This window comes from Spermophilus citellus (assembly GCF_964194105.1).
Source record: "Spermophilus citellus genome assembly, chromosome: 5".
NCBI lineage: Eukaryota > Metazoa > Chordata > Mammalia > Rodentia > Sciuridae > Spermophilus > Spermophilus citellus.
Genome location: NC_138186.1, coordinates 25,980,336 through 26,034,024, shown reverse-complemented (window position 1 = coordinate 26,034,024; position 53,689 = coordinate 25,980,336). Strand labels below are relative to the sequence as shown.

The 53,689-nt window shown below is 42.0% G+C and overlaps 1 pseudogene across 1 annotated transcript; it reads left to right on the top strand.

Annotated features, from left to right (window-relative positions):
• The first annotated feature begins 5,890 nt into the window (after positions 1–5,890).
• Positions 5,891–39,767, top strand: LOC308649292 (melanoma inhibitory activity protein 2-like; annotated as a pseudogene). Its single transcript has 3 exons — positions 5,891–6,048; positions 38,936–39,088; positions 39,177–39,767. The product of its transcript is annotated as a melanoma inhibitory activity protein 2-like (transcript).
• Positions 39,768–53,689: the final 13,922 nt, after the last annotated feature.

The following is a 53,689-nucleotide window of genomic DNA, read 5'->3' as shown; positions in this document are numbered from 1 at the left end:
TTCCCCACTGTGTTGTCTGTAGGCCAAGATTTGCTCTCCCTTGCATTGCCAACTACTGCTCCCCTCCCCTCAAACAGCTCTGAACACATCCTTTTTCCATATGGTCCAAAGGGGGTGAGAAGGCATGAGAGTCTCAGGAGCATCTGTCACAGAGCCTCAGTCCTGTGACCTGGCTATAAGCTCATGAGACCAAGCCAGGCATGACATTCCATAGTGCTCTTCCTTGTTTATGGCACCCACTTCAGAGAGGAAAACTTTCCTTCTCCAAGGTGGGTGCTCCTGGGAGATGTTCTGTCACATCATGGGTTCCTGGCAAGATGAAAATCATGCCTCATGATCACTTGACCAGACATTTGCTTAGTAATTTAGAAACACTGTCATTTCACAGAATGATGTGGGACATGGGGCAGCAAATTTTCAAATGCCAATAATAAATACAGCAAATAAATATCACAATGTCAACCAGAGCTAAATGGTATGGAAGACAATAAGGAGATGGCATAGAGAGAGACTGGGTGGGACTGGGCAGAGGTTTAGGAAAGTGTGGACCATGAGGATGGCAAGGTCCTCTTCATAATGAACCCACTCAGATTCATTGACCTGTTTCTTGCTGGTCTGAACCATTCCTGGTTTCTTATTGGAGAAATAGAAGGGTATTCTTCCAAGGTCTTTTCCTACCTCTCACCCATCCCTCACCCTATTGCTAAAATCACCTTTATTTTTCAGTTTACTTTCTAAAATTCTCACTTAATAAAATAACATCCTCTAGTGATGTCAGGATAGAAGCTGGAATGGTCATGACAACCCAGCTGCTGCCTGCCTCCCAGGCTCTCTGTGAACTTATGCCCTACTGTTCTGCATCTCTGCCTTTGCCAGCTTCTCCTGCCAGGAGGGTTAGGGTGTTCTTGGACTACCTAGTGAACTGCTCAGTCACCATCAAGAACAAAGCTCCCAACAGAGGGCTCACATCTCCTGTGTTAAGCTTGCTTTTCTTCCACACATGAATTCTGAGGGCAGCCATTGGTAACTTAGAATATCACCTGCATACCTGGATTTCCCAGACCCAACAGTTAGGTCTGGAAACACACTTGAATTTTTAACTTCTAAAGCAGAAATCTTTGCAGAGGGGCTCTTGTCTTATTCATCTACCTAGCAACTCTAGCCTCTTCCTATGTCCTACGATTCTGCTTGCCAGGTAAATATGTAACCCAGGCATGCCCAATTGACTCCCTGAGAATGCCCACACTACTTGCCCCCCATCCCCACCCCAGCCAAGTTTCCACCACCAGCCCCAGCACAAAGCTGAGGAGTTGGATTATTCTCAACTGTCCAGGAGACTTCCTCAAAAGTTTTTGAACAGGAAGGTAAAAGATTCTTCTCTTCTCTTTTTACAATGATACATAGATGTGACTTGAGACTAAAACAGCTGTGATCCTGAAAGTTGGTGAAAGTTGAAAAAAGTTGGTGCATGGTTACAATAACAGAAAGTATAGTGAACAGATCCATTCTCTGGCTGCTGCCATAACCAAGACCCCATGCCTCCCACTGTCTGCTATGTTACCATCACACCCCTCTACTGGGGGAACTCAGTAGTTGGACCTTGCAACTCAGAACCACAGTCCTGATTAACACATCTTTGCCTCAGCCTCCAGAGATACAGAGCTCAGCTTCTTCACTGGGGACAGTGACCAGGCCAACCCCACCACACGCCCAGGCCAGCCCACAACCCACCTAGCTTACCAAGGCAAAGTGCACATCTCAAAAGAAGCATTTTTTTGTGGGATTCTCCTATATTGTTTTGTTTCTATTCTTATAGATGTGCCAGTTCCATCTTTAAGGACTCTTCTCAAGCTCCATACCTATCTGCCCTGACTCGAATAAGACTCCATAAAGAATCCATTCTTAGGCAGGCTGCAGGTGTGCACCTGTTGGTTTGCCCTGGAAGGGCCTCCTTTGGCCAGGACACCATGGCTGTGCTGTCCTGTGCCATTAGCCACCTCTGCTGCTTGATGGGCCTGGGCCATGAACTGTTGTGGATTGGGGATGGTCATCAATTTCTTAATGATCCACATTTTGAATTTCAGGGATCAGGTGTCACCTCCAATTTCATCCTCATGGATCCTCAAGAGCAGTGGCTTTCACGATGCCACACAGCTGTGCAGCATGCACTCTCTCCCCACCTTCAACAGACCAGTGGCCTGGGCTTCACACAGGACTGCAGACTGTTTCCTCAGTGCTGCTGACATCTCTCCAGACTGCAGTTTCCTTTTAGGGCTCTGATTCACCATAACACCCTTCATCAAAATGTCCTCCAGCAGAACTGTGCCCTCCCACACCCTGCACCCCAGACATCCCACTCCCAAATCAGAATCTTTCAGATTCACTAAATCTTCCTCAAATTCTACAGATCACATCTACGTTGGCAGCACATCATCAGTGAAGTGCAGATTCTGGAGTAACCTGAACCTGGGCTCCAGCTTCCTGTGCCTTCCTTCACACATGCATGGGCCTGGGCAGCTTACCTATAGGAACATTAGTCTCTTCATCTCTGCAGTGGAGGAGAGAAATAGAGAGTCCAGCAGTCCATTATCAAAATGCAACCTTTAGTCTTAAATGCAAAATTACTGTAAGTCAGCCAAAGAGGAAACCAAATAAATGGTTACCAGCAGTTAACACTTGAGTGAAAAAAAAAGACAAACTTGACACACAGGAGGTGAGGGAAAAGGGCCCAGCCTGACCAAGAGAGAAAAACCTCACACAGGACAGACCAATCCCAGAAAGGACTTCCTGCCCAGGAAAACAAAGGGAGATGGAGAAACTCCAGGTATATCCCTTTAAATAACCAATAGTGGAGAATAGAATTTGGGTGACATTCAGGAAGACTGTGCACCCCATAGTTCTCAGGCACTGAGGAGCTGGGGAGAGACCTTGCACCTCTAGAGGATAAAATGCTGGTTTTAATAGTAGGGGTATGCCTGTGTCCCCAGAAACCCAGGCTTGCAGGGTTGTCAGTAAAGCCTGGCTTTTTGTGATACTTTGCAACTCTTCATCCATTCTTTGGGTTAGGACAGGAGAACACATTTATCACAGAGGTAAGATTCCTGTTATCCAAAGGATTTACTGTGACTTCTACATGAAATAGCAAATTTTCAATGTGTGCTTTTTGTCTCTGGCCACATGAACTCAGAACTCTACTGGCAAGAAGGTCATTATCAGATGGAATCATTTGACCTTGGACCTCCAGAACCATGAGGCAAAATTAAACCTCTTCTCTTTATAAAGCTATCCAGTCTCAGGTCTTTCATTATTGTAAGTAGAAGAGGGCTGAGAGAACCAAGAGCACGTGAGAGACAATATAATCAGAGAAGTATGAGAAAATTTTGTGTGTGGGATAAAGGATCTCTCACTGCTGGGAGCCTGTTCCTCTTGACAATGAAATGCAAGTGACAAGCCCATGTCTGATGAACAGCAGACCACGCAATCCCCTCTGCCTGCTCCCCAAGGAAACTCATACCCTTAATTTCTTCTGAGATAGAATTCATAGTTTACCAGCTGAACAGGCAGTGATCACTTCCAAGAGTCCATAACATTCTACTGAGAAACATCGACAAAGCACTAATAAATTGCTCCTGCTAATCTCCCTGTATTGGGGGAAAACATGTGAAAGTCTCTGAATCTCTCATCTATGTTCATCATGTCTCCTTCATGCCAGGACTTTAGCTGCAAAAGGAGTTCCAGTCTTTCATTCTTTTGATGTTCCTTAGTTCCTAATATGAGTTAAATTCTCTGTATACATTTGAGATATTTAAGAGAAAAAGAGGACACACCTTTATCTGAAGAAGGTAATAATCATAACCTCTCAAGGTAGGTTCAAAATGACCAATGTGAATCTAGGAGTAGGGAGAGAACAGCCCACCCCAAAGATCAACTTCTTCTGAGCTGCATGGCTCCTGGCAGTGTGTGAATGAAAGAAACTCATGCCCAGAAATAGAATAACTGAGAATTTAAGAGGAATTTTTGTGAAGCATTGCTAAATGAGAAAGAATGACATTTGATCTTTTTTTGGAATTTTTCTCTGTTCTTCCAAGTAGAATTAGCATTAGTTGAGGGCCACTGCATGGGCTTTCTCTTATTTGTAACAACAAAAACAATCCATACCAAACAGGGACTACAGTTTAGCTCTGCCTGAGCCCAAGACCTGCCACCCTGAGCAATACCACTCACACCTGAAGAGTGAAGTACCTGGCTCAGCCATTTCTTCCCTGTAAGGGCCCCATTGAGAACACACCATCATCCAGCCAATTCTGTCTGAAAGTACAGTCTCTGGGAGAAACTCCTTGCAGTACTCAAAGGGATACAATGATCCAAGGAGTGAGGCTGCTTTTCCAGGTGCTGCCTGGACCCTCTAGGCTTTGTCTGGTGGCCAGCAGCCCACAGGCTGCTGAGTGGCAGACTTTGTTTCTTCTGATGTCCACTGCCTTACCTGACCCCTCACAGACCACCTGTGGAAACAAGATCCTTCCTGGGTAGGTAAGGCTTTCACATGTTAATATTCTTTCATTGGCCCTTTAACTTATTATTATGAGTCCAGCTGATACCTGAAGACCAGAAACATAGTGATAGCAGCCATAGATTGGAGGCATCATTTTGAGGTCTGCTTGTGCTTATGTTTATTTCTCTGAGAGCATGAAAGAGTTCCTCCCCTGCTAAGGAACTTGACTGGCCTCGGTAGCTCTGGAAGCCACAATTAATTGACACAATACAGTTGCAAATGCAATAAAACACAACCTTGTTTGGAAAAGTGGGTTTGCAGATATAAACCTTAAGGATCTCAAGAAGAAATCATCCTGAATCAGGGTGACTCCAAATTCAATGACAAGGGAAGCAGAGATAAAAGGGAATTGGTCATAATCCAAGGAATGCCCAGAGCCACCAGAAGCCACACAAGGCAAGAAAGGACCCTCTCTAGAGTTATTGGAGCAAGCAGGGCTTTCAGACTTTTGACCTACAGGAGAATAAATTTCTATTGTTTAAGTTACCATATTTATAATAACTTGTGACACCAGCCCTAGGAAAGCAACATGTGTAGCAAAGGAATGTCAGAGATGCCTTTAAGAACCTTGACAGGGGCAATTTGGGGGCAGGTCTTCCTGAGGGGAAGAGGAGAGCTACAGCCAAAGAGGATGTGGTGGTGGGATCAGAGGCCATGGACAGAGGTGAAGGCACCACACTACTAACTTTGAGATGAAGAAGAGACATGATCTGGGAAGGTAGCCTACTTCTGAAGCTGGAAAAGGCAGTGAACAGGTGTCCCCTGGGCCTCGAGGAGGAGATGGCTCTCCCAGCCTCTCCCAGGCTTCCCACCTCCAGAACCACAGGCAGCCACCAAGTTCATGGTGATTTGCTACAGCAACCACAGGGACTAACATACATGCCTTCCAGGTGCTGTTGATGGAAACAAGTCCTTTACAGATCCAGAGAAAGCCATCCTCTAGTGACTCCCTGAAGGTCACTGCCACCTCCCCCACATAATGCAGCACATGACATTAGAGTGACACTCATTATGCACAGGTCTGAAGGCCCTGGAAGGAACTGCAATCCCCACATCCACTTGAGCTCTCCACTTGAGAGACACCACTTGAGCTCCAGGGAGTGCCATCGCCCTTCTACATGCCGTTTACTTGTGTGCAAACTCCAGGCCCTGATATTGCCTATCATAAAGGCCCACGTGAAAATGAAGAGGTTCAACAGTACTAATGTACTTATTATGATAGTACTTGGCCCTTAGTAAATGTTCAACAAATGATATCTCTTAATACTCATGTGGTATTGAAAACTGCTAAGGGAACATGTCACATGCACTCCATCATGGTAACTCTTGTGGCTCGACATGCACTGCCCCCCACAAGCAGATGATAAAGACGTGTTGCAGAATGGAATATCCCCAGGAGGGCAGAAGAAGGTGAATCACAGGCCAGGCCCACGTCTCCACCCATCACCAAGTCCGGTGGCTTTAGAGCCCCCTCCACCTCTTTTTGAAGGTTTCCAGTAACAGGAAATTTGGTGGCGATGCCCCACAAAGATGAAAAAACCACTCACGCATGGTATCTTCTCTCACCTCCAGGAATCTCTAGCGTTCACTAATTTGTATTTTCAACCAACATTTACTTGTTCCAGACTGTGCTCAGGGCTGTGAACAGCACAGACACAGTCATAGATACTGTGGCCCTTACAACCAAGTAGAGGTCAAGATTTGTAGACATGAATGTGGACATGTATATGGATATAGATACAAATATGCACATCTATCAATGCAACTTTGACATATGACAGGTCAAACACTTTATGACTCTCTTTAGATATACATTCTCATTTAATCATTTCCCAAATTCCACATTAGACTTTATCACACACAAATATAACAAACAGCAATTTAATTAGACATGCTCAGAATACCTAGATTGCCACCAGATGAAACTTCCACCAGAAGACACAGAGAAGAAAAAGAGGGAGCTACCTAAATGCAGCTTAGCTCAGCTCCCCTCAGCATTTCCTTTAAACTAACCCTTGCCCTTTCCCTGTGGCTTAAAGCAAGAAAAAAAACTTTTTTAATCAACTGGTTTTTGAAATTTCAAAACCCAAGTCTCCTCTAAAGGACTTTCCAGAAATATTTTGATTGCTGTTCATTCTTCCTTGCACAATGACATTAAAAGAAATCTCTATAGAAGGTAACTTTTTTACTATATCATTATCATCCCCATTTGTAGATAAGGATCTGAGTTCACATGAGTTAAGGAATTTGCTCAAGGTCTAGTGGTAAGGGAAGTGAAGTTAGCATCTGGACACCATCATCTGCCTGAAAGCTTAACCAAAGAACTCACTATCTCTGGAGCCCTTTTTTATATTGTACTAAAAATGGTTCTTTTTAACTTCCACTTTAGGAATGCAAAAAGCACAAATCTCCCTCTTCCACATGATGGCCCTTGAAAGACATAACAGTGCTGTCACCACCTCACCCCTCAGGCTCTTCTTCTCATCACAAGACTAAATACTCACATTTGCTGTAGTCTTTTCACTTTTGATTTGATTTTAGGAACCCTTGGCCACCCAGACATTGTTTGGCAGAACACAATCCAGTTTTCTCCTCTTAGGGCCTATAAAGATATAGAAATCTCCATCAGGAACATAGAATGAGACCACACTACAAGAAAAACTCACTTTCATCTAAAATCTAAGATCAGAAAGCCAGCCTCACAAGTATGATGTGAAGTGACAAATGTCCCTCTACCTCCTTGGGGAAGATGAGGGAGTAGTGGAGACTGTGTTGAGCTGGTGAGTACAAGCCTTACACAAAGGGTAACCTCTACTCAACTCCAGGTGAGGCCTACATAGGCCCAGGGCCCAGGACCACAAGATCTTCTGATTTTTCATTAGAAGCTCCAATTTGTCAATTTTTACATGACTACAACATATTAAAGAATAAAAGCCATCCATCCATGTACATGTACACAATGCATGTACACACGTGCACATGCACACACACACACACAAACACACACACACAAACACACACACTCTCTCTCTTAAGCAGCAACAGTTACTATTTTTCTTCATTTTTATCTTCAGAGTAATTGTTGACTTAAAACTTGGCATTTATGCTCTCCAATCTTGCCTAATCGGGGTCAATTTCCAGGTTTTTAAAATATTTATGCCTTCAGATTCTGTCTTTCAAAAGTCATAAAATCCCAGGTCTAAGAAGCTAATTTGTGCATTGCCATACTTTGCATCTTCCAGAATTCCCAATTTCTTGATATCACAATCCCAGACCCAGGCCACTGAACTTACAGTGCATGAAGATCTTTGATGACCCAGCAACTCCTCCTTGGAGCCCTGTGGTGTTTCCTATGCTGTGAAGGAGCAACTGAGCAACAGCCCCACAGATGGTGGCGGCTCTCCTAAGGGTACTAATGACTATTCAATGCATGGTGCTGTTGGCTGAGGACAGCACAGGGCTCTGTGGACATCTCCATCCATCTTGGAGTCATGGCAAAATTTACTTTGAACATTAAGAGTGAAGCCACAGCCTGTGCATTACAGCTGTTTAATTAAGTCTGGCCCACTGACATAGGCAGCAAGGACAGCTGCAGGACCTGTCTGACTGTAGGGCTGAGCTTGATTATCTGTGGGCTCCATTTCATTCCTGGAAGAGTCAACAATCATTTGCTAAAGAACTCTGCTTTTTCATGAGGCTGCAACAGTTAATAGGCAAAACCCATCTGCTTCCAAAACTATATCTATCAGTATAGGCCAATGATATATTTAGCAGGATCCATGAACTTGTACTTGAACTGGCCCCTCACAAATGGAGCTCTCCAGGCAGAAGAACAAGGATCAAGTGTGGGGCTCCACAGGAGGCTCTCAGGAGGGGACTGAAGGCTTAGGAAACTGACCTAGAGGGAATCACTTACCTGGATCCATGATGGCATAAGCACACAGAGCCATAACTGCTCCTGCTTTCTGGAAGGCAGGGGAAAGTAAGGACTGCGCATGGCCAAAAGCATCCAGGAGCAGTGCATGGCACATTTTTTATCCATGCACATGATCTACTGCAAGCACTTGTTCTCCCTGAGCTGAGAAGGTAAGGCCTAGGCTTGTTCCATCACCAGGTGCCCCAGGAAGGGCTGTGTGTACAGGTCTTAAGCTATTCCAGACTTCTTCTCATGAAGAATTAGTGTTCCAAGCCTGAGAAACAACCAACACCAAAGGTGAGTTTTCTATAGACTCATTGTTTTTTACTAGGTCTCACAAATACACCATTTCTTCCTTACTAAACTGTCTGTAGACCAAGACACAGCAGCCCGCAGGTCACACTATAGAATAAAACCTTCCCAGACCCTTTCTATGTGGGGAACTCATAAAGGCCTTACTGTTTACCATGAAGTTTTTTAGACTGAACCGTTTCCCTAACTATCTGAACTAGAGTTGGGAGAAGGCGAGGAAGGGCAGAGGTGGGTATTGTTGTCTTCTGAAACATGGATAGTGAACCTAAAGCCTTTCTCGGCACGTGAAGGAGGAAGGATCATCCTCAAGACTGAAGTCTCTCCTCCCTCAGGTCTCTGTTGCAAAACGAAGCAGCAACCAATGTACTAAGAAAAAATGGGAAGAAACACCAAATTTAGTAGTTCAAGGAGAACTTTGTAAAGACCATGAAAACTGAAAACATGGACTTCTTCCTGGCGGAATTTGGAGTCAAAAATGTAGCTAATTAAAATGAAGCACACAGTAAAAATGTCCCTTAGATAGAAACCCCAACTGAGCTATTTTCCTCAAGTTATATTCAAATTAAGGTAGGTAGCACAGGATGAGCTATTTGAAATTTAATAGTCACTTATTATAAAGTTACTAACAAAAATTTATTACATCAAACTCATGAGTTTTATTATCCTATAATGAGACTAAATCTGTTTTTAAGTTTGAAACAGGGAAGCATTTATTAACACCACACTCTAACCAGTAGCTGAGCCAACCAGCCACTCCAAGAAAGCATGGCAGTTAAAGAAAATATATTAAGTAAATAATGTTATTGGGCAGAGATTTGGTAACAATTGAGTTGGTATGGGGATTGTTGATGTTAAGAAAACATTATCCCATGAAGAAAGAGAGGGAGGAGAAGAAAATGGAGATAGAAAGAATTGAGAATGAGCACAAATTATCCTTTGGGATTTTGGCTCAGCAGAGGGGAGCAGCTCAGCACCCTGGAGCCACCATCTGACCCAGGTGTCTCTGATTCATCCAATTACTGCTTAGTGGGGTCATTCTGGCCCACAGCCCCAGAAGCATGGGTACTCACCAGATCTGGAGACTAGGCACAGTGAGCCATGAAAGCCATGTGCACTTGAGAGACAGGCAGATGAAGACCCACACCTTCACAACATCCTCATCAGCCAACCTGCACTCCATAGACTCCCACATATCCACCACAGAAATATCCTCTTGAACTCGCATGGCTTTGACAGGGACCGAGAAGGACTTTTTCCAGTGAGAATGGCTGTGCTCAAAACCTCTATGTCCTGAAGGAGGAAAGAAGTGCAGGTGAGTGAGCTTGGAACCTGTGGAGCTGGGTGAGGCTGGTCAGGGATGCAACTGCATGAGGCAGGAGTCCAGCCAGACCCTCTCCTGGTGTGCAGCCTATCAGGGAGCACCAAACTGCTACCTGATCTCCACCTCTTCCCACACACTGCTCCACCTGTATCTGTCTCATGCCTGATACAAGATTCTCTAGAGCATTCTCCAGGACTTGGCTTGAGGTTCCTTAGGGAAATGACTGCCTGTTCTTCTGGGCTTAGTAACACAGGGAGCACCCACTTAATTTTTGTTTCAAAAGAAGAAAAATAAAAGCACAAAGAAAAAAGAACTAGTCACATCATAAACCTCTGCTCAGCTGAGCTGAGCGCCATGGCCCCTCCCTCACTTCTCAGCACCCCAGAGATTCTCCTCCAAACCCTGGTGACCCATGGGCGCTCATAGATTCTATCTTCATCATTCATCTTCATCTGTCAACTTCCTGCTGTCACCTCTACCAACTCCCCTGCTCTCCCAACATCTCTAACCTGGACAGCTGCAAGGGCCCTGGGGTTCTTCCTGTGTCTCTCTTCATAGTGGTCAAGATCTCCAGCACAGACTCTCTCTCTCCTAGATCAAAACTCCTGGAAAGTGCCCTACTGTTCTTAAGATAGAGTCCCACTCACTGAGACAGGCCACCTTGGCCTTGCCCACCTCCCCATCATTCTCCTGTCCTCTTCTCTCTATCCCCTGCACAGTTCAGCCTTCTCACACTCAGGGGACTTCTGCCCCACATTACCTCTTATCCCTGGTCTGCAAATAGGGATAAACATACCTCCTACTCCATAGGGAGCTTATGGATGTATAATAGGCCATCTGTACATGTCTCAGGGCAGAATGTGCACCATGAGCACAGCCCTCCATGCATCTGCCATTATAGATGGAACTTAGAATGTTTGCTAAATGAATGAGTTAAAGAGCCACTGCAAGGCTCACACAGGCACCACAGAAGAGAAGCTACTTCCACAAAATGCTGGAGAAGAAGGCAAAGCAGAGAAGCCAGCAACAGCTGCAAAACTCAGCTCAGCAGTGGAAGTCCACAGCCCAAGCGTTCAGCCCTCCAATAAGCCATCACCCATTGCTCCTCTCCTCTGTCCCCACCTCAGCCCAGGCACTAGGTGGGTCCCACACTCAATGTCCTCAGTTGGCCCCCCACTCTTCTATGGCAGTTGTCCTAAAATGCCCTGCTTTAGATGACTGCTTGAATGTGGGTGCAAAGGGCCAGTTCTGTGCAGGGATCCACTTTCCTGAAGTACACACTTTGATGAGGGACTTCACTCACAGTCCCCAGGGCACTCACCTTCACTCTTCTGGTGCTGATGCCACCCCCCATGAGTGATGAGTCCACTTTTTCACAAAATCCCTCCCATGTACTCTCACCCTCCTAATAGACCAGGCACATCTTCAGTGGGGTCTCTGTGCTCAGCTTGTACTTCTGTATCTTCCACAGAGGGTCCAGCCCCTGCTTCATTGGGAATTTCGGTAAAACACCCTCCACAATGGGGTCAGTTTCCTTTCTATTTTAGTTGTACAAGTTCAGCTCTAGGTTCCTGGCAACTAGAACTGTATCTGCCCCCCTGTTCCCTGAGATCCCCCTTAGCCACTGGTTAGGGGTTGTGTAGTGCTTTCCTGGGATAAACCATGTTTCCAGTACTCTTCAAGCTCTCGTGCCCTATCATTTTGATTTAACTGGAGACACAGCTCACTCAGTTTGATCTCTTTTGCATGGTACTAGGTACTTGCAGGTGATTATTGTTTTCTAACTTTAATCTCTCAAATGATGAGCTCTAATTATTACGCAGGCTCATCCTCATTTTATTTGCCCTGAATCACTTCTTTCTCCCTATGAAAGCAAAACATGGAGTGGCTCTTCATGGTGCTAAATTTTATTTTTTTCTAATGGATCTTCTCCCTTTGTCCCAGAAATTGTATTATTTTACTATTATTACTGGAACAGGTAACAACAACAGATAATGTCTGTTGAGTACATATGAGGCAGGTGCCTTTGTAAGAGTTTTGCGTGAACTACGTAATCACATCCTCATCATGCCCTGGGGAGGCCCTGTCACTATTCCATCTTTAAGCTGATAAAACTGGCACAGAAATGTTGATTCACATGTTTGTGGATGCACAGGCAGCCATGCCCTCACCAAGCAGCTACAGTTCTTACCCACCAAGCCTTCCTAACTCTCCCAGGTCATTTCCCAGCATTTGCTTGTATTGGCATACAGGGGCAGGAAGACACACAACACTGACAGTGTGCACAAGAGCAGGGGGCAGAAAGTGAATTTCCCTGACCTCATGCTTGTCCCAGTGTGTCTCTTAAGGGGCAGCCTCTGCACAACCCCCTGTGTTCTCCCATAACATTGTGTACACAGGTAAGTGGACGTTTGCATGTGATGGCCCCAGGTTTGATCATATAGCACCTTTGTCACCAAGTATCCCAATTGTCTGTAGGGTTTTCCATACCCTGAGTAAAAAACATGGGCAAGTGTTGTGGTGACAGGCACCCAGATTCTATTCCTGCTCTCAGAGACACAAAGAATTGACCTGGATTTCAGAATGTCCAGCTCTACACAGCAATCAAAGTAATCAAAGATACAAGTGCTCAGTGAATTCCCCAGGCAGGAAGGGGTAGGAGGATGGCACCTTCCTCCTCCCTCACAAAGGTGCTCACATTTCCCATGTCCTTGGCTGGAGAGCAGGGCCTTCTTGGCTGATGGACATAGTGATAAACTGTCCTGGGGCTTTAGAATATGGCACATATTCAGCTGTTCCTGGGTGTGCAATCTTATTTTCCTACTTGACAGAACTCCTGGCTCTAGAGAGCTCTTATGTCCATGTGGTTTGTCACCACATATAAAGGTAAACTCTCTGACTTATTTGTATTTAGGTAACTTATTTGGATATTTGAATTGGATGCAGAGTTGAACACACATGTATCACCTGAGATAAGCTGTGTGTCCTAATATATTAACAGCCAACTCAGCATCTCTCTGACTTTACTCTTATTCAGGCTACATGTCATGTGTGGTCAGGGGACTTGGGGGACATAATTAGTAGGAGGTTAAGCTCATTGTAGGCCTGTAGGGCCACAGAGTGATTGAAGCTCCACTTTGAGTTGGCTGCTCTATCATCCTCACCTGATCCTAGATGATCCTTGTCAGACAGGGTGGCAGAGGCAGAGAGAGTGACTTCAAGCACTGACACTTAACCTTTTGCCTGGAAGTGGAAGATGAGCTTTTCACTCAGACATTGAGATCAGGGCAAGCCACATGGCATGGCTGACCTCAAGAGAGAAGACTGCAGTCCCAACTGTGCCACAAGAAGTGCTGGAGCATCTGTGGGACAGAACTAATGTTCATGGCAGCAGTCAACCAAGGGCCAGGTGTTTTGGGTTTACTGGGAACAGCAGAAAAAGGTAGACTGATCTCAACACTGATAAGGTTATCAGACAAAGATGGGCAGACCTGAGTAGCACATGTCATGCACCGCTACTCTTAGGGGCTCTGTAGTGAAGTTAGGGACTGACACACTGTGTCTAATGGAGAGCTCTTGTACAAATTTCCCTGACAATATTTTGTATGACTTGGATTTTTGTTTTTCTCGATCCAAGATTCAGTCACAGATCAATCATGGCTTCTGGTTGCTTGGTTAGCTCTTGTTATAGAAAAAGTTCTTCATACCTTTCTGTGTTCTCTTATGACATTGACAGTTATTTTGCCGGTATTAACATGTACTCTTCCGATTGATCCCTTTGAGACTGGAGGCAGGTTTATGCATTTTTTGGTCATTTTCCCACTAGAGAAATGCTGTGTCCCTGTGCACCACCTTAGAGGGACTTGATGTTGTCCTTCCTCCTCCCCCTGCCCAGCCCATACCTGGAGCTGTTCAGTGTGACCACTGAAATGCTTGTGTTCTCCAGATGTCATCGGTATTGCAAAGGTACCTGTCTTCCCCTCTGTATTTAGTAAGCCCTCTGTGAAGAAAAACCTGAGTCTGCATATATGTGTTCCCAATACTCTTTCACTCAATAGATGCAACATAAATAAACATTCTTGCCTAAAATAATTATTACAATGGATGGTTGTAGAATATAATTTTCCATGTTTAGTTTTCTCTTTTCCTTTATCATGTGGTATTCTTCCATAAAGGAGAGCTTTCCTTTACCTTGCCCTGTGGCTTTGTTCTGTGTACAACCATTGGTCTCATGGTATGACTTTTTATTCAATGTGGTTTCACCCATTCTAGGCAACATTCCTTTTGATGTTCAATGTATTCATAATTTGCAAGTGGGACCATTGAAGCAGTTCCCAAGTCCTTTACATAGATCCCATGGGTTGATGTATATGCTCTTACTTTCTTCTTCAGCAGGATGCTGCAGAGTTACCTTGTGCTTTCCTTGATCCAGCCCTGGAAGAATCAACCATTTCTCCAAGGAGGCTTATCTTGCATGGTGGATGGCATTTGGAAACAAAATGATAGGGGAATAGTCATGTGGTCATGGCTACTGGGTTGTATTTGCCTCTAGGCTTGTTCAGTGGGCACACTGATAGAATGACTGATCTACCTGATGGCATGATCAATTAACTGACTGAGAGTTTATTTGGTGACTTTGAATCCAATCCAGTCCCACTCCACATTGCATCTTTTTCTCCCACAGTGAAAATACTGGTTGATTAGAATATCATATCCTGAATCCCAGGTACACATCGGACTCATATTCTCTAACACGGCATAGACTTTAAGTTCAGTTGAAGGTTGCTTATTTATATATTTTTTAAATAAATCTCACCAGTAATATTCTGTTAGAGTGCTTGCTTATAAAATTACTTATATTAATTCTTTTTTCCCCTTCATCATTGTGGTTATACTATCAGTGTGATACATTGTTTTAGGTTTACCCCAAGACTATGTAATTTTATATTTTATGTTTATTTTAATTTTATATTTATTTGGGATAGTGCAGTCATCTATGGTCAGCCCAATTTCAGTGACTCAGCATATCACTCGACTGGGATGCAGATCTTTAAAGAGTAAAAACAAATCATTGCTTTGTGTTCTATATTACCTGCATATTGGACACCCCATTGTCTCCAAATGTCCTTTAATTTATGTTTGTATTGCAACTCTGTACTTCTTTGTGGTATTTACAAAATGATTGTAATTTTTTCCCTTTAATGGGAAATTTGGACTAAAAAGGATATAGAATACTGGATCAAACAAGAGTGGTTTTTACATCAAACTGCTATTGATTGACTTTAAATGTAGAAAGGAAACAGAGGATTTGGACACTGAAGGAAACTGAGAATCTTCCTGTCTTATCACTTTTTCTCTGACATAAATATTTATATTGAATTTTGACTATGATTCTGTTTTCCCCACAAAATCTTCTCATCTCAAAAGAATTGCCACACAGCTAATATTTATGTTTCATTGATCTTCCTTGTCTTGCTTTAAAGATGAGTTAATAATCAGGGAAGAAGAAGGTTGCCTGCTTAGAATAAACGTCCCTGATCAAGCCCTGAAAGATGTCACCTGAGAACAGTCAGCTGACTTTTAAAATAATTATTGTTTCTTATTATATTATCAAAACCTCTGACCATCTCTGTAGGCCAAAAATCATTTGCTTTTATTGTTGTTTTGTCCCATCTTAAAATTCATTCTCACTACCAGCACATTCTCAAGGCCCTTCCTCTCTCAGTGTGAGCAGGAACCTGGCCTCTCTCTCCTCATAATGGTAAACTGCCCTCAAGGTGCTAGTCCCAGTGACTTGCTGTTGCTGTGTCCTCTCTGTCAGTGCTGTCAGATCCTAAGGAGGAAAGCACAGTGTATACTTGTCTCTCTGTGTGGAACCTGGGGAACAGTGTGCAGGAGATCTGTGTTCAAGCTGAAGCCATGTTTTGGGGCAGGGCCAAAATGGCACCCTTGACAGACTTCCAGTAAGCTATTATGCTTTTAGTGAGTGACTGAGGCTATGAATGGGCTATTTTATGGTCAGTGTGTAGTCAAGGTCAGAAACATGGTGATTCAGCATATGTAATCAAGGTCATAAACATTTGCTTGTGGGGATGCACCAGCTTGTTGATAATGTGCCTTCTTAGTTTGTCCTTTATAATAAAAAGGAATATGGAAATGGCCCTGGGGGCTATTGCCACCTCTGAATAAAAGATGACCAATATTCCCACAGTGCCTTGCATCTTCTTTCAACTGATAGATTCCTACATCTTGCTTCTTGGGTGTGACCCCTGGCCTCAGTCTGACACTGCAGAAAGGCCCAGTGCTGACCATGCATCAGGCACCTTGGGACATGCAAAGATTAGACTCAGCCCTTGTACTCAAGGAATGTTTAAGTTCTTAAAAAGAAAGTTCGTAAAAGATACTGCTCTATTATATGGTACAGGTAACAGTGATCTTGGAAACTAGAGTGCTTAAACCTAGTATTCACTAAGCCTTCTACTCATCAATTGATCAACCAAGGATGGCAGGTGCAACCTGTGATGTTGGGAAGAAGGGTGTACCTGGGCTTTGCTCATCCTTCACTCTCATTCATTACTTCTTAGTGTTCTTTGTGTGGCTCTACTTCCCCTTTCCAGAGGTGTAGGCCCTCTTGTCAAGTGTTTCTTTTAGTTTCATTATTTCCTCTCTTTCTTTAGAGTCAAGAGGTTGTTCTGGCCTTGCCTGTAGCATCTGTGCTAACTGCAGGTGCCCTCACCTGGATCATCTCACATCTGCTCTTGCTTACAGAATACATTGAGGTGGAAGTCATGGTCCCATGAGATCCCAACCACAGCTCATATCCTGTGGATTCCCCACCTCATCTAGTGCTCAAGCTTCCAGAAATGCCAAGTAGTAGTTCCCCAGAACTGAAGAGTGAAAGCAATGCAAAGCATCCACTGATGGAGGAATGGTTGAACATGTTGTCCACCCACACAATGGAATATAATTCACCCCACATTATGATAAGTGTAGTCACACAATCACAAAAGGACACTTAGTATGTAATTCTGTAGAAGATGTATCTAGAGTCATCAAACCCACAGAAACACAAACACACAATTACTCAGCATTAAAAGAGAATAAAATTATGGCATTTGTAGATAAAAGGATGGAGCCAGAGAATATTATGCTAAGCAATGTAAACCAATTCCAAAAAAAAAAAAAAACGAAGGCTGAGTGTTCTCTCTGATAAGTGGATGGTGATCCATAATGGGGGGGGAGACACAAAGGAGGGCAGATTGCTCAAAGTGGAGGGAGGGTGAGAAGGGAACATGGGGAGAGGAAAGGCAATGGAATGAGATGGACATCATTAACCTAGGTACAGGTATGACTGCACATATGGTGCAATGCTACATCGGGTACAACCAGAGAAATGAAAAGCTATGCTAAAAGTGTATAGAAGGAATCAAAATGCATTCTGCTATCATATATACCTAATTAAAATAAATGCATTAATTAATAAAAAAGATATTGTTTATGTTAATATTACAGTTTATATTGCCTTCAAATGAAGTAATAAATGAACACAGTATTGTTTAAATTTCTCAGTTTTAATTTATATCGGGGCAAATATGAAAGAGGACACCCACATAAACAGAGCGTTTGGGGCCCTCGGTGTTGTGAAAGGGCTGTGAACCTTGTATCAGGTACCTGTCCAGGGGGCTGCTTAGGAGGGGCAGACACCTGTCTGAGGCCTGTCTGACAGCATATTGGGACTCACATGGGCAGGGGCTACTCCTCCACCTGGGGGCTGAGGTGCTACTGTTCCACAGCTGTGACTGCTTCATTTGTGCTTGGCACAGAGGACCATGTTGAACACCTAGGATCCTCTACTGCACCTCTCATGACCACACATTCCAGCAGAATGCCCAAAGGCTTGGTCTATGTATGTCCTTGGCTTCTTTCACTTTATTTACTTAGTTACTCACTTCCATTGTATGTGCACCAGTGTTGGTGTGCCAAAAGTTGGACAGGCTTAAAAATCACCCTTCATCCTGGAGACAGGAGAAGCCCTGGACTAGATGTCCTGTCACTACACAGCAACTGGATGTTCCCTGTAGCAAGACATTAAGAACAGAAACTCCTTCTGGCTCATTAACAGCACCCAAGAGCACTTCTTCTACACTCACAATGCCATGATGTATATTAACACAAGCCTTCTGAAGACAGAAATTGACAGTGTTAGAGGAAACTTACACACCTTACTCTTTGAAAAATACTTTTCCCATGAGTCTCAGAAATTGCCTACATTCATTAAGTTCATCTTGGCTAACCTCTGAAATTAGGAAACCTTTCTTCTAAATCTGATCAGGAGCTAGGAAAATAGCTCAGTGGTGAGTCTGAACATAGCATGCACAAAGACCTTGGATCTGGACCCAGGACCAACAAATAAATATTTTAAACATTTACTAAAAAATTAATTTTAAGCAATCTCACATTATGTTAATATCAAAGGGGAAAGGAAAACATTTACTGTATTCCACATCTGGCCCCAGGATATGACCCAGGGGAGTCCAAGCCAACCTCACAGCTGCAACAGACACAGGAAGTGGATAAGAGTCCACATTCCACCTCCATCTCCCTCCCACACAGGCAGATCTAGTCCTGATTTTCATGAGCTTCCTCATTAATAAGAAGTCATAAGGCCAGGCCCATGAACAAATAGCTTGTAGTTACCCTGGTCTAGTCCCTATTGGCTGCTTACTAATTGTGTGCTCATTGCCAAAACCGAGCACACCTTCAGGCTTCTATTTTCTCTCCTACACCATGCAGATCACATTTATCGAAGGTCCTTATGAGGATGGCAGAGCACAGTGAGTGCAAAATCCTGCCACTGGGACAGCACGCCCGGGTCACCAGGACCATCCCCTAGAGCTGCTGACCTACCACTGACAACAGCTCCCTGAGCTGAGTGTGTGAGGGACTGAGTCAAGAGACAATGCCTGAATTTAACCTGGGTTGAGCCACAACTGAGATGTGTGACCTGGGCAACTCACAAGTTCTCTCTCAGTGATAGTTTCTCTTCTAATACATATGATTCTGCTCATGCCACAATCTATCTGTGATACTCAGAACAGGTCAGAAGTCCCAGAACATAAAGAAGCTCTTTGTTTCAGGTTGTATCTCTGCACTAATCCACATTCATGGCCTGCAGAGCTTAGCTACCACCTCTTGGTTCATACCAGTGAGTGGCCAGCAAGCCTGTCATCACTGCTGGACCCTGAAATAATCCCATGAAGACCAGAACTGCTCTGGCTTTCTGAACTTCAGTCACCACTTAATAGTCAGCACTACATGAAGATGTGGCTTTGAATCTATGGCTATTGTGCAGGGATGGCTCATGAGCTGATGGGTCAGGAACCCTGTCTGTCCTCATGGCACCTCTCACCAAGTGTCCCAGGAAGGTCTTCAGAGGCGTTTTCAAGCTTCCCCACACCATTTCCCCACAGCAATTTCTCTCCTATACAATTTGCCCCCAAATGCTTTCCCTTCTCTAGCTGAGGACTACAGGCTTCTAGATCCAACTCTAGCCACAAAAGACAGCTGATTTAAAGGAATTCCTGACTGCATCCATCACAACCCTACTGTCAAGATAGTTTACAAGAAAATGTGCCAGTGATTCCTGTCACTTCAGTCACTCAGAACAAGTGCGTCACTTTGCAGAATGCAGAGTGGTTCTACCCACTACCATACAACTATCCTTTAAAGCCTCCTGTGTCACCTGGGCCTTGGGCAATGGGCTGTGAGAGAGAAAGCTTATTCTGATACAAGTGGGCAGAGCAAGTGAAAAAAGTGAGTGGCTGGCACCTAGATAGCTTTCACTTTTCTCTCCACTAGGAAACAATCTGCAAAGTGGCGAAATGCTAGGCAGGAACTTAGGAACACTTGTGATTGCAGGTAGAGAGATAGTCACTGCTAACATCACATGAAGTACACTGCTAACATCACTTGACATTGTTTCTTTGTTTCAGAACTGCTCTTTAGAAAATCCTTAGAAAAACCAGCATAAACCAGTCAAAAATACAGAGATCCTCTTCTAAGGGACCTAGGGCAAACTTTGCTCACTCTAACTCATTAAAGTGCTAAATTCTCTGCTCTAAATGAAGTGCATCTGCCATTAGTTTGATTTGGTACTGGGAATAGAAGCCAGGGGTGCTTTACCATTTTGTGGGAGAGATTTCTCAGAAGAAAGGAAAGAGAACTTGATGCCATCTCTATCATTGTGAGCCCTCGGGAAATTGGTTTTAAGCATTCTTGCTAAGTTGTAAAATAGAAATATAATGCTCAAACAAGAATGTGTATTACCTCATGTGAAGACAAAGTTAGTATGTAAAAGGAAACTAACCAGACTATTTAAGGGATCCCTCCCTACACTAAATGCTCAGCCTTTGGATAATAATCCACTGAGCATGGATGGACACAAATAAACACTGCTTCCTGTTGAATACCCTGGTGTCCCCTGTCTGTGTGAGAATTCCATGCAGCATTTTATTTTGATTTGTTTGAGGCAGGATCTCACTTATCTTATCCTTCTCATTGCTATATATTTATAATGACCAGCTTGCTTAGAAGTGTTTGCATCCTATGAGAAGTATAAAGAACATCTGAAAAAGGATTGTGAAGACTCTTAAATAAATAGTAGTCTACAAAAACTGACATGAAAACCAACTCAAGTTTTAAGCTCCTTCTTTAGAAACATTAGATATGCTGTACTGCTTAAAAATAATTATTCAAACTGATTTGAGCCCATGTTTGCAACTCCTCTAAAATTACTCTTAAAATAGTCTAATGCAAGAGTTTTCTATGGCAAGAATTCACATGGCTCGTATAGAAACTCTCAACAGGGCTGGAGATGTAGCTCAGTGCTAGAGAGCTTGCCCAGCATGTACTAGGCCTTGAAGTTTAACCACCAACACTGCAAGAAAAGGAAAGGAAGAAAGAAGGAAGGAAGGAAGGAAAAAAATAGGGGATAGAAGGGGATAGAAAGGAATGAGTCATTAAAACAAAAGGGCAAGTCGTACAAATATAAATATACGATGTACTAGCTGTTTAAAAATTTTACAGAGGTTTAGAATTTTAGTGACATCAAACTGGGTGACATTATGACTGTATAGAGTTCTTCCTTGGCCTGTCCTAAACCAAACCAATAGTGAGTGACCTGGAGGTGACTCCTCTCTGGCTTGATTGGGATAGTGTTGAACCTGTGCTGCTTCAGGATGCACAGAATAATGAAGGGGCCAAGACTTCTCTGACATGGAGCATGAGTGTGCTAGGCCTCTTGGAGCCCATGACTAGGGCTCCTCATAGGCATGCCCCCTCACAGCTTCCCCCCCCCCACCGCTGATGGTTCACAATGGTCTGCTCCATTGCCTGGTGCATGTTTGTTTCAGACCAAAGGCCTGAGTATCCACAGCCTGTTTTGGTTTGGCTGGGCATGGTGTGGTTGTGGAGGAAATAGTCAAAGTAGCCTTAGCATGACAGAGGGGCAACGGCTGCCCTTCAGCCCTACTTGCAGGTGGTCCTGGAAGAAGTAAGCAGGGTTGTGGTGTGCATTGTCTGAAGACATGGAAACACACCCTAGTCCTTATGGCTGTCTGTGGGAATTGATGATATGTACAGCTATTGGATTTTTTGTTGTTCTCTTGTTTTTGTGGTGAAGTTATCAGTCTGTGAGAAGCAGGCATTACATGAGAAGAGAAAAAAGCTTGCTTTAACCCTTTATGGAATACTTGGAGAAAAATATGAATTACTTGAAAAGTTAGCCTTGTTCAAAAACAGTATAAAGGCTTAGAGTCATCACTAAATTATGCCATTTTGGTGAAGAAGTCAATAGAAGCAGAAAATTTGGAGGCAATATATGAAAACCTAGATTGGTCCGTATCTAAACTTGAGGATGGAATAATCTTTATAGACAAAGAGCTAAAAGAAGAGAACACTAAACATTGTCAACAGGATGAATTGAAGGTGGATATATCAAAAAGGATTAAGTTCCTGGAAGATGAATCAAAATCCCTCAGATCACAAATGCCTGAAGCTAAAAAAGCCTTGAGTATATTTCAAATGAATGAAGAAGAAGTTTGGGTAGCTATAAAAGATGCTTGGAATGAAAATTCTCAACTTCAGGAAAGTCAGAAACAGCTTTTAAAAGAAGTTAAGGTATGGAAAGAAAAAGTGAATGTCCTTAATAAACAAAAAAATGATATTTGAACACTCTAAAATACATGCAGAACAAGTTCTAATAGATAAAGAAAATCACATTAAATCTCTGACTGAACACTTGCTGAAGATAAAAAAATTGGGCTCCTGTGGTTGGAGAAGTCCTAACAGATGAAGGTAAGTTGGCGTTGGAAATGGAGGATCATCAGCCGGCAGCTGGAAGTTTGCTGGCAGCTGGAAGTTTGCTGGGGCCCCTTTGGCTATGGCTCTCAACATCTCCCCCTCTCTGTTTAAACAACAAGCATGTGGCTTAGGGACCATGCCTGTCTTAGGTTGTCCAATACTACATATGGTCCTTACCCGTCATCAGATGAGCTGACCTCAGGGCGTCAGCCTCCTGTCTTAGGTTGGTACCATTGCAATTGGATCTTACCTGTCACTGACTACCAGTCCAGTATACAGCCATACCTGTGGAGAGGTCTTTGTACCAGCGGGGGGGGTGAGGTTCTTTGCCTCACCTCTGTTGGCCCCCAAATTTTAGCTGAACGATCATGACAAGCAGAAGGGAGGAAGATACACCAAGCCAATTGATGGCTCCTTTTGGAAAATTTGTACTACCGATGACATCATCAGCAAAAATACCCCAACACTACCACAAGTCGCTGCACCAACAGATAGTTCACAATGCATACAAGTGAGTTCACAATGCATACAAGTGACACATAGTCTAGGCAAGTTCTGCAAGCAGTTTGGTGATGGCTATTGAAGAAGCTGTAGATTGGTTTTATCTTTGTCTTCACCGGCGCTGGGATGAAGATAGGAATTCTGGTAATAATGGCTAAAGAAAAAATTATGTAACATTCCAGAAGGCACTAAAAGAAAACAATTTTCTTAACAATTTACATTATCTTGAAGAGAATTATTAAATATAATGAAAAGGAAAGGTGAAAGTAAACAAACAGATCTGTTAACCTCCTTTTTTGTTCACATATTAAAACAATCCTCAACAGTTGTTTACCCAATTTAAATTAAACCATTTAAATCACATAAATAAAAAAAAATTTGGATCCATTTTTTCATGAGTGCTCATCATATATGATATATGGACATGCGTACATTCAAACATATAACACAAAACACAAGTGTGCACACATAATATAATACATACAACACATAACATAATAGTAAAGGCCTTATAACTTTTTACAGGTGAAATCTCCATTGCAATGTTCAAAAACTCTATAGTCAAAAAAAAAAAAAACCAGAACTGATCAGCAAAATATTAACCTAGGTCTGTATGAGCTCAAAAAACAAAATAGAACTTCATGATATGGGAAAGGGCAATAATAAAATAGATATTGAAAAAAGCATCCTGGTTCTGTTGCAGATGTAAGAATAGCCAAACTGGAATTTTAGATATCAGCTATTATGTATTTGAGCCAAATCATCTTCTTTTTGGTCTGTAGAAATCGCTTTAGTTAATCTCTCTGGAATCCAAATCGGCTGCTGTTCTCCCTGTGGGAACACACAAACAGCCCCTGACTCCAGACAATTACTGGGTCAGGACCTTGGTTAATCTCTCTGGAATCCAAATTGGCTGCTGTTCTCCCTGTGGAAACACACAAACAGACCCCCAACTCCAAACAATTACTGGGTCAGGACCTTTCCATTGTCCTGTTAGAATATCTTTCCAAAGTACCTTGGGCTTATGTACATTTTTTGGACACATATGCCTTTCTGCAGCACTAAGTCGTGAAGAATCCAAATTTAAAAAGTTTAGAGTAAAAAGGGTTATTTTAAGTTTACCTTTGGGGAATATATACCCCTTCCCAATTCCGTCTTTTTGCTTTAATAAGTACATTTTAATAGTTTGATGAGCTCTTTCAACTATGCCTTGTCCCTGTGAATTGTATGGGATTCCTGTTATATGAGTAATGCCAAATGATGAGCAAAATTGTTTAAAAAAGGTAGAAGTATAACCAGGGGCATTATCTGTTTTTAACTGTTTTGGAATGCCCACAGTGGCAAAATTTTGTAAGCAATGAGCTATAACATCTTTAGTTTTTTCTCCGGCATGAAGGGAGCCCATCAAAAATCCAGAAGAATCAACTGTAACATGCAAATATTTTAATTTTCCAAATTCTGGCAAGTGTGTGACGTCCATCTGCCAAATATGGTTAGGTATCAATCCTCTAGGATTGATTCCAAGATTAACTTGTGGTAAAAAGGTCACACAATTTTGACATGGTTTTATTATTTGTCTAGCTTGTTCCTTAGTTATTTTAAAATGCTTTTGTAAAGTATTAGCATTGACATGGAACCTTTTAGGAAAATTTATAGCTTCTTCTAGTGTAGAGAAAATATGTATGTCATGTGTAGTTTTATCTGCTAAATCATTGCCCAAACTAAGGGCTCCAGGCAATCCTGTATGTGCCCTGATATGTCCTATAAAGAATGGATCTTTTCTGTCCCAGATTAGACTTTGTATAGTGGAAAGCAAAGAGAAAACAGTAGAGGAAGGGGAAATCCTACCAGCATCTTCAAGGGATACTATAGCATTAACTATGTACTGACTATCAGAAAATAAATTAAATACAGAATCTTTAAACATCACAAAAGCTTGTAATACTGCATTAAGCTCTACCTTTTGAGCTGATTGTTTGGGTACTAAAAATGTAAAAGTTTGATCAGGGGTAACTATTGCTGCTGTACCATTATTTTACCCATCAGTGAATATATTTGGAGCATTCATGATAGGTGTTTTTCTTGTCATTTTTGGAAAAATTACAGGATGTGATGACCAAAAAGACAGTAAAGGATTAGATGGTAAGTGGTTATCAAATGAAACATTAGATTTGCACATGATTATTGCCCAAGTATTTAACTCATTAGCTAATTCATTAATTTGATTCATAGTATATGGAGTAATAATTTTATTGGGAGAAATTTCAAACACTCCCTTTGCTGCTTTTATTCCTTTGAGTATTAATTGTCCTACAGCCTCAGGATACCTAGTAAGAATAGTGTTAGGAGAATAAGATAAATGTATCCATAATAATGGACCTTCTTGCCAAAATACTCCTGTAGGAATATTTTTTGTTGGTAGTACAATAAATAATAAAGGCAAACTTATATCAATTCTATCCAAATGCATATTTTCCATATATGTTTCAATGATTTTTAATGCCTTTCTTGCTTCAGGCGTTAACATTCGGGGTGAATTTGGATCTGATGGACCTTTTAGGGTATCAAAAAAGGTCCCAACTCTCCTGTTGGTATACCTAGATAAGGCCTTATCCAATTTATGTCTCCTAATAACTTTTGAAAGTTGTTAAGTGATTTGAGTTGATCTACTCGTATTTGAATTTTTGGTGGACGGACCATGGTTGAGGATAATGGAACTCCTAAATAATTAATTAGAAAATTTAATTGTACTTTATCTAATGCTATCTCTAGATTATAATTTTTTAATAAGTTTGTAAGTGTGGCATAACATTCTAGCAATGTGTTTTTAGCTTTGTGTGCTAATAATACATCATCCATATAGTGAAATATTTGTAGTTCAGGATTTTGATTTCTAAGTGGCTGGATTACTTTGTTAACATAAATTTGACACATAGTTGGGCTGTTAGCCATCCCTTGAGAGAGTACTTTCCATTCATATCTCTGATCAGGACCTTCATGATTCAGTGCAGGGATAGTAAATGCAAGACGTGGACTATCCTCAGGATGAATTGGAATTAAAAAAAAACAATCTTTAATATCTATAACTAAAACGTACCAAGTTTTTGGCAAAGCAGACAATTGAGGAATCCCCAATTGAGCAGGTCCCATAATAACCATCTCATTATTAATGGCTCTTAAATCTTGCAATAATCTCAATTTACCAGATTTTTTTTGATGACAAAAATGGGAGTATTATGGGGAGATACAGAAGGTTGTATATGTCCTTCCGCTAATTGTTGTTTGACCAGATCATAGGCTGCTTGTATCTTTTCTTTAGTCAGGGGCCACTGAGGAACCCATACTGGTCTTTCTGATTTCCAAGTAATTTTTATTGTCTCAGTGGCCCTTTCTGAAAATCCAACCCATGTCTGTCCGTTCCTTGATCTATTTGTATTGCTGCTGCTATACCATGTTCTTGTTTTTCTAATATTTTTCCTTTCCTAAAACCTTGTCTAGTCATAATAGTGGGTGCATTTTGGTTGTTATTTGTTAATGTCAAACCTAATTGATCTAGGACATCTCGTCCCCATAAATTTATGTGAAGATGATCCAATACATATGGCTGTATAGTTCCTTCACATCTTTCAGGATCCTTCCAATCTAATACCATTGCACTTCTATGGAAGTGGAGATTAGTCGCCACTCCTAAGCCTCAAAGTGTTTGAGTGGCTTGTTGTAATGGCCAATGTTTTGGCCATTCTTGACAAGAGATGATGCTAAGGTCTGCACCTGTATCCAGTAGCCCATTAAATTCATGTCCTTGAATATTTAGTTTTAGCATGGGGCAAGAATCTAAATTTAAAGAAAGCATAGCCCAATCTACACCCGTGGAGGCTAATCCCTTGGAACCTCTTTCTAGAGTATGACTGGAAAATTTATCATGTAGGCTGGGTATTATTAGTAACTGTGCTATTCTATCTCCTGGTGAAATTACTGATATACCCTTTGGAGAACTGGCTATAATTTTTATTTCACCTTCATAATCAGGATCAATTACCCCAGGACTTATCATAAGTCCTTTTAGAGTAGAAGAGCTGCATCCCAATAATATGCCTACTGTTCCTTTGGGAAGAGGTCCTTTTACTCTGTGGGAATGATTTGAACTCCCATCTCTGGAGTTAGTACTGCTCTGGCAGAGGCACAGATGTCCAACCCTGCACTCCCTTTGGTTTGTCTGATGAGGGATCTAATGGACAATGTGTCCTGGGCACTACCCTGATGGAGTTGCTGGGTTCCTCCAGTGCTCCGTATATTTGTGGTCTTGGGCCCCAGAGCATTGAGTCCTCCTGTCCATTTTTGGCAATGGAGCCCGATACCTTTCTCCATGACATCATGGATAAACACCTGGTCCTTGTTCATTTTTTGATAATGGAGTACCCTCTATGGTAGTTTGAGAATGGCATTCATTAGCCCAATGTCTCCCTCTACGGCATCGTGGGCAAATACCCGGTATTCTACTCCTTTGATACCTAGTGTTGTTAAACCTTCCTCCTATGGGGTAATTCCTTTTAAAATGTCCTGTTTGTTCACAATTGTAGCATGTTCTTGGCCTGGCATCTAAAGCCTGTTTTACTGCAGCTGCCACGACTTGTCCTTGTTCATTAATGTCTCTGGCATCTAAAGCCTGTTTTACTGCAGCTGCCATGACTTGCTCTTGTTCATTAATGTCTCTACATAATTTAATATATGTGTTTAAATCTTCATGTTTCCATGGTCTAATGACTTCTATGCACCAACGATTCGCTTGCTCATAAGCCAGTTGTTTTATTAATGGAAATGCTTGTTCTGTATTTCCAAAAACTCTGGTAGCTGTTTGAATAAGCCTATCTACAAATTCAGCATAAGGTTCATTAGCTCCTTGTATTACCTTAGATAATTGACCTTGTAAACCTCCATGTGCTTGTAAAGTCTTCCATGCCTTAACCGCATTTGTAGTAATTTGTGCATATACACCAGGATCATATGCAATTTGTTGCTGCTGATCCTCATTAGATCCCTTTCCTAACAACATATCTAGATTTCGCTAAGGATAACCAGCTGCTGCATTTCACCTAGCCGTCTCCTTGCAAAATTCCTCATTGGCAACCTTGCATAACAGGTATTGACCTCCATTTAGCACAGCTTTACACGTTTTAGCCCAATCTGCTGGTGTCATGTTCACATTGTTAATGGATTCGACCATGCTTACAGTGAAGGGTGCTTGAGGACCATAGGTTGTTACAGCCTCTTTTAGCTGCTTCACTGTTTTGAAATTTAAAGCATTGTGAATTTGCTGCCCTCCTGCCTCAAATACAGGGCATGTTAATATTTGAGATCCTGTCTCAGGATCCCAACTATCAACTGCGGGGGTTGTGGGCCTCCTCGCATATGGAGGTGGCGCTGTTGGTTGGACACTTCCGCCCTCTGGTGATAGAAAGGTGTTAATAGCAGTCTCCTGTTGTAACTTTTCCCCTGATGGCCTTTTCTGCTCTAAACTTTCTTCCTCTGTCTGACTAGCTCGAAATACCTTCTCTTTTACTTGAATCTTTTCCTCTTTCTGACTAACTTGAGAGACCTTCTCTTTTACTTGAATCAATATGCCTTCTCCTTCCTCTACCTTTGTCTGAACTGAAGGCTTTGGACTAAGCAAACAAGATACCAATGCCCACAATGTCAATGTGCCAACTGGCAGAGTTCCTGGGCTTTTCTTTTCTATTATTTTTAAATCTTCACCATGATGGTTCCATTGTGATATATTCAACAACTCCTCCTTAAAAAGCCATGGGCTACATTTTTGTATTGTATCAACATATGCCCTGACTGCTCTTGATTTTACTGGGATGCCTCCTTCCTCTAACAATTTACTTAACACTCTTTCAGTTTGTTTCTTACTAATTTCTGATCCCATATTTCTACTATAATACAACCCAACAAGATGACGCCAAACAAAACTGAGACAGAATGAAATAAAAATGGAACTACACAAAATCATTACATCAGCCTTTCTATCCTCCTGAAATGTCCATCCATCTTTTCTCCCTATCTGTTCCTCAGATGCAAATAGTTTTTCCTCAGATGTGAGCAGTTTTTCTTCTGTCTCACTCATCTCCAGGGACAGGCAACTTAAAATAAAAGTGAAACAAAACAAAAGAAGAATCATAAAATGGCTACCCATCCTCTCACCCTGCCCTCAGGGGCGAGCAGTTTACCTTATCACTTACCCTCAGTCGTTCCCCGTGCAGCCCACCAAATGCCGAAGTTTGGCTGGGCACAATTCAGGAGCCACTTGTCAAAAGAAACGAACTTTATTTTTAGAACACACACACCAAACCACACAGCTCCTCAGGAAAAACCTTCAGAGCCCAACTGCCACCACCAGCTTCCCACAAGCCTCTCAACCTCCCCCACTCCTCCTGCTCTTGAGGCTGATTGGCTGGGTCGCATGGGCAGAGCCAAAAAAATCCCCCAATGAGAACCTCCGTGGGCTGGGGAAACAGCCCAATGAGCATCACTGCAGAGGAGCCAATCAGTTGGCAGCTAGAAATTTGCTGGGGCCTCTGTGAGCCAATCATCAGCTGGCAGCTGGAAGTTTGCTGGCAGCTGGAAGTTTGCTGGGGCCCCTTCAGCTGTGGCTCTCAACATTGAGACAATGGTTTAATAATCTGAACTAAGTTGGTTGGGAAAAAAACATGGATCCCATTGACTTACTCTGTGGAGCCAACTTTTATCAACTTGAGGTCAAAAAATGATGATGTCACATTTGCTGAATTTAAAGTCTCCAGGTTCTTTTTCTTCACACTTGTGTAATGCTTTAGGACATGGTAACAAGTGTACCCCTCACTGGGGCCTCCAGGCTTGCACCTGAGTCTGCCATCCACACTGGGAGCTCTACAGATCTTTTGCACTACTATTAGACATAGTGGTGCCCTGAACCCTTAATGCATTTGTGCAGTTGGCCCCACTGCTCCCACTGGCTAGGTTTCCAAGGCCTCTTCTTGATGCTATCCAGAAGCCTGACCAGCAGGATGTTACCTGGAAGCTCATCATGGGAGCCAACAAGAGTCCTCCACTCGGGACAACTGAGGGAACTACAATCCTAGCAAACATGCTTTGCAAAATCTGTGGTGGCAAGGCAAGACTTTTGCAGAAGCACCCAGTGCACTCCAAAAGATCTAAGGAGGAAGATTTATTCATCTTGATGTACTTTAATGAGAAAGGGCCTTAGAAATATTCATAGTTGTGTGCGGCTCTTAAAATGATTCATGTAACACCCATTTCAGACTTTGCTCTTGCACCTTGACTCCTCCTCCTTGTTCTTGGTCCCCACATTGGTGTTCATGGCCAATGCAGATTTCACCCAGCCTTGCATGCTGCTACCTAATTCTCTGATGCAGGTGCAGTGGCCCCTGGAGACTCCTCTCAGCTCCCCCACTCTCTACACAGTCACATTATACAGATGCCACTGCTTCCCACTTAAGCAGCCTTAAATGTTATATTTTAAATCAACAGAATATTTGATGGGTTAGAAACCAATATATGAGAGATGGAATAGTCCAAATTTCAATCCTGTCTTGAATATTTTATGACTGTGTGACTTTGGAAAAGTAGCCTAACTTCTCTGCTTTCTTTTTCTCTGGTGGAAGTAATAGTCCCTGTCATAGGGAACCACAGACTCTATAGACAAAGCTCCAATGCAGTGCATGTCAGGATACACACTCCAGGCATGGCAGCACTTGTTACCCTGAGTTTAATAATGTATGAAACATGAGCAGTAATGACAGTGTCTTGTGGTGATGGGCAGCTGACAGTGCAGAGATAGCAAGGACCTTCACTCTTTCTGTGAAGCAGCTGAAGGATAGATACCAAGGTAGATGGGGCCTGGATGCTTGATACTGGTGATGAAAACCAAATGACATGAAAACCAACTCAAGTTTCAAGTTCCTTCCTTTTAGAAATATTACATATGCTGTACTTTATAAAAGCAACTTGTCATAACTGATTTGTGTCCATGTTAGCAACTCTTCTAAAATTACTTTTGAAATAGTCTAACATGAGAGTTTTTCTATAGAAATAAATCAGATTACTTCTATAGTAATTGTCAACAGGCTGCAGATGTAGCTCGGTATTACATGCTTGCCTAGCATGGAGAAGGCCTCAACATTGGAAGAAAAGGAAAGGGAAAGAAGGGAGAAAGAAGGAAAGAAGGGGAAAAAGGGAGTGGACAGGAGGGGAGGAAAATGAATGAGTCATTACAATAAAAGGCAAGTGGTACAAATATAAATATATGATGTAGTAGCTCTTTAAATTATTACAATGCTTTAGAATTTTACTTACATCAAACTGGGATGCTGAGGGCCATTACCAAGTAGAAATGACGCATCAAAATTTCCTTGCTAGCGTACCCCATGTTAATGATTTCGCTGTTGACATTGCATGTAAGGTGACCTTGCTCAAAGACCAAGGCGGATCCGGGTTTAGAGCTGATCCGTACGCGAGCGTCTGAAACTTGGAGGTAAGTGAAATTGCTCGCCCCTGAGGGAAGGCGGGAGAATGGGTGACTATTTTAAAAAAAAATGTGTTCTTGTTTTGATTTATTTCGTTTTTGTTTCAAGCTGCCTGTCCCTAGAAATTTCTCAGGCAAACTGGGAAAAATGGATGGCTCAAGGTTTGAAGTTTGTCAGCCCGGAGAAAGAGAAAATTGATACAGCGAATTTTTATTCAGTTTTTGTTTCATTCAGTTGCGGTTTTGTTTTGTGTTATCTTATTGGGTTGCGTTATTTTTATAGAAGATTAGAAATTAGTAAAAAAGAAACCGAAAGGTGTTAAGCAAAGTGTTAGAGATTCAGACCATTCAAGCAAAAGAGAAGGTCTCTCGAGCTAGTCAGACAGAGGAAGAAAATTTAAAGGAAAAGGGGTTATTAGGAAAAAGGCCACAACAAGAGGCTGTTACTAACTCCGTTTTATTACCAGAGGGCGTAATTCAACCAACAGCCCCACCGATGGAAACAGCTGAGTGGCCCTCAAACCCCGTAGTTGATAAGTGGGATCCTGTGACAGGACCTCAAAGATTAGCATGCCCTGTACTTGAACAGGTAGGAGGGCAGCGAATTCACCGTGCTTTAGATTTTAAAACAGTGAAGCAGTTAAAGGAGGCTGTAACAACCTACGGTCCCCAAGCTCCCTTCACAGTAAGCATGGTCGAATCCATTACTAACTTGGACATGACGCCAGCAGATTGGGCTAGCATGTGTAAATCTGTGCTAAATGGAGGACAATATTTGTTATGGAAAGTTGCCAATGAGGAATTTTGCACAGAGACAGCTAGGCGAAATGCAGCAGCCAGTTACCCTCAAAGAAATCTAGATATGCTTTTAGGAAAAGGACCTTATGAGGGTCAACGGCAACAAATTGAATATGATCCTGCTATATATGCACAAATTGCTGCAGACGCAGTTAGGGCATGAAAGACTTTACAAGGACATGGAGATTCACAAGGTCAGCTATCTAAGGTAATACGGAGACCTAATGAACCTTACGCTGACTTTGTAGATAGGCTTATTCAAACAGCCGCCAAAATTTTTGGGGATACAGATCAAGCAATGCCATTAATAAAACAACTTGCTTATGACCAAGCGAATCATTGTTGCAGAGAGGTTATTAGACCATGGAGACATGAAGACTTAAGTACATATATTAAATTATGTAGAGATATTAACGAACAAGGGCAAGTCTTGGCAGCTGCAGTACAACAGGCTTTAGATGCCAGGCCAGAAACATGCTATAATTGCGAACAAACAGGACATTTTAAAAGGAGTTGCCCTGTAAGAGGAGGTTTTAACAAAACTAGAAATCAAAGGAATAGAATACCAGGTATTTGCCCACGATGCCGTAGAGGGAGACATTGGGCTAATGAATGCTGTTCTCAAACCACCATAGAAGGTACTCTGTTATCAAAAAACGGACAAGGATCAGGTATTTACCCACGATATTGTGGAGAAAGGCATCAGGCTTCATTGCCAAAAAACGGAGTGAGGGGCCCAATGCTCCAGGGCCCAAAACCACAAATATACGGGGCAGTGGAGGAACCCAGCAACACCATCAGGGTGGTGCCCAGGACACATTGTCCATTAAATCCCTCATCAGACAAACCCGAGGGAGCGCAGGGTTGGACATCTGCACCTCTGCCAGAGCAGTATTAACTCCAGAGATGGGAGTTCAAATCATTCCCACAGAGTAAAAGGACCTCTTCCCCAAGGAACAGTAGGCTTATTATTGGGACGTAGTTCATCTACATTAAAAGGACTTATGATAAGTCCTGGGGTAATTGATCCTGATTATGTAGGTGAAATAAAAATTATAGCTAGTTCTCCAGGAGGTATATCAGTAATTTCACCTGGAGATAGAATAGCACAGTTGTTAATAATACCCAGCCTACATAATAAGTTCTCTAGTCATAATGTAGAAAGAGGTTCTAAGGGATTAGGCTCCACAGGTGTAGATTGGGCTATGTTGTCTTTAAATTTAGATTCTCGCCCGATGCTAAAACTAAATATTCAAGGTCACGAGTTTAATGGGCTACTGGACACAGGTGCTGACCTTAGCATCATATCTCGTCGAGAATGGCCGAAACATTGGCCATTACAACAAGCCACTCAAACGCTTCGAGGCCTAGGAGTGGCGACTAATCCCCATAGAAGTTCTATGGTATTAGATTGGAAGGATCCTGAAGGATGTGAAGGAACTATACAACCATATGTTTTGGATCACCTTCCTATTAATCTATGGGGACAAGATGTCCTGGATCAACTAGGTTTGATGTTAACAAATAACATCAATTCTAATGCGCCCACTACTAGGGCTAGACAAGGTGTTAAGAAAGAAAAAAGATTAGGAAAACAAGAACAAGGTTTAGCAGCACCAGTCCAATTAGATCTAGGAACAGACAGACATGGGTCGGATTTTCAGAAAGGGCCACTGAGACAATCAAAATTACTTGGAAATCAGAAAGACCAGTGTGGGTTCCTCAGTGGCCCTTGACTAAAGAAAAGATACAAGTAGCCCATGATCTGGTCAAACAACAATTAGCGGAAGGACATTTACAACCTTCCGTATCTCCCCATAATACTCCCATTTTTGTCATCAAAAAGAAATCGGGTAAATGGAGATTATTGCAAGATTTAAGAGCCATTAATAATGAGATGGTTATTATTGGACCTGCTCAATCAGGGATTCCTCAATTGTCTGCTTTACCAAAAACGTGGCATGTTTTATCTATAGATATTAAAGATTGTTTTTTTTCTATTCCAATTCATCCCAAGGATAGTCCACGTTTTGCATTTACTATCCCTGCATTAAATCATGAAGGTCCTGATGAGAGATATGAGTGGAAAGTACTCCCTCAAGGAATGGCTAACAGTCCAACTATGTGTCAAATCTATGTAAATAAAGCAATCCAGCCACTTAGAAATCAAAATCCTGAACTAAAAATATTTCACTATGTGGATGATGTATTATTAGCACATAAAGATAAAAACATATTGCTGGAATGTTATGCCACACTTACGAACTTATTAAAAAATTATAATCTAGAGATAGGAATAGATAAAGTACAATTAAATTTTCCAATTAATTATTTAGGGGTTCTATTATCCTCAACCATGGTCCATCCGCCGAAAATTCAAATACGAGTAGATCAACTCAAATCACTCAACGATATTCAAAAGTTATTGGGAGACATAAATTGGATAAGGCCTTATCTAGTCATACCAACAGGAGAGTTGGGACCTTTATTTGATATTCTAAAGGGTCCATCAGATCCAAATTCACCCCGAATGTTAACTCCTAAAGCTAGAAAGGCATTAAAAATTATTGAAGCATATATGGAAAATATGCATCTAGATAGAATTGATATAAGTTTGCCTTTATTATTTATTGTACTACCAACAAAAAATATTCCTACAGGAGTATTTTGGCAAGAAGGTCCATTATTGTGGATACATTTATCTTATTCTCCTAACACTATTCTTACTAGGTATCCTGAGGCTGTAGGACAATTAATACTCAAAGGAATAAGAGCAGCAAAGGGAGTGTTTGGAATTTCTCCCAATAAAATTATTACTCCATATACTATGGATCAAATTGATGAGTTAGCTAATGAGTTAAATACTTGGGCAATAATCATGTGTAAATCTAATGTTTCATTTGATAATCATTTGCCATCGAATCCTTTGTTGTCTTTTTGGTCTAAGCATCCTGTAATTTTTCCTAAAATGACAAGGAAAACACCTGTCATGAATGCCCCAAATATATTCACTGATGGGTCTAATAATGGTACAGCAGCCGTAGTTACCCCTGATCAAACTTTTACATTTTTAGTACCCAAACAATCAGCTCAAAAGGTAGAGCTTAATGCAGTTTTACAAGCTTTTGTGATGTTCAAAGATTCTGTATTTAATTTATTTTCTGATAGTCAATATATAGTTAATGCTATTAATTCCCTTGAAGATGCTGGTAGGATTTCCCCTTCTTCTACTGTTTTTTCTTTGTTTTCCACTATACAAAGTCTAATATGGGACAGAAAAGATCCATTCTTTATAGGACATATTAGGGCACATACAGGATTGCCTGGAGCCCTTAGTTTGGGCAATGATTTAGCAGATAAAACTACACATGACGTACATATTTTCTCTACATTAGAAGAAGCTACAAATTTTCATAAAAGGTTTCATGTCAATGCTAATACTTTACAAAAGCATTTTAAAATAACTAAGGAACAAGCCAGGCATATAATAAAACAATGTCAAAATTGTGTGACCTTTCTACCACAAGTTAATCTTGGAGTCAATCCTAGAGGACTGATACCTAACCATATTTGGCAGATGGACGTCACACACTTGCCAGAATTTGGAAAATTAAAATATTTACATGTTACAGTTGATACTTCTTCTGGATTTTTGATGGGCTCCCTTCATGCCGGAGAAAAAACTAAAGATGTTATAGCTCATTGCTTACAAAATTTTGCCACTGTGGGTGTTCCTAAACAGTTAAAAACTGATAACGGTCCTGGTTATACATCTGCCTCTTTTAAACAATTTTGCTCATCATTTGGTATTACTCATATAACAGGAATCCCATACAATCCACAGGGACAAGGCATAGTTGAAAGAGCTCATCAAACTATTAAAACGTACCTATTAAAGCAAAAAGAGGGAATTGGTAAGGGGTATATATCCCCCAAAGATAAACTTAAAATAACCCTTTTTACTCTAAACTTTTTAAATTTGGATTCATCAGGACTTAGTGCTGCGGAAAGACATATGTATCCAAAAAATGTACATAAGCCTAAGGTACTTTGGAAAGATATTCTAACAGGACAATGGAAAGGCCCTGATCCAGTTATTGTCTGGAATCGGGGTTCCCTTTGTGTGTTTCCACAGGGAGAACAGCAGCCGATTTGGATTCCAGAGAGATTAACTAAAGCAATTTCTACAGAAAAAGAAGATGATTTGACTCAAATCCATAACAGGTGATATCCAGAGCTCCAGCTTGGCTATTCTTACATCTTCGACAGTGATTAACCACGGTGCTTTTTTCAATATCTATTTTATTATTGCATTTTTCCCACATCGTAAAGTTCTATTTTATTTTTTGAGCTCATACAAACCTAGGTTAATATTTTTCTGATCAGTTTTATTTTTTGACTGTGTTTTATTTTTTGACTAGAGTTTTTAAACATTGCAATGGAGATTTCACCTAGGTAAAACTACAAGGCCTTTATTGTCTTATGTGTTGTATGTTATGTGTGCACTGTTTTGTGTTGTATGTCTGTATGTGTGTATGTCCATATTTCATATATGAGGAGCGCTCATGAAAAAATGGATCCGAATTTTTTTTTTATTCACGTGATTTAAATGGTTTAATTTAAATTAGGTAAACAGCTGTTAATGATTGTTTTTAAAGGTGGTTAACAGATCTGTTTGCTTACTAATTTAAATTAGGTAAACAGCTGTTAAGGATTGTTTTTTAAGGAGGTTAACAGATCTGTTTGTTTACTTTCACCTTTCCTTTTCATTATATTTAATAATTCTGTTCAGGATAATGTCTCTTAAGCATCATTGCCAGAATTCCCATCTCCATCCCAGTGCCGGTGAAGACTAAGATAAAACCAAACTACAGCTTCTATGATAGCCATCACAGTAACTGTATAAACTGATGCATCAATGAATATAACTCAACAAGTTATACTCAATCAAGGACTCGATTTACTTTGGGAGGAAATGGACATATTGATAGACTCCTCCGATTTGAACTGCCTGCGGAACTTGCCTGGACTATATATCAGTTGCATGCATTGTGAAATATCGTCTGATGCAGCGAATTATGGTACTGCTGGCATATCTTTGCTGATGGTGTCACCAGTGATGCAATCTCCTTGCCAGCACACCCCATGTTAATTGTGGTAATGCTGGCATATCTTTGCTGATGGTGTCACCAGTGACGCAATTTTTCCAAAAGAGCCGTCAATTGCCTTGGTGTCGTGGCATTTCTGTATCTTCCTCCCTTCTACTAGTGATGGTCTAAAATTTGGGGGCCAACAGAGGTGAGGCAAAGAACCTCACCCCCCCACTGGCACCAAGGCTAAATTTGGGGGCCAACAGAGGTGAGGCAAGAACCTCACCCCCCCCACTGGTGCATAGGCCTATCCACAAGCATGGCTGAATGCTGGACCAGTAGTCAGTGACGGGTTGATCTGATTGCAGTGGATTCAACCTAAGACAGGAGGCTGACGCCTAAAGGTCAGTTTTCCCATGACGGGTAAGAACCATATGTTGAATTGGACAACCTACCAGGCACGGTCCTTAAGCCACATTGCTTGTTGTTTAATTAATCAGAAGGGGGGAGATGCTGAGGGCCATTACCAAGCAGAAATGACGCATCAAAATTTCCTTGCTAGCATACCCCATGTTAATGATTTCGCTGTTGACATTGCATGTAAGGTGACCTTGCTCAAAGACCAAGGCGGATCCGGGTTTAGAGCTGATCAGGTTTGAGGAAGTATCCCGGTCCTTGGGTTAAGGGCGTTCCCAGTTTAAGACCTTGGATTTTAGGGAAGTTCAATGTTGAGGATTATTGCTGCTGGAATTAGGGCGTTCCTGCTGCCTGAGCTCCCATTGAGTTCTCGTGAGATTCAGAGAGCATTTTGGGAAGAAAGCCTCGTGGAGTAGGTGAATTGGGTGGAGCAGAACTGGGATTGCCCCAGAACGTGTGTGGAGGCCGGTGTGAGTTCGGGAATAAAGAATTGCTGTTTGAATCTACAAAGCTGTGTGGTGGCTCGTGATTCTGTGCCCAGCCAAGACTGCGGCACTGGTTGACATTATGACTGAATCAAATAGTACATAATAAGCTCTACCTTGGCCTGGCTAAAATTAAACCAAGGGGTGGGTGGCATGAAAAGGAGTCCTCTCTGGCTCAATTGGGACAGATTTGAACCTGCACTGCCTCAGGATGCATAGCATAGTGAAGGGGCCAAGACTTCCCTGGCAGGCAATTGAGTGTGCTAGGCCCCTGGGAGCCTATGAATGTGGCATCACATGCCCATGCCCACAGCTCCACCTCCCTACCCTACAGCTGCTTCACAATGGTATGCTCCATTGCCTGGTGCAGGTTTGAGTTCCTGACCAAAGACCTGAGTGTCCACAGCCTGTTTGGGTGTGGCTGGACAAGCTGTGGCTGCAGTATCAGTAGGCAAAGCAGCTTTAGCATGATGGAGGGGCAAAGGGTTGCCCCTCAGGTGTCTTTGGGGCTGATCCCAGAAGAAGTACACAAGGCTTTGTCTGCAGATATGAAACCAGGCCCTCATCCTTATGGATATCCTTGGGAGGTGGTGATGTATGCAGCTATTGGATTTTTTTGCTATTCTGTTGTTTATGTGGAGATGTTGTCAATGTGTTAGAAGAAGGTGTTATGTGAGAAGAGGAAAAAAGCTTGCTTAAAAACTTTCTGGTCTAATTGAAGAAAAATTTCAACTACTTGAAAAAGTTAGCCTTGTTCCAAAAGAGTATAAAGGCTTAGAGTCATTTTTAGAGGATTCAATTTTGGAGAAGAAGTCAATAGAAGCAAAAAAAAAATAGACACAATAAATGAAATGCTGGATAGGTCTAAATCTTAACTTGGGGATGAAATACTCTTTCTAGAAAAGAGCTAAAAACTAAACATTTGCAACAGCATGAATTGTTGGCAGATATATCAAGAAGAATTAAGTTCTTACAAGATGAATCTAAACCCCTCAAGTTACTAATAGCAAAAGGTGAAATAACCTTGAGAATATTTCAAATGAATGCAGAAGGATTTAAGGTAGCAATAAAAGAGGTGTTGAAAGAAAATTTCCAACTTCATAATAGTCAGAAACAACTTTTACAAGAAGCTGAAGTATGGAAAGAAAAAGTGAATGACCTTAATAAACAGAAAATAACATTTGAAGACACTCTAGGGTATTTGCAGAACAAGTTCTAAGAGATAAAGGAAAGCATATTAAGTCTCTGATTGAACACTTGGTGCAGATGAAAGATTGGGCTTCTGTGCTTGGAGAAGACCTAAAAGATGATGATATCTTGGAATTGAAAATGACGAGTAAATCAGAAATTGGTGCTCACTTAGATGATCAGCCAAAAGGAGCTTTGAAGGAACAGGTTTATGATGCTAAGTTAAATGCCCCTTTTAAAACCTTAGAAGGAGAAAGAAATAAAATGTTTACTTTATTATCTGAAGTAGACAGAAAATATTAAAAATCTTAAGACAGAGCAAGCATCTTTGCAGTCAAAAATACACAATTTAAAAGACAGAATCTTCAGCAGAAATTTAATGTCATGATTGAAATATATCAAAAAATGTAATGAAACTCCAAAGATTATTAATAGGAGAGGAAATTTACTGAGTAGAGTGAGAGGAGAAATTTTCCAAAGTGGATGAAAACATCAGCCATACAACTGAACAGCTGGAGAACTATAGAAAGCAAGTCCAAGATCTTGAAGAAGAATTAGAGAGAATCATTCATTCTTATCAGGGGCAGATTATGTACTATGAGAAAAAGCACATGACAATGAGCTGGAAGCTCAGAGTGCTGAAAGATACCTCAAGATTTAAGGAAACAACATGCCCACAATAGACACAAATTAACTGAAAATGAGTTTAAATTTAAACTTTTAGGAAAATATCCTTATGCACTTGATGATTCAAATACAGCCTTTGCCAGAGAACATTCCCCAAATAGTCCCTAACTATTGGATGAACCTTCATCTGAAATGAGAGGTCCTCTTTTGGAAAAGAAGGATTCACTCATATTCTCATCTTTTGTGCCAGTGGGAGGAGAAAGAGACTCAAGAGGCTGAGAGAATCCCCTAGGACCCCAGATTATCAATGAAAGGAGAAAATCAGGCTATGATGGGCTAATTGATCCCCAGAGAGTGCCTTATAATTCTGGGCCCCTGTCACCTCCATGGGAAAAGGCTTGTAGGATGATGATCCTTCCACCAGGCCAACCATATTCTGATCCACATCTTCCTCTACAAAAGGCATGATGTATATATATTATTCTAATTATCATAGATTATATGGACCACAGAACATAGAAGTTTTAATATGCCTTCTTTGGATAAAGTGGATGGGCCTCTGTCTTCAGAAATGGAATCTAGTAAAAATGATACGAAAGTAAATCTTGATAATTCCAATGTGCTTCATTCATCGCTCTCTGCTGAAAACCAAGCAACTGGCTCCTAGATTTGTTTTTTCATCTTTCCCTCCAGTCAGATGTGCATTGTTTCCAGTGGACCCAAGGAGTCAGTTTGTGAGAAGATGACCTTTTTTTCTTCCACCTCCTCCAGAAAACATGTATGAAGCATCTGGAGATTGTTTTCCACTGGGTGGGTCCACCAACCCCTGCATTCCCATTGGGAAATGTTATTCACTGAGGTGTTTTTCTCATTATCTTACCCAAGAGATACATTCCCCTCCCATCTCTACATTCTCAAAGTAGAAGTGAATTTCCTTCAGGGTTGATTCCATCTTTAAATGAGACTGCTACTGAACATCCAGAACAACAACAAGAAACCTAATGTTTCTGATCTCCTTCAAAAATAATTTGAATTATCTTTCATTTATAGTTTAAGTATGTGCTTTTACTTAAAGAAGTGATTATACTTTTGCTCCAGTTAAAGTTTAATGAAATTATAATTCTTAGGATAGTGTTTTGTAAATAAATATGATTGAAAAATGAATCTTATGAGTAAATTATTTCCATTTTATTTTATTCTAGGTAGTGTAACTTAACTTGATTAATTTACTATTACATAACCAACAATGGGAGTTTTGTACACAAAATCTTGCAGTTGGGGATATTTTAAAATCCAAACAAAGCATATGCATTTACAAAGAAATGTACTTATTATGATTGTAGCATATATGAAATTAACTTTATGCTTAATGAAAGATTTTAATTGATTTGAAGCCTTGTTTGGCATTGATGATAATAAAAATCAGCTCATTTTCCCATAAATTAGAATAACAAGAGCATATTAAATGTAAATAAGAAAACATGACTATCATGTAAACAGGAGATTTCAAATATGAGAAATTTCCAGTTCCAAGGAAAACTTTTAGGAATTATAAACCACCACTTAAGTTTAATTGGTCCTCATTGTCCCTTATATCCTTTATTTGATGCCCATTTTCATAAAATTAAGAATTGTATTCTACTGTGAGTTATGTACCCTTTTTTATTTTTTTAATTAAAAGGCAAATCATAAGGGTACAATGTGCATGTTCAAGCAAGGATTGTTTGGTCGGAATATGAGTAATTCCATGGGTTAAAAATTATATTCCAATGAGTAGCAAATTGAGCAAAACCACAGGTATATATGCAGGGGTGTTATCTGTTTTTACATAAGTAGGTTTGTCTATAATGGCAAAGGAGAGTAATAAAATGAGAATTGTAAGCAGGTAAATTTTTAGATCAATCTGCAGTAGCCCAAATAAACCCAGAATGATATTAATGTAAATATGAAGAAAGGAATAAGGATGAAAAGGAGGGAAATGGGTTAACACCCATTGGCCTAAGTACATTAGAATGTAGTCCTTGTAGGTTTACAGATTCCCACATAGGGGCACAACAGGATGTACAGTGAGAACAGTTATTGACAGTGGCCTGAGCTTTTGGGGAAGAAATAGAAAACATCTTCATTCATGAGCAGAAAATTTATGATTTTTTATGAGAAAATCCATGAGTTTTACAGCATCTGACAATAAAAGATTAGGGACCTCACAGCTGTATCTGTGTGGGCATTATTCTCTGTCAGAGATCCAGGAATCTTGGTGTAGCTGTGAATATGAGCAAGGAAAATGGGGGACTTTTGATGCTGGAAAAGATTCTTTAGGGTTAAAAAGAGAGAGAGAGAGAGAGAGAGAGATAGTAAATTGGAATCCAAACAAGGGGATAACACAGCTACAGAAATATGAGGAACAAGTTTAGCTATATATTCAGAATCTGTGGTAATATTTAAAATAATAGAAAATAATCTCAGTGCAATGATAATGGAGGTTAATTCAGCTTGCTGTGGAGAGATTTTAGGCAGGATCCTGTTGCTTTTTTAACAACTGAACAAAAAGGGAAAAAGTAGTTGGTTGGTCAGTTGTAATTTCTAATTTATTCATTTAAGAAACCATACTTATGGAGATTAATCCCAATTATGTTAAATTTAGTTTACTTATTTTAATTGTAAAATAACAATATCAGAAAAATGTGATTAATAGTGTTAATCATCGCTTCTCTGTTGAATAAAAACTTAAGAACCAGTGGACATTATGTTACATTTTAAACATTTTTTTAGAAATAAAGACTTTATTTTCTGGCCATCTAGAAATTTTTTTTAAAAAATTATTTAAATGTAGAAGTTTATTAGTCAATGGTGACATACAAATTAAAACACAATATGTCACATTTGCCCATCCAGATGAATCACTAAGATAACAAAAGACAGACTATAATAATGTAAGTGAGGATATGTATGGATTAGAGTGTCCCCATGTTACTAGTGGATTGAATTCGTACAGTTGTTTTGGAAATCATTTGATAATATATACTAAATTTCAAATATGTTTAACTGATGATCCAGAAATATACTCTTAGGATATAAATAACAAAAATACTTACATGCAATTTACCCAAACACATTTACAACAGCAATCATAGGAGAATGCTTCTTCATAACTCCAAAGAGGAAGCAACACAAATGCCCAGAGTTGGTAAAACTCTTCAAGGCACAAAATATTCATAGGAAAAAAAAACACAATTGGAGACTATCAAAAGGAGATGAAGAGACTTGGGCTTTAGGCAGTGAGACATGTGGTTTCTTACAAACAATGTTGAAGTTAAGTGCTGGTAGCAGGCCTGCCCTGGCCCCTGGGGACTCAATCCACACTTCTTTGTTCTGCATGTCAATGCAGCCAGCTCACAAGGCCGTGAGGGAGGCTTGCGGTTTCTTGTTTATCTGCCTCGAGCATACGTGTCTCTCGGGAACATCTTGACCTGTTCGAGCCTCCTGATAGGGAATGGTGGCGGTGGCGGTGGCGGTAACCCAAGGACGCAGTTATTACTCTTCCCTCCTCGCTTTTGAGTAATTTCCCGCAGCTGTTACAAAAAATATATATAAGGGGAACAAATTTGGCAATAAAGTGCACACATGCCTCCTCCTGGATGAAGAACCTTGGTGTCCTGTGTATTTCTTAACCCCACCGTCCCTCGCCCGACTCGGCTTCTGTTAGCCGGACGCGGCAGTTAAGAAGTTATTTCTTTCACTATATAATTCCATATACATAAAATATAAAATGGACACAAAGAAATACATTCCTATATTGCTAATAGGGTCATTTTCAGAGGGTTATGAAGGAGGAAGGGAAAATGGAATTAGAGTCTGTAAGCTCTGCTCTAGTTCTTTTTTGTTTGTTTGTTTCAGTTATATATGAAAGTAGAATGAATTTATGCAGTTTGATATATCATACATAGATGGGATATAATTTCTCATTTTTCTGAGTGTACATGTTGCAAAATCATATTGGTCATGCAGTCACATATATACATACAGTAAAAATGTCTGTTTCATTCTACTATCCCCACATCCCTCCCCTCTCCTCCTATCACTTCCCTCTACCTAATCTAAGGTAACGCTATTCTTCCCTATTGCCCCGCAGCCTTATTGTGAATTAGTATCTGCATATTAGAAAAAAATAGGTGTTTGGGTTTTTTTGGGATTGGCTTATTTTGCTTAGCGTGATATTTTCCAACTTCAACCATTTACTGGCAAATTCCATAATTTTACTCTTCTTTAAGCTGAATGTTTATATATTCCACATTTCCTTATCCATTCATCTATTGAGAGATACCTAGGTTGGATCCCTAGTCTATCTGTTGTGAATTGAGGTGCTCCAAACTGATGTGGCTGCAACACTACAGTATGCTGATTTTACGTCCTTTGGATATGAACCAAGGAGTGGGAGAGCTGGGTCAAATTGTGGTTCCATTCCTAATTTTCTGAGAAATCTCCATGCTGCTTTCCATAGTGGTTGCACTAATTTGCAGTCCTACCAGCAGTGTATGAGTGTACCTTTTTCACCACATCCTTGTCAACATTTATTGTTGCCTGTATTCTTGATGATTGCCATTCTAACAGGAGTGAGATGGAAATATTTGATTTGCACTTCTCTAATTTCTAGAGTAATTAAACACTTTTTCATGTAAGGATCCATTATATTTCTTCTTCTGTGAAGTGTCTGTTCAGTTCCTTAGTCCATTTATTGATTGGGTTATTTGGGTGTTTTGGTGTTAATTTTTTTGAGTTCTTTATATATCCTAGAGATTAATGCTCAACCTTTCTCTAAGGAGTTCATTCTTTGAAGTTTGGCGACCAGCACCTAGGAAGAAGAAATTGAGGGTGATCTGCTGGGGTTTGTGCAACATTGGAGGGCATGGTCCACCTTTAAGGGCTGCAATATTTATAGGCTGGAGGACTGCAGCTTGTGCACACTCTACTTGCCAGTGGAAAAAGTGAATTGAGTTTCATCTTAAAACTCCAGTTTCACTAGTGATTCTGCCCACACATCTGAAGGTAACCATGTCAGGTCGTGGATATGCTCATTGCTTGACTGGAAGTCATCTCACAGTGTGTACACTTATCTCAACATCATTTTGTACCCCTTGAATATACACCATTTATCAATTATGTCTCAGTGAAGCTGAAAAAAACAAACTTCCATTTATATATGATGTAATGTCTCTAAATGTCATTAAAATATTTACTGCTCCATATCTAGTACCTGAGTAATTCTGAAACAGGGCTGTGGCCAGGGTCAAGGGCAACGATGTGTCCTGCCAGCCTTCCCAGTGTGGTACAGGAGCACATCCCTAGTGCAGGTGTTTTCCTAGAGGAGTACCTGACATTCCCCATGTCCCACTTAGCAGAAGCCAGGCTGTCAAATGATGCTGGTGGCGGGTCCTAGAAAGGTGGCAAGGGCATGGAGCCAGCCCTGGCTCTCCCTGTTCTCCCTGGTAACTGAGCCTCAGAACCCCCACTGGCTCTCCAAGAAGTAGCTTCCTTGGTGAGAAGAAGAGCTGGAACCCACAACCCTCTGACTCACTGCATGCTCAGCACCTCCTGCACTCTTGGCTGGCTCCACTCTGCTCCCTCTGGCCAGAAAACTATGGATCTCCTGCTGGCTATGGCCTCCTGGGGTGGCTCCTCAGTCTGGCTTTAAGGAGGTGCTGCACTGATTTGTTTCCTACCTAGAGGCTCTGTGAAGCTTTCAAGTCTATTTCTTCTTTGCTCTGGCTACTAGGAACCCCATTGACTAATGTTTGATGGTTAGAGGGTCTCCAGCTACTCTTAATTATCATTAATTTTATTATTTTCCATTTTTCTGAATTTATGACTTTATAATTTTATGTTACTGAATTATATATTTTTATGAAATGCCATGACTTCTCTTTTAGAACTAGGTTAAATGAAATTAAGAAGTAAGTCAGTTATTTTTTGTCACTAGAAGATAAATCACTCTCTTTTCTTTTGAATGTTGGCTATTTGCCAAAGCTTCCATTGTACTGAGGAGAAATGGGAATATTTTGGAACCAAACACAGGACCTGAGCCACAGTGAGTGACCCTCCAGCCCCAGAAGGCCCTGGTGTTCTGTGGACAAGGGTGTGGGACCATTAGGCTCATAGGTGGGGCAGGAGGGACCCCTCCTCCACTTGTCTCCTTGGATATCATCTGTTCCATCACACTGAATAAGTGCAATGAGTAACTAAGATTGTGTTCGGGATAGGAGTCCATTTTTAGCAATCCAGATGTGTAAGTAGTTTTATAAGAGTTCCTCTCCAGGCTCTGTGTCAGGCCCTGGAGTGGGGCTGGTGTGAGAAGGCAGAAAGAGGGGCCTGAGAGGGTGCTCTTCAGGGCCCCTGAGCAGCTCCTGAGAAACATCCACCCCATGCTTGCCCTCCTGCTGCAAAGACTTCTGGGACACACTGTCATTCAAAAACACTTGAAATGCCTGCACCTGGCCTAATGCTCAGTTTGCTATTTCCTTAAGGAGTTCTTAGCTTATCAAAGCCTGGGAGTAACTTCAAATGAATGAAAAGAAAACCCAATTTTCTGGAGTGATGGCAGGTCAAGGGCATAGCTTTTCAAGGATGAGCTATGCCCTTGACCCTGCTGCAATGGCAGGTGAAGCCCGCAGAGCCTTGTCTTTGAGTGAGATCACTGCCAGTTGCCTGGTTACCAGAATGAGAACCATGAAGGGACAGGGCTCTGTGTAGCCCTGAAGGAGGGGCATTTCACTGTCAACATGATGCCAGAGGAGTGGAGCCACCAGTCAAGTTGCTGGAACATGCAAGCTTTTGTCACTTCCAGTGAGGGACTCCTCTCACTCCATCATGGCCCATGTGGACAGGACAGTGGAGAAGAACATCAGTGGATTAATACATAAACTTCATGAGCCTCTGCTGAGGAGTAGGCAGGCACTCAGTGTGTGATTTGTGAAACTTTGCCAGAGCCTTCTGAAGTATACACTTCTATTGTCCCCATTCTCTAGATGAGAAGTCTGAGGAGGACAAAGCATAGCCCAGAGGGCAGCCTGGAAAGAATGCATGGAGTGTGCTGGCATCCTCATTTCACCTCGCTGCATGCAGCTGGTGACAGGACCTCCAGTGGTTCCACAAAGATGGTGGGGTGAAAACTGCATCAGTGAACTGACCCTGGAAAGGCTGGCCTATGCGACAGAACAGCAGGGCCTGGTGAAGCTAGGATCCAAGACATATATGCTCAACTTCACTGAGGGGTCCACACAGCCCAAGGGGCTGTGAGGCCTCTGTGCCCTCCTGTGCTCATTCTACAGGGGAGGCAGGTAGCTGTTCAGAGGGGCTTGTGGAGTGAGAGCCTTTAATGGATCTCAGGCAGCCAAGTTGGGCCCAGGCTCAGCCAGGGACTCCCAGGTGACCTTGGAACAGGTGATTTCTGTGGTTTCCTTTCCTTATCTCCAAAGTGGAAGACTTGAATGGTAATTTCTAGGGTTTTTCTAGGTCTAAAAATCACCCCTCCACCCCAGGGAATGTGGACATTGGAAGTGACATGGTAATCCAACACCAAGATTGCAGGCCATGGAGGCAGCTTGCCAAGGTTTGAATCCTGGCACTTTGGCCTCCTGTGTGAATCTCATTAAGTTAATCTGCATAAGCCTCAGATCTCATGTTTGTATAAATAGAATGATGCACTTCCTTCTGAGGGCCCTTGGGAGGGTTAAGGAAACAGAGTGGGCGGGACAAGCAGTTCCAGCCACACAGCTTTCCTCATAAGGCCATGCAGAGGGTTCACAGGTGAGATGCATAGATGAGGAGGGCTGTAACTCATGGGTGGGCTTGTCTGTCTGATGGATTAATAATTGGAAAGAACTACTGGGTTGTAACTTAGGTGGGTGTGGCTGGAGGAAATAGGTCACTATGCATGTGGCCTTGAATGATATCTGTCCCTGGCCCCCTTCCTTTCTCTTTTTATCTCTCTTCTCTCTCTTCTCTCTTCTCTCTCTCTCTCTCTCTCTCTCTCTCTCTCTCTCTCTCTCTCTCTATCTCCTCTCTCTCTTCTCTATCTCCTCTCTCTCTTCTCTATCTCTCTTCTCTCTCTCTTCTCTCTCTCTTCTCTCTCTTCTCTCTCTCTTCTCTCTCTCTTCTCTCTCTCTTCTCTCTCTCTTCTCTCTCTCTTCTCTCTCTCTCTCTCTGTTTGCTTTTTGTGGGACTGGGGATTGAACCTAGGGCCTGGTGCACAGGAGGCAGCACTTTACCAACTGAGCTATATTCCCCAGCCCCCTCTCTCTCTACCTCTCTGCTTCCTGGCTGTCATGAGCTCAGAAACTATCCTCCATGACACCCTTCTGCCCTGATGTTCTGCCTCACCTGAGACCTGGAGCAGTGGACTGGGCCAAACATGGACAGGATCTCAGAAACCATGAGCTTAAAATAAACTTTTCCTCCACTAAGTGGATCCTGTCAGGTATTTTGGTCATGGTGATGACATCTGACTAACACAATGACTGTTATGGGCAAGGTGAGGTAAATGTTTTCTATAGTTCACCATGAAGGACACACCTAAGACATCTCTCTGATAAAATACTGATGGATGCATTTTACCATGGGGAAGAGCCAGGCACAGAGGCCCAGCTGTTTATGGAGTAAGGATTTCTGTCCAGTGTGTGTAGTCAAGAGGGGAGAGTAGTCTGGTAGGCAGAGGGTGGCAAGAGAGCCAGGTGCATGGGACCGGAGTTGAGTATAGAATGACTGAGCTCTGATGAAACACCATGCCAGTGAGAGAACCCCACAGGTATGGGGGCACTGAAGGAGAAGAACCAAGACCAGACAAACCCAGAAGGCCACCCTTCCCCAAGGCTGAAGGACATGCCTCAGGGGAGGCATGGAAGAAATCCCCTGGGTGGCCAGGGTGGGCCTTCTGGAGCTCATGGAAGTATGCAGAGAGGATGGGGACACCTGTGTGAGCAGGGGGCAATGTGCCCAGGGTCCAGTAAATACTGCTGCATTGACATGAGGTTTGGTGTCCTATGAGGTTCTGGTTTCCCTTTCTGTGGATAAGAGTGTGGAAGGGGACCTCCCGGGTCATCTTGTAGTTGTGATTGATTTTTTGAGACTCTTATGCCATTTTCCCTGATCTCCACCAGCTACAGAGGCAGGGTTGCCTTTTCTCTGCCCTCTGATAGAAGCCATCATAACAGGCAGGAGGTGGTCTCTCTTTGGGGGTAATTTGCATGTCTTTGATGGCTAATGACATGTGTTGACTTTTCTGATGCCATTTTTAGGTTGGGCAAATGTTGTCTCCAGTTCCACCTTCTTCTTTCTAGTTCCTCCTGTCCTCCAGATCCACTTCCTCCTTCTTTACCTGAATGGGCCTCATTCCATTTTGCACCATAAAACTGATTCTTTTCCCCTCCATTTCTCTATGTTCCTTTACTTCTTTCTTTTGATTTGAGAAATACAATTTTCCAAGTGGCAATAAACACACTAATGGGGTTCTCATTTGCTTTATGTGTAGATTAATTTAAGAACCAAAGCCTTCTAAATAGACATATGCATCCATAAATAGCACTCAAATAACACACATAATTTGCATTTTTATGGTTCATGCTATAAACACTATTCCATGGTTAATTTTTTCCCTTAGTGTCTGATTTTGCAACTCCTCCTGTTCTGTGGTGTGCTGTACATGTGATGGTTAGTTCTGGCTCCAGCAGCCCCTGTGGCATGGTCCTGAGTCCACACTGCAGTCATCCTCCTCTGTCTTGGGTAGGTATCTTCCTCTGCCCTTTTTGGTTAGTGCTTCATCATAAGGGTTACAATACAACATCGTGTAATTACGTTCCAGCTTGAGTAGTGCTGCCCACTGGCTGATAGCACCAGATGTTTTAGCACCCTGAATGATGGTCTGAGCACCTCACTCTTTTTTGGCCTTTTTGAAAGGTTTCAGGACTTGTGATCTGTGTCTGGCTGCCCACTGGATCCCTCTTTGATTCAGCAGATCACAGGAGCCTCTGCCCAAAGCCCAGCTATGGTCCTGCTGCATTGCTGCCCAGCTCCTCCAGGGCTCCTTCTTTCATGGAGGTTAAAACCCACTTCCTTGGACCTGGGTGCATCTAGTCAGTCAGTGTCTTCCTCACCATTATGGGGACTTGCTCCCCTGTGCCCTTGCCATTGGGGCCCAGCACATGCTCAGCTCCCCTACACGGTGCTTTTGCTGGTTGCCCTTCCCATCCACAATGCCTCATCCTATCTTCCTGCCCTAGCCAGGAGGCCATGTCTCCTGGCTTTCCTTCCTCCCAGAGCTGTGACCCCAGTGCTCAGTGAGGAGGGTGGGCCTCCATGTAGAGAAGGCCCAGCCTCCTCACTGCCCCCACACCTGTTTCTGCCCCAGGTTGTGTCTGGCTATCTTGCAGAGTGCTTGTGTCCAGGGGTTTGCTGCCTAGACTTTAAAACCCATGAAGAAAGTGGTGGTGTCTTGAGTATCTGTGTCCCCACAGCAACACCAAACCAAGCATGGCAGAAGTTGAAGATTTGTTAAAACAAGTGAGGAAATTAACAGCAGCCTCTCAGTGTCAGGATCTGGGTCCTTCTAGAGCAGGGTCCTTTCCTAATGAGAAGGACCCCTAGCAACTCACAGAAAGTCTTTTGTGTATGAGACCACAGAATGTATCTCTTCTTCACAAAATCACAGGTCTCTGTGTAACAAGCACTTTTAAGTATTTGTCAAGTAAGGATGGCCACTGTGGAGAGCACAGCCCACACACATGATTCCTGCAAGCTAACACTTGGGCTGTTTCTCCTGTTGTTGGTGAAAAACAGCATCAGCTCCTGCTTCACTGAGCGTGTATGCACTTTGTAAAGCTTGCAGCCCAAGGCAGAATTTAAAGTGACATTTACCTTGTTGACTTCACTTTAAATTTGCTTCAGATTTAGGTGCAGTGTTGACATTTCTAAGAAAGCAACCTGCTTTTGTTTCCAATTTGGGACAGTGAGGCAGGGACAGATTGCTGGTTAGCAGAGCTGTCAAAATGTCTTTACCAGACATTCTGATGGTGTGACCCTGCACGAGGTGACACAGGGCTTATGAAGAAAGATGTGCTGACACCCATCACAACACAAGAGAGGGTTTGATAATCTCTGTGTACAGGGAGTGCTGTTGATTTCTGGATTAAACTACAAAAGCAACTGTTGAGTGCTGCTTTGTAACCAAAAATGATAATGGAACAGAAGCTAAGAAGGGTCTAAAATCACTACAAATGAAAATCTTAAAATCCAGCTGTTTCTGGTCTCTATAGTGGAAATTTACATTATCACATTATCAAACTTGTGGGTGAGACTGTGCGGTGGGGCCTTTGTCAGAGATGCAGGGAATGGGCCAGGAAGGGCATGAAGCTCTTGGGGAAGCTAATGTTTTTATTCATGGTGAGATCTCCTTCCTCTGGTTGCCGTTGCTGTTTTTGCATCAAGGAAGGATGGGTGCTATTGCTTGATAGTGACAATGACATTCCCCTAGGGATTTATACTTTAATTTATGATGAGACAAAGAGAAGGAATGGAACTTCAGCAGGAGAGTAAAGAGAATAGCATCCTTGCAGAAATGGGCAAATGGAAAGGAGCCAAGATCAGAGAGGGTTGGTCCCATGTTCTCTGTGGCTGCACAGCAAACCCTAGTGAAAGCTGTTTTTTTCTGAGGCATGGTACCTGAAATGGGCCAAGAGGAGCAGCAGGGAAACTACCAGCAAACCTCAGAGTATTTGCACATTTGGTGATGTTCTCAGGCTTTGTGATGTATAAAGACCTTGAATTAGCATGTGAACATTTCTCATTAACTGGGAAAGCCAGTAGTGTAATGTGGTATCTGTCCCTTTAACAGCCCTTGATAAACAAGCAACACTCAGTGAGTATGTTCTGGAAAATGTGAATGAGGTGATTGGCACTTGCTTTTCACCTTGTTCCTAGATAAGTGTCAGATATTGAATTTCCAATATTGAGTGAATGGCTGCATCGTTATTATTACCAGCCATTCTGACGAAAGTTTTCATTTGTATTGTGCTTTTGTAAAACTTCAAGTACTTTGCCTAGATATTCACTCTGGAACTCATAACACTGGTGGGGTCTGGGGTTGTTACTCTCATTTTAAACTTGAGAAGACTAGGGTAGCAGAAGTTCTTGGGTTGTTACTGAGACCGTGATGAGAGTCTTATAATTGGGAGCCAACTGTTTCTAGGTACTAAAGCTACAGAATCTTTCCCCAGTCAGTGCATAAGAAGAGTGCAGCAAGGAAGAATGCAGGACCACAGATGGACGGCATAATCTACACAGTGCTGTGCACCTTTCAGTCTCTTGAATGACTCTCCTGTTCCTCTTCTTGGGGAAGCGAGCACCCAGGGTGTCCTCTTTTGGTTTTGGTGTACCAGCAACTTTTTGGCTGGCTGACCTCATCAAGCCCTCCTGGTGCTGCAGGCTTGGGAATAGGAGGGAGAGTCTCCCCTTGTCCAAGCTGTTGGGAGCCCTCACCTCTGGCCTTCAGAGAGCCAGCCTGTGCCCAGGGCCAGCTGTGCTCCTTGCATGAAGCTTCCAGTCTGGCTGTCAAGTTGTTAATGACATGAGGATACAGTCCTGCACATTTTTGTTTTTCTTAAGGAAGCTTTTTTTTATATATATAATTTTATTTTGGATCTGCACACAGTACAGAGAGTTCCCATATCCCCAACACCAGGTTCCCATCATACATGAGTGGGTACATTTTTCACAATGCTGAACCCATGTGGAAGCATTAGTATCCAGGTAGATGCTTGATTAATCCAGGTGTCCTTACTTACCTTAGGTCCTTCTGTGTCCCAGGACCACCTCCAGGATCCACCATGCCTCCTTATGCTCCTTGGAACTGTGCCAGTTTCCTAGTTTTTGTGTTTTGTTAGTTTTTTGTTTGGTTTATTCCTGGGGATTGAACCCAGGGATGCTCTAGCTTCAAGCTACATCCCAACCCCTTTCTGGTTTTTATTTTGAGACAGGATCTCACCAAGTTGCTGAGGCTGCTTTTGATGTGCTTTTTAATGAACTTGTGATCCTCCTGCCTGATCTCCAGGAGGGATTATCGGCCAGCTCCACTGTGTCCTGGACATTCCTTGTTTTTGATGACCTGGATGGTTTTGAGGAATGCTGATCAGGCATGTTGTATACTGTCCCTTGGCTGGGATTTACCTGATGGTTTTCTCTTGAACACATTCCTGTTGGTGATTGGGGCAAAAGATTGCAGAGATCCTTCCCATGCTCTGGTTTTGAGGCTGCCTGCCACCACCTTGACTACACTGCTGCTGTCAGCCTCCATCACCTGGCTAAGGCAGCATGAGTCAGGGTTCTCCAGGACATGGGTGACTCTTGTTAAAAGGGAAAACCCCTGGACAAGCTTAAACTGAGTTTTATTTTTGAGCAAAACAAAAATGACTGTAAATCAGGAAGCCTCAGGAACCAGAAGAGGTCAGCCAGCAGTGTGACCAGGCAGGTTGTGTGGAAACTGGAGCAGGGAGTTAGAACAGGGTGCCAGCTCTGTTAGTGCCTCCTCTGACTGACATCAGCCACAGAGATGA